The sequence below is a fragment of the Drosophila erecta genome, unplaced genomic scaffold (genome assembly GCF_003286155.1).
Source record: "Drosophila erecta strain 14021-0224.00,06,07 unplaced genomic scaffold, DereRS2 tig00000126-arrow-pilon, whole genome shotgun sequence".
Classification (NCBI taxonomy): Eukaryota; Metazoa; Arthropoda; class Insecta; order Diptera; family Drosophilidae; genus Drosophila; species Drosophila erecta.
In genome coordinates, this window is record NW_020825209.1 from 2,299,512 (window position 1) to 2,369,117 (window position 69,606).

The window sequence follows — 69,606 nt, forward strand, 5'->3', positions numbered from 1 at the left end:
GACGAATGATGCCGACAGCTCGCCTGGACGCTTTTCTTTCGAGCGAAAATGGGATGGGAAATGGAAAATGGGAAATGGAAGCGGATTGTTGGCAAAAGAGGAATGGGAATGCGGCTACAAAGCCTCGCTCCTTGGAATCAACTTAGCCGCAATGCGCCTCCAGGTGCTCAACATTGTGTCCCACCATTGCCGGGACGAAGCCAAGGATGCGGCAGATGGCTGTCTTCCTGGTGCCGCTTTAAACCTCCAAGTACGTTGAGCCCGGCACACTGACACTGCGAAAATCCAGAAGGACCAACGAGAATCCGGATACGGTTCATGCAAATGATCCAGCCCTTGAGGGTCCACCAACTGCATACATATGTACATATACACTGCGGTGCAGTAAAAAAAATACATACAAACAGCATTGGGCGTCTGTAACTGTCAAAAAACTTGAGCAGCTTCGCAAAGGGTAGCAACTTTCCAGGGCATTCCTCAAATGCAGTTTAAATCAATAGTCCAACGTTCGAAAGCCTTAAAGTCTTCATTCAAATTGAAAGAAAAATTACGTATTTGTTTTAGCAAACAACAAAAATAGTGTGCAGACATTTGTTAGCTCAAATATGTACATGTATACAGGGGAGAAAATATGTATCACAGATACGGGACCATTAGTCCACGTTTTGATTGGTTGTTTTCGGAGCGCAAAATGATTTTGTATTATTACTTTGCATGACACACATTATGCATTATTACACTTTCATTTTAGCTTGTTTTTCACTCGCTCCAGCTGTCCCTGTCAAAAAATTGGATCATTAATCACCATTAAACTAGACCAATGCGACGCCTATGGGGGATTCTCTTGTTTTTTGTTTTTTTTTCTGTTTGGTTAGAGCGAGTACAGTAGCTTTAAAACACAGGGATTGCATATTGAAGGACTACTGAAATTAACGAATTATGATTTATTGCGCTCTGCAGTTGGTCATTGTTTCGACCATCTGGCCATCGCCCAGCCTCCTTATCTGCCCAAAACATGTAGTATGTCACTTAACAAAAAAGGTGCGGTGACATTTCAGAACAAACTGATTATGAGCAGGAACTTTCCGTCAAAACCCTTGACGAAAAATTTGCCAATTTACAATACCACATTGTAAGGCAGAGAAGTACATTACATATGCCGAGATAAGTGGCTTGTACTTTATTAGTTATTAATTGTGCCTTATTTTCCCTTAAATTTGGTTTTGACACTAAGGCTTGCGAAGTAATATACATATATCATTTGTATACAGAGTTCAGCATTACTGCGCTTTTCAACTGAATATTTTAAAGATTTTATTCATAATAATTTTTTCCATATTATATTTACAAGGAACAAAGGGAAGAAAAACCTTGATTTGACCTTGTACGTTGTCAATTTACATTTGCAAATCTGCAAATTGGAATACATGTATGCGGAAAAAGATTAGCGAGTGATTTTCTTGCGAACTTTAGTTACTGAAATATTCACTAAATGGGTAATTGGTCTAAAGCCCCTCAGTTAAACCAACAGTTAAAATGTAAGCCGTATTTTTTTCGAGCAAAAACTACTTTGACAGTATTTTAAATCACCTATAAGCACCCTTTTTCCAACATAACTGCACTTTTTCAACAGCTTATCCGGTTTGGGCCAACTGTACTTTTGCACTGTACGCACAAAAACTGTCATTACGAAATGTCAAAGAATCTATCGTTATCGCTGTAATCGGTTCGAGTTTCGGTTCCTCCCTCTACCCAACTCCCATTTTTCTCTTTGATTTAGCTTTAAGGACTAAGCCCCTCACAATTTCAACAGCTGCGAGGAAGTAACTTTAATTATTGATTTTTATTCGGCTGCCGCAGGACGACGAGAACGTGGACAAGACGGTTAAGTTTGGCGGCTGATGTATCTGGGTGCGTGCTGCCGGCGACACATTTTTATTATAGTGCCGCTTTACCTTAATTACATTAAATCGATATTGCCCGTGTGTTGTTGTGTGCTTGTGTGCTTGTGTGTGGTGGCAAGGTGCCTTGGCTGAAATGAAGCTGCAAATGGAGTCCCAAGTGAAGAGCTTAGCCGCAAAGAAAAGATAATGGGAAGCAGCCTTTTCATTTTGTTCGCAATTTATGCACCACCCACCACACACTCATATTTAATTCAGGTGGCAGGGCACCAAACAAACTGCTCCTGTTGATTAGTTTAGACGCTTTTGTAAAGACCGCCACCACCTCGGTTCGAATTGTAAACAGCAGGCAGGTGGCCGCTGGAATTTGAATAGGCCTCTATTAAAATTCGGTGGGTACTGCCAATTCGAAATGCGAGGCGGATTTGGTGTAAACACAGTAAACAAAGGACCGTGAATTATACCGAAATCAGCAATGTATACAAAGGAGAACAAGGATTTTAATCACATTTTCGTTGCGTGCCTAGCCAAAGTTGTGAGTCAAAAATGTTTGTTTCCTGGAACTGGTTTTAATTTTCTAAATAAAACCATACCGTACACACATGTACGATTGAGTTATTTTCATAATTATTGAAAATATTAATTGAACAACGAATACGCTGGTTGGTCGGAGATAGGAAATGCCTGCAACTGACAGATAAAAATTTTGTAATTATAAAAATTCCAACGAATGTACCGCAATATGAGCTTTTTTCTTTTGGTCTTGTGGTTTCTATCCGTCCACCTTGGCTTTGCACTTCATTAGAGATTTGGATTTAATTTTTGTTGAACACATTTTCCACATCGCTGCAGTTTGCTGTCACAGGAAATTCATGTTCTAACCTTTACGTTTTCGCACTTCGATTGGTGCCCCAATGTTACGCGCTTATAAAATCGCTCACTGTCACATTCATATATCAATTTACAGCGAATCCGTTGCCGCCATGTCAGCGCCAATCTGTGTAACAGGTGTTAAAATGATTTTAATTGAGGCACAAATGGCATTTATCAACTGAGTTCACAGCCAATGTTGACAGCTCGCAACGGGTTGATAACAGGGAGCGAATCGCACTGACTGATGATTTGCAATGGTTTTCACACCTCGGGTATCCACTGAATAACTATTAAATAAAACCCACGCATACGCCAAATACGGATTGAAACTGTGAAACATTTTCCATTAACCTAATTCAAACAGACTGTTCCTGTGGCCCGAATACCGCCGTATTCCATGAGTCATTCTGATATTTTTGGGGCCCGTTTTCTGTGTTTGAATTTTTGTTAGTTACCATTTTGTTCGAGGGCTGCGAGCGCGTAATTAGTCGAACCGTGTATTCATATTTGCCCGGAGCAAATATTGGCCTTACAACCACTTTATCCCCCAGCTGGAAGCCACTTAACTCGCGGGCTAACCGAAAACCCCTTCCTCGCACTCAGTACTCCATTTTCCTCTCGAGTTGCGCGGGTTTTGTTGTGTTTTCCGGCAACTAAAACCTGGAGTTCGGGTCCGTAGAGAGGTTACATGTGTCACCCACATCCCCACAACACCACAGCCCATGGACCTCAGCCCCACACTACCATTGAGCACTCGAGTTTCTGTTTTAGATAAAATGCCTGCCTGGCTGCCAAAAGATAAGATATACATACTATGCACAACAAAGCCCTGATCGAACCGCTCGACTGGTTCCACGTACACTGCTAGATGGGGGATTATGCTTTTAGGACTATTCCCCAACTATAGAAAACAATTCAATTTCAAATATCTCCGATATAAGAACAAAGAACATATTGCGTTCAACTTTTGGCCATTCAGTACGTGTACATGTCCCGGCCCAAGGTCTAGAACACATGACATATACTGAACTGAACTGAACTGAACACCACAATTAAGAAGGAGTTTTCCCGCAGTGAAGAAATGCTGATTGAAACCATATTCCCAAGGGTTTTCGCTTCACGGGGGCTTCAAGATTGGGTAATGGGGAAACAAAGTAAAATGGAAGCTGAAGGACCGAGTCCTTCATAATTAGTTTGGCAATGCGGAGGCGTTGGATTTAAGTGGGTTTAATTTAAGCGCTCTTATCGCCGATCAGCAATGGCATTTTCAATTGTATCAGCAGGCGGACAAAATCGAAATGCGTGTTGATTGAGCCTATTAAGTATCCGCTCTGTTGGCTACCGATTAATTATGAACAAAGAGGGCCGGAAAGTGGCCGAGTGCCACAGCGGCTAAGTACCTTCAACAGGCCCAGGGCTTAATTTTATGTCTGATTAGTCCATAAATATTAGATCAATAGCAACAGGAAGCGGCGGCAAGAAGGCAAAAATAGCTGGGAATCTCTCAATTTTATAGCACATACCACACCACACCTGCCGGCTAGTCCATTTAAATGTCAATAAATATCCAGGGACTTTTCCTTCTGCGCCCGCAGCAAGTCCTCCTGGGCCACTTGGCCTCTGATGGAATAGCTGGCCCCACGTTCGGGTGCATTGACATCGACGACTTAATGGCTTTTTGACTCGACTCGACTCGACTCGACTTCGACTTCGAGTTGAGTTGCATTTTTTCTGTATTACTTGATATTTTTTGTATTTCTGCAGACGGCGCTAGGTGGAAAATAGCCGAGGAAAATAGCCGTGGAAAATGGTGGAGCCTGGTGGAAAACGCTCTGTAACAGCATACATGAACGCGCTCGCTCGACTGACAGGCAAATAACAACAAGCTGAATACACGCTTCACAAAATCCTGTGCCAAAAAACCGGACAGCAGAGGTCCTTGAAATAAACACAATGTAAATTAAGGGTACAGCTAGCTCTCAACTAATGAATGGTCACTTAATATCTTGAGTAAATTAATATATCTCAACAAAAAATTAATTATTTCCTAATTTCTACAGAAACTACGTGCACAGGGAGTGATTGATTTCAACAGGTTTCAGATTTTCTGTGAAACTTTACAAATTTAAGGCAAGAAATTCAAATCTGGGCAAAGTGCGTACAGATACGAACTCAATGATGATGTAAGCCTCAACCTTCAACATTTTTCCCCGTGCAGACATATGTACGTAGATGTCAGGAGGCTCTTACCCAAAGGAGGGGATAATCTCTTTCGATCATTTCTTCAAAATCAATTATTACACACAAATACCAATTTGAAGATTTGTAGGCGCACGCGACCGAACACGACGAATACAATAAAAATACAAATAAAAATAAAAATAAAAATACCAATAAATAAATAAATCCGAGTCGAAAATTCGCTTTTCGCGCTGTGATTGACAAACTGAATCCTCCTTTTTCGACGCTTGACTTGGCTGCATATGGATTGGCCTATTAGGCGGCCAAAACCGAAGAAGGAGATGGCAGATGTGGCTCAGGTGTGGGTTATCGTGGTTCGACGGGTGGCTTTTTGGGTGGTTCTGGCATTTGGTATTTGGTTATTTGTTATTGTGGTCGGGACACGCACGCCAAGTCAAATTGGCTCATTTATCTTATTTCACTTTGCTCTGCTTTTCGAACAAAATGTTTTTCAGCAAGCGGTTTCGTTTGGTCGTTGGTTTTAATGATCTTGCACAGAGTGTCCTTAATTCGTCAAGACTGCGTATGAGATTTAAAAATTTCTTAAGCAAAATTTTCATATATTCCTTATCTGTCGGCAAGAGTTTACATTTGTTCATTCCAGGTAATTCAATTGTTTAAATTCCTTAGCGAATCGCAAACCGACGGGTTTTAAACGATATTGGATTTTTCATTTGTCCTGCCTGCATTCTGGATTCGGAATTCATACGCACAGATTTATATGATTATGTTTGTTTGTCTTCAAACTCGCACACTTGTTTATGGAGTAATACAGTGCGAATCATAAATATTTATACGCACAGTCGGCGACAAGGACAACGACCAAAAATTTGACTGCCATTTGCACATTTTTCCAGGAGAGTGCGGCAGTTCAGAAAGTTTTCAGTTTATATTCGTGTGCGGTATATGATATAGACACGATTTGAATGATTTTAAACGCATTAGCATATAAAGCACATATGTACCTCCCAACGGCTCCCATTTCCTTACCAACACCCACACTTTTCGACATTTCACAGGGCGAAAAAGAAGCGTCGAGCTGTATGAATTTTCAAACAGAAGACAGGTACGAAGTTAGGTATAGACACACATGTGAAAAACAATACACCTTTTTCGCGTAAATGCACGGGGGAAAAAAGGAAATTTTACCTTATTTTCATAATTTTAATGCTGCGTAAATACTGTTCATATACACACTATTATAACACGCCTTGCATCAAATAATTTTCATTAAAGGTACTGTGCAATCCTCGTTGTTTCAAGGCGAAACCTGTCAAATTCTTTCCGTGTAGGCGGCTGAAATTTCAGCATGTATCGCGTACTTTTTCATATGCGAATGTGAGCAATTTTTCATTTTGCCAGTGGGCGAAGACTTTTAATGCGATTGCACAGCTGCCAAAAAAGAAAAAAAAAGTTTTTGCCTTCTTCTGGAACTCATTTAAACTCGTCTTTAAAGTTCTAATTTCGGGCGAAGCAAAGCAGATGCGAAAAACTTAAGTCCGAGTTGTTTATTGACTCTATATGACCAAATGAAATTTGAGTGCACGCTTTTTGTTGACTTTTCCCCCCAAGCACTTTCACTATGAATTGTAAATTTGTTGAATTGGCAGTGGGTAGTTTTTCCCAACCGAAATTCAACGTATCGAACGTGCAGTTAGTAAAGATAAATGCATTATCGACTGAGCTGCGAATGAGTCACTACCTAATATAAATATTTCCATAATCAGTTCAACCATTCAATTAGAATCGTTATCACCAACGAAGGCCTCCTAATAAACTTCAATCAGATTGATCGATTTATCGGCGAAAACGTTCCAAAAACGCAGGCAAACAATTCAACTGAAAGAGGCGTTCATGCTTTATGACCATGTGATGTGTACACATCCGCGAATTCCCATTCTACTACCCGTTGTTTCCAGAACTTTGGCCAATACCGTTTTTGTTGATTTTCTGTTTTCGGAAAAATGTTAAGCCCCTTTTGTGGGTCAATAGGCGGAGGAATATTCAGGGGAACTCGTTTCGGCATTCAGAAAGGAAGGAAATCCTGGGCGAGATTGTTTGGGCATCTCAATTTCGTGGAATAGCACATGAGGGTAAAATCCAGCTTTCCAGCTTTCTGGGATCCACGCTCTTGCAGGAAGAAAGTGGCATTAATTGCTGAAAACTTTAAGAGGTTATTGCCTTTAACAAAGGCGCATGTATTTAACAAACACATCTTCCACTCAAATTGCAATAAGTGAATGGGGGCAACGAGTAAAATGTTGCCACTTAAATCACATAACGGTAAAAAGGGGGAAATAGCGGGACGGAAACGGAAATGAAAATCGAGGCAAGGATAAGGATAAAGCTTTAAATGGGGAAAAGAGGCGGAAAGTGAAAGCGTTAGCGTAACTGGACATCAAATAAGCAAAACAAACAAACAGGAACTCCAGTTCCAAATAAACCAAAAGTATATGTTCGAGTATATACATATATGCACACAAATATAAACAGATATGCACATATATGAACAAAAAAATAATAGGAAAGAACAACGATGGCAGCAACAACAACAAAAGGCCGCATCGTTGGCATTAACAACAGTTTTTAAATTTCACTTATAAATAACGAAAAACCCACAAACAAACAGCAAACAAGCAAAATGGTTGGCGAACATAAAGAAAAACCCACCGTCAAACTGGGTGAAAAAACCCAGAGTATAAACCGCATGCAACTGATGTGAAGTGAATATTAAAATTGAATTGGGAAATGGAATATGTATCGGAATAACCACAGCAAGAATTACAATAAGAATATGTGGCGATATTACATACATGGAGCTAATGCTTCAATGCTTCAATGCTTCAATGCTTCAATGCTTCAATTGAAAGCTAGATGAACTAGTAAATTTTAGGTGAATGCATGGCTAATATCTAGAGAAGTCGGATATAATTATCTATTTACATTTTCTACTATATTATTTATGGGACAGAAAAAAAAGCGAAGCGACGGGATTTATAAATTGTTGTTAAAAACATCTGCAAAGGGTGTGAGCCAAGTAAAAATGGTCAGGAATGGTTAAAAAGGAAGCGTTTTAAGTGAATGCAATCTAAAAGGAGGCTCAGACATGACAGCTTTGATTTTTATTACCAGGCCCATTTCCCTCACATTTTTCTACATTTTTCACTTGTTTCATTCGCAATGTCCTGCCCACTAAGGACAGGACATCCGACAGCGAAATCGGTAGTGGAAGCGCAATGGAAGGAAATTAAATTACCAGACCCAGCAGATTTCAACAGTCCCACTGCCTCACTGTCATCCCTTCCGACTACCAGTTTTTCTCCTCTGCCATGAAAATATTTGTATATATTAGTGGAGCAACAAATAAAATATGTGGAGCATAACGCCAAAGGACATGGCCGGCATTTTTGATTTTGTTTACATTTGGCATTTTTCATATTTCTGTTGGTTTTTTCCTTTTCACTTTTTTCGCCCTCTAATTTCCCCGCGGCAAATGACAACCAAGGAGAAAACAAAAGTGTAGCATACATTAGGGGGTCTAGAGTGCCAGGATGCCCAACAAAAAAAACCGAGCAGTGGGTGAATGTGCGGGACAAAACTAAACACTTCAAAGGCTCAAACGGTAGCTACTCAGGTGATGGGTTTGATAATTTTCAAATTGAAATCGTATTTACATGTATAATTGGGAGGAAATTATATCAATGGGGCTTACATTTTCTTCTATCTTGCAAATGTTTATTGCAACCTAGCGCAAGTTCTGGCAAACTAGAATGTTACAAACGAAATTCCCAGGCGAGGAGCAACAATCAAATTCATATTATTCCGCCAGCGAAACGACGGCGAAGGCAACAATTCCAAGTCCATGAAAAAACCTACTTGCGACAAACAAGAAGCAAGTGAAAAGGGCGCCTAGGAAGATGGGGAAAGGATGTGCATAAGGGTAGGCCACCAGGCAGATGGTACCCTCTTAGCAAATGCAAGGACACCGATGTCCTCGGGACCTACCAAACTGTGTATGCGCCGTGGCACCGGGAAAAACTACAGAAACTCAGCTATTGAATCACATTAGCGCCTATCGTAGCAATGTTGATACTGAAATATACAATTCTGAAATTCATAAAAAAAAAGCGACGTTATGGGAAGTAAAAGTGTAGTGTTATAAGTGTAGTGTGGTATCATAGCGAACCGGGCTTTCAATCACAGCGTTTGTTTCCCTCAGTGTACAGAAGTGAGATGGATGGGGCGCGAGTATGTGGGGAGAAAAGCCCAAATTGTAGGCAAGTCGTGAGTTGTCTCAGCGTCTGTCTGGCACAATCAAAACAAGGAGCCGTCAACCGGGCCAACGCAATTCTAATTAACTGCCAGATACACAAGGACACTCGCACATCCAGACATCTAAGCAACCAAGTGAATGGTGAATGGTGAATGGTGGAAGGTCTACGTTTTTAATCCACAAATTAAATCGAAACCTCGAAAAAGTAGAAATCAAGACACCCAACTACTAGCGACGCTATGCTGGCGATGGCTACGGCACTCCATTCGGCCAAAGTCCTAAGCACTTGCCTCACTAATGCGCAGTAAAAGGCATTAAGAGGCCAGCTTCCTCAAGTGTCCTTCTTGTTTTTCCCGCTCGACTGACAGTGTGTACCTTCTTTGGGCTCGCAACTTGCTCATGTACTCATCATTAATTGTAATCGCAATAGCATTTGTAATTGCAAATGACATAAGTAAGAGCTACACAGCGATGATAATGATAATGATAACAACGATAACAACGAAAGCAACAACACAGCAATGGCAGTGCCAACAACTTAATGACAACGAAATTGAGTTTAAGTCACTGGTCCCAAGGCTTCTCACCTGCGACTTGCGTTGTCCTTAGATTACATGTCCTGGACGGTTCTGGACCCTCATGAGTTGCGAGCTCTGGTTCCAAGTCATCAATAATGGGTTTACTTCGGTTTGATGGCGATTCGTGATCGTGATTCGGATGTTCTCAATTTCGCAAATAGAGTTTATATCGTAGTTCGATGCAAGTATTGGTTCGATTCAGTATGGATTGTGGATCTTTATGAGGTCTTTTGAAACCGGTGCTTAAACAGTGGCTTGTAATATTGTTCTTTTCTTTTCTTTTTTTTCAATTGAGTTTATTACTCCGATAATTCGGCAGCGCGCTTTGCTTTCTTTTTTAATCGCAGAAGCTCAATCAGATAGCGGGTTAAAAGCTTGATCTGATATCGATCGCTAAAGTAACGATCAAGTATGGGATGCATTTTTAGGCTCTTATTGGATGTTCATTAATTCAATAGTGTTGTAATTTATAATATTCAGCGTACTTTCAATAGCTTTTCTCAAATGGGTTTGTTAAGACTATTCGATTAAATTGGTGTATTAAGAAATAGATCGTACAGAACTATATACTTGTGTTTAGTTAGACTTGTCTAAAATGTTGATAATATTACTTAATCAAGTTGATTGCATTGATGGATTTATGTTTAATCAAACACTGATATATCTAAATGGTGGTGAATACGTTTGCATTAAGTTTGAATATTTGTATATAGTAATCGTCCTTGATCTTTTGACACTCTAGATTAAGATATATTCTTTTGAGATTAAATATGTGATTCACACCAAAACTTTGATTAGTTATATTGATTAAATATATATATATATATGTTTGATACTTGATGTGAAGTTCAATTGAGATGATGGTAAGTTCAAGTTCAGATGTTTGTATGATTTCAGAATCCTCAATGGTTTCCTTCTCAGATGCTTTAGCACTGAATACAAATTTGAAACGATTTCCAAGATTTCCTTTCGATTCGTATGATTTTCACTTTACATTTCCATAAGTACATATGTTTTCACTGATATGTTAACTGCAGCAACAGGAAAAAACAAGACAAAAATTTAAAATTCAATAATTTGGATTGAATAGCACTTGGAAAACACTCGGCATTGGCACTGAAAACGCTTCCTTGGCACTTCAAAAAATTTAAAACTGTTCAGAAACCACAGCAGTGTAAGTCTCTCAGGCTTTGTTTCTGCTGGGCGCCAATTTCTTTATTTGAATTCTAATTTTTGGGGCAACTGCCGAAGGTGATCTGATTTTTTGGCGCCCAACCGATTATTTGGCGCCCAATCGACTGAGGCGGTTGTACTGCTGTGGTTCTAAATGCTCCTGTCGGAATGCCAACGAACCGTTTCCAAACACTTTCGGCCGATGACTGGGTGCCGATGCCTCTGAGCGAACGAATTTAAATCATTTTCCCTCGGCCCGGCGAGCTGTGCATCGGAAAAGCCGAGTTCGGGCGGCTCGGAAAAGCTTGGCTCCCACTCAAAAGCGTTTTTTTTTGCGGCTCACTGACCTGGTTCGCGGCTAAGAAAAGCGCTGGCTTCCATGTATCCGGATGTGGGGGTGGAAAAGCGGTGAAAAAGCCACTTGTTGACGCCAACCTTAAGCTTTCCAGCCATTAATGAAGCCCAAAGCTGAATGAGCTTTTACTAAATCAAAAAAATATAACATAATTTAGAATTTTACCTTTCTTTTCAGATTTTGTTTCCTTTTTGTTTTTTTTTGTTCTCTGCCTCTACTAAATGACCATGTATGTATGTAATGCACAAGTAATTGTCATGTTATGGTATGCGAAATATCCTTTTAAAAGGTTTTTCTAATAAATAAATAAATAAAACGAAAGAACAAATAAATTAATTAGGAACTTTCCTCGAATACAAAGACGTACAACAAGTTTATATGTTTATATAAAAAGAACAAACTAATTTTAGATGCCGTCAAATCCAATGGATTTCGTGCGGTTCGCTTGCCTTAAAACCTTAAAACCGAAACATTTCCCACTTAAAGGGGACAAACTTCTGTTTGTGATGCGAATTAAGTTCTTCATTAACCAGGAGTGTGTCTACTTATGTATGCAAATATGTACCTTTGCAGGCGCGTGGAACTGCCCCTCATCCTCATCCGTGCGCTCATCCACATCCTCACATCCTGAGGGGCACAACTCTTTTTACTGTCGCGAGGTGAATGAATGCTTTTTGTGAATGGAATGTATGTTCTGCCACCACCCGCGTTTCCACACTGAAGAAAATGTTCGGAACACAAATGAAATAATAAATTAACTGCAGTCCTTACATATACAAGTACTATAGTCGTGCACCTTAGCTGCCGTCAGTCTTCCAGCTGCGTCCACAACGATAGAAATGATGGGTCTTACCAGCAGATAGTTTTCCTCAGTGCAGCTTGGACGTAGTTGCAGCTTGTTTGCAGCATGTCAATTAGCACAATCCCTGCCCCGCGTAACGCCAGCACTCCAACTTCCATGTGCCCGCATTAGGGGATGCCCAGTTCAGTGGCCGCCAGTTCAAAGTTGCATATTTCTCGAAAAGTGTGATAAATTTTCCGGCCAATGGCTTCCGACCGGCGGCATACAGTGTGTCAAATAAGTGTATATCCATTGCTTTATTCTCTTGCTTTATACATACATTTGGTTTGCCGCTGCTTGTGTTTGAGTGAGTGTGTTTGGTTTGTTGAGTTGTTAAGTAATTTGTGCAAAATTTAATTAAAGCTATGTTAACCCTAGGTTGTATAGTATACATAGGCGCAAATTATTCCGATATACATATACATATACGTATATATATATCATGCTTTAATATGTATAGTTTACTATGTGCCTACAGTGCGTTTCAGAACCATAAGAATACTGTGCAGTTAAGGTAAAGCCATATTTTTTGTAATTTTGCTGATGCTTTTGGCAATAAAGAACGCCAGCTAGCGACTTCTCTTTTAAAGCAAATATACAAATAGTTTTTTGGAGCTTTAATCTAACAAATTAAATTGCATTGAGCTACTTAAGTTAAGTGTAGGTTTAATAATAATTTCAACAACTTGTATAACGCCAAATCGATTAAGTAAAGTTATCCCTTTTCGAGACAAGACTACAATTTTCTTCTTATAGCTATGACACGCACTTTATAAACTAGGGTGGATCGATTGGTAAATATGCAAAAATCAATATACTTTAACTGAAAGTTATCTGATCCCGACTATAATCGTATAAACATAATGAGCTAACATTAACAAATTAAATTATTGTCTTGTCTGAATCTTTGCAAAAATGCCAGATCCTGGTTTTCTTAAGGAAAATGAAAGCAAATATTTGACCTACGGCCTTAGGGTTAAGTATCTTTTAAAAAGTATTGAGATATGGCAAAAGGATTTTAAAGTCATAAGCTAAGATACAAAACCTTTCCACCCTGAAGTTAAACACTTAAGTTCGCTCATTCTTTTTCTGCCGAAGGATCTGCTATCTATCGAATACTTTGGGTCAATACCTGGGCGGCAATTGGATTGCGAATCACTCAGGATCAGAACATCCCATCCGATCGGGCGACGGGTATGAGAACGATGAGGAAGATGACGAAGTTTCGCATGACCAGACGCCAGTCGCTGGGCACCGCATACGGCAGCAGGATTTGGGTTAGGCGATGTACCTCGTGCGAGGCGCACACAAAGATGAACGATGTAATGATCATGTTGAGCGTGGGGAAACCGGGCAACAGCACCAGAACTCCGTGCCGATCGGCGGCCAGCCAAATGTGATACTGGCAGACGAACAGCTCTAGCGAGATGCGGCCAAACCAGGCGAAGAACGCCGAGTATCGAGTACGTAGGATTCCCGAAATGTTCCTGAGGATCACATAGCCCACAATCGGTATAAACAGGATATACGAATGGATCTCCTCACAGTTCTGAACGTTGCGGCAAAGGAACGAGAACGAAGTGTACACTCCAACGCCCAGCAGTGCCAGCAATGTCACTGATATTGATGTCCTCCGCGAAAACAGATTCCCATGGTTGTTGTCATCGAATACATTGTACTTTTGGGCAATGTGAAAGCAGGCGGCATAAATCATGCCAAAGGCCACCGTATACCGGTCCAGTTTCCACTGATGCCACCACTCGTGCAGATCATCGTCAGTGGTCACAAACAGCGCCTTCCACGGTCGCGTTACGAATATTCGTTCGAAGAATACCTCCGACATAAAGAGCACCGTGATGCCGCCCAGGCAACCAATGCACTTGCACACCAGATACAGATAGTGCAGCGGATTAGCATCCACCGAGGCGGACGAAATTCGTGGTGGCAGGGCCAGCACAAAGTAGACGATGCACAGCCAGAAGGATAGTAGTGGTACAAAATAGTAGAATTGATACGGCCGGTTCATGCAGAAACACAGCAGTACGCTGAGAAAGTTTGCTCGGAACATGGCCTGGAAAAAGCGCACGAATAGGGAGCCACTGCCACCCGTCTGCCACATGTGCGTGAAGTGCGTGTATCCGGTAAGGAAGAAGTATCCAGAGATCAACAGCTTGATGTGCATGTGAATGGGCAGCACTCGCTGTGCTCCGGTCATATAATATATAAGCACCACCAGCAGTATCCAGCCACGCAGTTCATCCGTTTGATCGCGATTGAGCACCTTTGTGAACCGTGAATCCTCCGTAAAAAACAGTCCGAGGGCAAAGACATAGCCCACTGGTATCCAGAAGCTAAACTCAGAGTAGTATTTGTTCTCCTTCATAAAGAAGTTTGTGCGATCGCAGAGGTAGAAATAGGCCAATATTAGGCCCAGCAGTGATAGCGCCACCATGGGAGTGCCATAGTCGGTTATCAGAGCGGATAAGGCATTACTCGGTGATCCTCCACTTGCTCTTCCTCCTTCGTGAGATTGCTGCTGCTGCTGCAAGGGCACGTACAAAGTCTGGCCTCGGAGATGCAGCAGCCATCTGCGCAGACACATGCCACACACAAGCGCCATGCAGACGCCAAACAAGGCGTATGCCACTATTTGCAGCGTGGTGTACGGCTCAGAGCTGCTGCAGCAAGTGCCATCATTGTAGTTCATGTAGTCATTGCAGTACATGTTCCACAGCAGCTGAACCTCTAGTCGCTGGCCATGGGCGCACAGTTGATGACCATCGACGGCGTTGTCCAGCAAACCATTGGCTATGTGCCAGGCGGATTCCCAAGCACTTGCCTCCGTGTAGCGGAAAACACCCCTGGCCACATGATTTAACCGATCGATGTGCTCATTCTGGAGCAGCTTCCAGTGCGGTGGCAATTTCTCCTCGTCCACACGGTCTGCTAGCTTCCAGAGGACCCGCGACGTTTGTGCCACCAGGCGATGAAACGGAGCTACCAGCAAGGTGAGATTGGCGGCATATTGCCGCAGCACGTCGTCTGTGGTGTTGCCGGCGAGTAAACCGGCATAGGTGAAGCCCACAACGTACACAGAGGACAGCTGCTTTTCGGCCTCCAGGCGGTACAGTTGCTCCACAAGCGACGGACTCACCTCCTCCGCCCGAATGTACTGGGCCAGCATATGCAGCTTCTTGTCCTCGAAACGAGCTGAGCCATCAGTCACCGAGGCGTTATTGTCCTCCTCGTCGGCCACCTCATCCGCGGCCAATGGCTGGCGCAGTTGCTCCACAAATCGTTCGTAGAGCAGCCGGATACTATCGTCGCCAATGAACACAAAGTTGTTTTTGTTGTCGAAGAAGGCGAGGTAACGCAAACAGCGCCTTGTGTCACTGTAAATAATGAGAATTTCGGTTTGGGTGAGTCATTAATGGGGGGTTATCTTGTCGGGAATGTGCGTTGATTACTCACGTGAGGGAGTACTTGTGCACCATGCAACCGTACGGCTGCCACTCGTTGTCGCCCTTGAATCGGCCCTTGGACAACAGCCACTGGCAGGAGTCACTGCCTGCGGGAGAACAAAACCAACAAATCAATATCAAAAATAAGCTTGAAATTTTAGCCAACATCCCAACTATGAACTTTACATGGGATTTATGTTCATCCAACAACTGCAGAATATGGGGACTGATCTTAATATTTGACTTGATTATCTATATTTATATAATCGTTTTTGATTAAGATTTACCTTAAAGCTTTTTTACTATATTAAATGTTGAGACCTATTGCAATACGTTTGTGAGCTTAAAATATGTATGATTTTGATATTACTTAGATCATTAAAGATCTTGAAACCTTGAACCCACCGTAATTCCAGTTAAGCAGGCCGTGATAGACGATGAACCCGAGGACCAGGAGCAGAGCCACCTTCTTAGCATTGGTGGCGTTTAGTTGCTCCATAAATATATCCGCTCTGGTGGGCATACGCTGTCCTCCGGCGGCGCCTCCAATGCAGATGCCGCCTAGCTCGGGACTTGGGGATCCATTTGTCGACGTCCCAGAGGTTCCGGGTGTACCTGCTCCTACGCCTCCTCCATTTCCACCACTCCCTCCATTTCCACCGCGCAGTTCGCGTAGCTCCATAATTTATAAGTTGTCTGCCGCCGCTTCTCCTCCTCCTCCACCACCACACGGTGTTCGTCGGACAGTGTGGCCTATATTATAGATAATGTGGCCTATTGCATGGGCATGGTTTAACCCAGTTCCGCTAGTTCCTTGGGCACCGACTCCTCCTTTCGCCTGCTGTTTCGCTTTTGCTTTGCTCTTATTTTACTTTACTTTAGCTTTTGCTTCGCCGGCCGATAGGCAACCGCGTCTATCGCCCGCCACCCCCGCCGCAAGAATATCGATACCGAACAGCTGATGTATGGATTCTCTGCGAAGGGCTAAGATCGTTAATAATATAAATTATTAATTATCGAAACATACAATATAGGAAATTTCCATTTGTTTTTTAACTGAGAATAAAAATATATCATATGAAAATATTTACAAATAAAGTTTACGCTTCAAATCATAGCATGCAGCGAACAAGTCGGCTTACTAACATTTTATTTTTAGTCGAGACTTCTTCATTTTCAAAAACTCCTTGCACTGAAGCTTATCGGTGCGCACCGCCTATCTATCGATTGTTGATAGTCACTCGAAGAAAAGACGCACATTAATTGAATTTGTTTTCGGAAAAATTTTGACAAAACTACGAAATTCCGGGCCTGCACCATGATAACTGAGAAGGAACACCCGCTGGACAATTGTCAGTTGTTTGTCCAGCTGAGGAAGTTCCTTCATGAGTACGCCCAGAGCACCAAGATCCTAAATCACATAATTTACTGGAGTGGTAAGTGGAGTGCCAAGTGCCAGTGCAAGTTAGTGCCAAAATATGAACTTTATTTGTTCTTAGGAAACGAGGAGCACATTAAAAGCATCTGCGACCACGTGGTGGGTCTACTTTTGGAGCACGAGCTAATCCTACAGGTGCCCCATGGCAAGCACCAAGATCTGGTTGCCCGACCAAATGGTCCAGCTGCAATGAATCACTTGCGTGGACTACTGGTATACCTGGTGCTAAATAGGGCCAACGAGCAGTTCTTGGGCGACTCCCAGTGGAGCGCCCATGTCATCCATCTGTGCTACCAGCTGCCAGCTATTCCACAGTTAATGACCATTGCGATAGCCCTTAATTGCGGTCTCCAGCAGCCACTGGAGGAGTTCCTTGCTTGTGGACCTCGCTGGCTGACCTTCCAATATTTTGAGACATTCAATGAGGTTCTGTCGCACATTCATGTTAATTGGCAGGATACGCTGCCACTATTATTTGCCGCCTTGAAGGCAGCCGGTCGCGCAATTGTCAATCACAATTTGCCCGAAGAAAATAAGCGACTGCTGCGTCAGATGGCGAGCATGCTGCAGCGTCATCTCTTGGACTCTGACAGGCGTCTCAAGACTCTGCCGCGTGCATCCACTCGTAGGATTTACCTGGCCAAGGTTATGGAACAGCTGCTGGAAGTCCTTTTGGATACTCTTAATGATCCACAGAAGCGCGAGAAGCCGAAGTGCTTCGCCATCTACAGCCAAATGAGCGTAGATATCAGTGCCAGCTACTCAAATGATCACGTAACTGATTTGCGACTCTTCGCCCTAATACTACTGGACTCTCTGCAGCGTATTTTTCATCTCATTAGCGTCGACACGTTTATGCACTGGCTTGAGATGCCATCACCTCGTTTGCTTTATAGTTACCAGGAGCTAATTTGCAGCCAGACGGCAGAATTGCTAAAACTTGTCCAATCGGATGAGGAGCTCAAGCAGCATTCGGTCTGCAAGCAGATGCAAGGCTTTGCGGAGGCAGCAAAAACTTTAGAGCAACGCATTGCTGAGCTAACGATCGGAGAATTGTTGGCCTTTCTCGATGGCGATCTAGGCGATCAGGTCACCAATGAGCAGGCGCTCGCCGGTCTGGACAATCTTTTTAGCCGCTTTATAGCCTTTGGCAACGATGAGTGCCTGGAAACTATGGCAAATCATTTACATTTGCTCACCAAGAAGCATGCCCAGATAATAATCAATTACTTGGGTCAGGTGGTGCTGTCAAAAATGGTGGCCGAGGACGAGGGCATATCCGTTACGGAAGTAAATCATGAGGACGACGAGGATAACGAGCAGGATGAGATCTTGTCCAACGAAGAGGAGGAAGACGAAGGTCTGCTAAATATGGTACTGCGTCCCTTATTTATGCAATTAAATGTTAACGATAAGATCGAAGTACTGCTATTGCGCGATGAGCAAAACGTTACCAAAGGTTTTAACTTTGAGGCACCCGATCACCGGGAGCGTCGCATACGCTTCTTTAATCGTTTGGATATTAACAAGAGCTTCCCGATGGACGAATTTCTTGTACTGTGTTATGAGAACGCAAATAAGACTTGGATTGATTTCTCCCGCCTGGCCGTGACGCATACTCGCTTCACGCGTCTATTCTGGCGCTTGGCTGCTCAGTTTTGCCCCAAGCTTACTGCCTTTCATATTTCCGCTTGTGCCGATGATTTCTTGATGGACGAGATACTGCTGCAAAAGCCGAATGCCTTGCGGTTTCTACTCTACTTATATGGCCAGCGACAGATCCTCAACGGCTTGTACATATCATCGCGACACATGCGCATTAGCTTGAAAGACGGACGCTGTCCCTACGGAAAAGAGCAGCTTAAGCAGACGCAGAATCAGTTCCTAGAGGCATGTGCAAACGGCTTGGCTAAGTTTAGAAAGTTCAGGGACTTCCCTAGCCTGCAGATAATCTTTCGACTGCTCTTGATGATTACTGTGAGCGAGAAGCACCTAATCTTCCAAGGCGCCCGACAGTTAACAACACTCGAAAAGGAGCAACCGAAATCGGAGGCTGGAGACGATGCAGACGATGTCAAGATGGCGAGGCACTACACAAATATGCATGCCTGTTTGCCAGAGTGGCGTTTGAATCACTGGTCGCTAATCTCACAGGTTATTAAGACCATTGATGCTTTACGCTGGGACTTGGCCACCTTTGAAGAGGTCCGCGTCAATACTTTAGAAATGGCGGTTCAGTATTGGGGTCACGGTCTGTCCCATCTGATGTTCCTAAACGGGGGTAAGCGGTTTAATAGATATAAATCCAAGTCGGTGCCTACTAATTATTGCTCTTTCACAGAATTCCGCAAAAGAGTTTTGAATCTAGTCAGCAAGTTGACGCACAAGGACTTTTGGATCGTCCACCTGACTGAAGATAGCTCCAATAACACCCGGTGTGTTCTCAGATTGCTGACTCAGTCAACTGCATCGGAGGCTACCAAACTCTTCACCAAGGTCCTGAATAACCACACCGATTGCGCTGTTGTGGGCGAACTAAGCGATGCGGTGGTGAAGGTGAACAGGGAGTCCGCTTTCAGGGCCTTTAAATACCTTTTTCGACAATATTTGATAGCCTTCCGGAACCACACCAGAATCGATAAGACGTGCACGAAGCGCCAGCATTGGGATCATTTGATGGCAGTTGTGGCCAAAGCTCCATTCTGCATTCGCAACGAGATTACGGAGCAAGCTAGTGCGTTCGCTGTGAGATTCGACATCGATATCCAGACACAGCAGAGGACCAAGTCTTTGATTGATAAGGAGATGCCTTAAAAGATTCATCTTCTTAGGCTAAGTCGAAACCGCGTCGCTTATTTAACATTTAAAATAATTTTGTGGAAGGATTGAATGTATGTATCTTACATTCCTGATTCTTGAACATCATAATAATTTGATATCAAATTATTTTACAACTTTGTATGTCCTTCAAAAGGACGACTTTATGTACAGAACATATGTAATAATACAACGAAAATTCGTTGCCCATTGAATAAATGCTTTGGTAACCAGGTGAAGTTCTTTAGCTTAAATTTATAATAGTTTTGCATGTTATATTTTCGACCGAATAGAGCCAAAGCCTTCAATATAATGTATATCTATCGATTTCAGGCCCAAGTGGCGCATGCGAATAGCATTATTTTTAAAACTTGTATTGGACAGGGGGCATAAATAAGTATAGATTTTGGTGCATTAGGTTCATAGTTATGGATGTGATTGCTGAACTGCAAATTTAAGTAAAATAACAAATTTGGCTCAAATTGTTATTAATGACATTTTGAAATTACTTAAATAAAAAAAAATGATAAGACAAGACATACTTATGAAAACAATATTTTTTATAAGGTATTTTAACCACCGATATTTTGCATATATCGATAGGTTCCTAAGCGTTCCTGTCACGGAAATCATCGAAAAATATCGATACCCGATGCATCGATGTTTTTTTACATCACTAGCTGGAAGAATATCTGGCTTTTTTTGCATTTTGCGTTTTCAACTGAAGTTTGCGAACAAACCGAAGCGTGGTAAACCACTGAAATCAAAGAAAACGACAGAAAAGCAACTAAAAGTCGGTGAAGAAATCGCACGTTGATCGTTGTTTTTTTTTCTCGACATTTTCTGGTAAAAGACCGTGCGTGCGTGTGAGACACTATCGCTCTTCCTTTTTTTGTCCATGCGTGTGTGTGTGGTCGCATAAATCTACCGATATTTCGCCTGAGAGCGAAACGGGCGAAAAACGAAAGAAAAAAAGAGAGGCGAGTAAAGTAAAACGAAACAGGCAGAAAAACAGCAGCAGTTTTTTTGAAATATTGGTAAAAAAAACGCAAACGTAGGCAAAAAAATTAAAATCCCTATTTTATTGTACTTGTGTGTGCTTGTGTGCCTGTGTCTGGTATCTCTGCGTGCGTGAAAATTCTAATACAATTTGGTGTGCATTTTCTTGACAGCTACCAGGAACAACAAATAGCTGGGCAAAAACAGGACGCACAAAAAATAAAATCAAAACGAAGAGAGGCGCAAAGCGGAGAGAGTGAAATTCTCAGCAACAACAACAACGACTAGAACAACACCAGAAGTAGCAGCAGCAAAAACAACAACAAAAGCCGCCACAATGAGCAAAGCACTCCTTGATCTTCCGTTGACCATTGACCCAGAGCATGAGTTGCGTTTTGTGGGTAAGTTTATGCACGTTATTTCGTTATTTTAGCATTTTTGCGGGAAGGTCGCTGCATATCGACCAAAAAAGCCAATTCACCTCCAATTTGTTGCAAAGAGCAAACTGCAAAGTTCCCCTGTTCTCTCTCTCTCTCTCTCACGCACACATTTCATGTTCCTCTCCCAATGCTTTCTATACCAATCTCTCTCGCTTCGCTTATCAATAATTTCCGTTGTTTTTGTTTTTTTTTCTTGAACATGGACACCTTTTATTGTTGTGCTTTTTGGGGTCTATGTGTTTTTCACTGCTCTACTTCTTTTCGTTCTTTATTTTTTGTCAGGTCTTTAATGTATTTTATTTTTTGATGCCGGCAGCTGGCGTCGCTCTCTTTCTCACTTGCACTCGCCATCCCTCTCCCTCTTGCTCACTAGATTTGCGTTTTTGGCTAGCATTATATTTTTATACGCAAAAACTTGTCATGGGCCATTTGAATTTTTTCTTGTCTTTCGCTCCTTGAATTTTGGCCAAAAAGCAACAGCAGCAGCAGTGGCAAAAACAATGCAGTGTGACAGGGAAAGAGCTCGCACAGTGGGTGCGACAAGTGGCAAAGTCATCACATTCTTTTTAAACTCCTGTTGCCAAGCTGCATTTTCCAGTTTATAAACATTTCATTTTTCTGCGAAGCATGCTTTTGGTTTATCAAAGTCTCAATTGCAGAATGCAATGTTTACTGGAGTAGCCAATCATGTTGATTGTGTTCATAAATAATGCACAAATACTAAACCATTATTGTATTATTTCAACCACTTCAAAAAATCGTATTGTTAAAGTTGAGTTACCAAATCAAGTATTTTGCTTTCGCTTCCATCGTGCGCAAATATTTTAATATTTGTATGTGTGTGAGTGAGCCTTAGCCCCATTCTTTTGCAACCCCCCTCGCCCACGTTTCCCGTTAGATGGCAAAGGGTGTGGGTGGCGAGGGGTGGAAAACACATGCATGACGCGACTTTGTCTAATGAAATTTCCTTGACACACACTTACACCGAAGGGAAACACGCACACGCCATGTTAACAAACAAACAAAAAAAAAACGAAAATTCCTTATAGTATTTCGTTTGTTGTTGGCTTTTTTTCCTGGTTTGTTTTGATTTTCCCACCAATGTCCGTTTAAAATGTTGGATATATACCAATTTTGAAAAGTAAGGAAGACCTTATATTCGATTTCTAATTGGTCCGAAAGTAACATTCTGATTAATACTAGCTTTTAAAATTGCTTACTTTTCAATATGACAAATAATTTGAAATAGCTTATAAAAATAGTATAATTCCAAAAAAGGTTACACATTTTGGTAGTGAATCCAACTTCAATATAAAGGGTACTCAAAGTACGACACCCCGATATTCATGTTACTCTTCGGCTTTAGTGCCCATTTTCGATTTTGTCTTGCTTTTAATTCAATTAATTTGAACTTGCTTTGGCCAATGACGCAATGAGCGTGACGTGACCCAAAAATCAGGGAGAGTGGAGAAAATCGGGAAGGTTGGACAGGGAAAGTGCGAGTGTTGGGTGCTCGGTTGGGTGGGTGGGGCTATCGCCAATAATGTGTGACTAATCGTGTGCATTCATTAAGAAGGGCGATAATGTCTGCAGGCATTCCTGAAAGTGCTATAAGCAGATAATACAGATCAGTATATCATAGGGAAATCAGAAACTAAAAAAAAACCATTAGCTCACACTGAAAGTTTAGTGCTTTTCGATAACTTGAGAAATATGTAAGCTATATTCCTTAAGTTAATATATATTTTGTTGTATTGTTAAACTAGCTCCTGACTTCAACGGTTCGCTTTTGTTATTATTCCTTTACAGGTCCCTTCAACCGACCCGTTGTCACAATCATGAGTCTGCGCAACAACTCGGCTCTGCCTCTGGTCTTCAAGATCAAGACAACCGCCCCGAAGCGGTATTGCGTACGTCCAAACATTGGCAAGATAATGCCCTTTCGATCGACTCAGGTGGAGAGTAAGTATTTCTCAAATGAAATCTCCTGATAAAATCGTTACTAATTGTATGTTGTCACCGTGCGCATTACATAGTCTGCCTCCAGCCATTCATCTACGATCAGCAGGAGAAGAACAAGCACAAGTTCATGGTGCAGAGCGTCCTGGCACCCACGGATGCTGATCTAACCGATTTAAATAAATTAGTAAGTAGGAAAAGGATAGGACTTGGTGATGACTAAGTGTAAATATAACATTTCTGATCAACGTCTTCTTCTATTCCTGCAGTGGAAGGAACTGGAGCCCGAGCAGCTGATGGACGCCAAACTGAAGTGCGTTTTCGAGATGCCCAGCGCTGAGGCAAATGCTGAGAACACCAGCGGTCGTAATACCGTTGGCGGCGCAACCGGAATTGCCGAAGGCGGAAGCGCGGCGGCCAATACTAGCTCAGCCAGCGCCGAGCCGCTCGAGAGCAAACCAAAGCTGGAGAACTTCGGCTTGCTGTCGAGCGAGGATAAGGTACGTTTAGCCGAACTGGCAACCTCAAACGATCATAATCATAAATAACGCGAAAATATTAAACAACTTTAGCCATCCAATTTGGCCGATACATGGGAGAATATTGATTTTCTGACCGGAGAGATCAAGGCTCTGCGTGAAACCAACATCGAACTAAGAAAAGAGAATCTTCACTTGAAGGTAAGCCAGCTCCTTGATGGAAGTGTAGTGTAGTATTTTTATAACAAATAACTTCGTTTTTTTTTAACATATTTTCATTTTTAACCGCTTTTCAGGATCAGATCACTCGTTACCGGAGCTCGCAGGCCATCAAACAGGTGAATGAGCCCTATGCCCCAGTCCTGGCTGAAAAGCAGATTCCGGTCTTTTACATTGCAATTGCCATTGCTGCGGCCATTATTAGCCTCCTGCTGGGTAAATTCTTTCTCTGAATGCCATAAACGAACGCCAGCAACATGCTACATGCTACGTGCAGCAACAGTAACAGCAAGTACAGCGGCAAAACCATCATACAGCAACAGCAAAAGCAGCAGCAACTAACAACAGCAACCACAACGAAAGAACAACAGCAGCAGCAGGAGCATTAAGATCCATAATCGGCAAAAGAAGCACAGAGACGACAGTGAAGCTGACTTAACCGGGGACCGTATATATACGGATATGATAAATAAAATCAAAAATAATCATTGTTGGATAGCGAAGCAAATATCGCTCAGAGTAATGATTATGATGTGAGAGATGTTGTTTGGCTCCAAAATATTGCTCAAAGTCAAGGAATTTTAACAAGATTTAAATTTAAAGCAACATTTTAAAGCTGTATTTAGAAGATTTCACTGGAAATGCTCGCAACCTGACTTTGAGTAGTACGAATATTTGGTCCTTATAAATTCCCTCACAAAATAATCAATACTTAAGAATAGGAATAATAACGAATGATTACCTTGGGTCCCTGAGCTAAACAGCAGAGAAGGGAAAAAATAGGAGAGACGTAAAAATCGTATTTTCGCAAAGGGAAAAATCTCTCAAGAAATATTTAAAGTTCGTTAAGATCCCATACGTATAATTGCTCAGATTTTCGATTGCATTTTTTCGCTATTACTAATTTGTAAGAATTTTATTTTAAAATGCTTCACAATTTTTTTTTTAAATCGTTTTCGATGCATTTTCAACCCGGAAAAGTAAAGTATTTCAAAGAATAACCAAAATTGTAATTAATCATAACTTCTCGACGAAACTAAATAGAAAACCAAAATATTACTTAAGTGCGAGAATAAACTTCAGTTTTATCAATATATTTTTTATTTGCTTTATTTTTGTTTTAATTTTTTGCAACCAATAGACCTAAATGTAAAATTTAAATCGAAAACAGAAAAGCAAATGTCAAGAAAAGAACCTTTAGCAAAATGCAAACAAAACTTAAGAAGAAACCTTTGTATGGAAAACCAATCAATGAAAAGCTTCAAGAAATAAAAGAAAAACAAAATGCTCTGCAAGGCCGACGCTCTCTAAAAGAAAAGTTGCTTCACCTCACCCCTCGTCCTATCACTCTCTCTCTCTCTCTCAATGTCCGTTTGTCCCTCTCTAAGTCCCGAAACGAGATCTATATATACTTATTAATATAGAATCATTATTGTTTTTGGTTGGCATTTGCATTTACTATTTTTCGTTTTAGTCATTTCAGTAGTTACATTACTACACCCACACAAACACACCACTCAATAAGCGCTATATATATATATATACATATATATATAATATACTGAATTTCTATAAGCAAACCTTTGTGTAATTTGTGTTGTTTGCCAAGATCGAATTGAACGATTTCCAGCCTAATGGCACCGAAATTGAGAAAATCCATTAACTGTATCCGACACGCCGATATATACGATCTAATAAGTGCAAAGAAAATCAATCATTTAAAACCACAAAAAAAGAAAAAAAAAAAAAAAAAAAAACCCTTTACTAGAAGCAAAACAAACGCATGCTGTTCATGGTTTACACTGCACCCGTGGATCCATAGATATAGATCCGGCACACCCACTCACTTGGTTCCTTCCGTAGCGCCATCTAATTGCTCGCGAGTCTAACACTTTAAGAGGCCGGGTACCTAAATGGCGATGCATCTTGTTTCACACTATTATTTCCCAACATATTTCATTGCTATTGTTCGTGGTTAGGACTTTTTTTATATAGTTTGCAAAGCATTGAAAAGGGTATATAGATTTATACATAAATATATATTCGCCGACATGCATGATCGCTGTATTTTCATAGGCATGTGGAAAAACTCGTATTTAAATGTTTAACTAGAAATACAGAAAAATAAACTAAATACAAATAAAAAAAAGAGAAATGGAAATAAACAAATGATAAGGACAAGCAAATCATAAGCAAATTGTACTTGATGTCAGCTGTAGCAAAAACAAAACACAATATATATGAACATAATAATAATAATAAAATGTGGAAACGGAACTTAACATTCAAAAATTGTTTCGATACATTTAACAACATTCAATTGCATTATTTAATTGAAATCAACCAACATACACCTTACACACACCCGAAAGTCAAGTCTCCTCGCAAAATAGGCGCAAAAACAAAGAAAGCGAGATGTAGATGTCGCAGTTCTGGCGGAGATCGCGAGATGCAGGAGGAGATCACAGCACACACACACATACACATAGCCACACAAGAGAAAAACAATTATTATAATATTTACAGCATGAATCTTAAAAACTAAGTGTTTTTTTCTCAAAGGAAAAATAAAATGAAACATTGTTAATTAAACATCAAATATCATTTGAAATAAATTTAAATAAAACGAAAAGGAAACCCAATGATTGCTTATTATACATCCGATGTCTTGGTTTATGCTATAAATCCATTTTAATCACCAGTTATTTATCCTTTTGTTGAGAATCCCTTAGAAAAACACTTTTGGCTTAGTTCTTAAATTCTCTTTAGTTAGGTTTTCTGTTTTCCGGTTTTTCTTCAGCTTCGTTTCATTTCATTTCGTTTTGTTTTTATACAATTTTTACATATCTACAACATAAAACGTACGCGTTTGGAACAAATCGGGAATAAGGGGAGAGCTTTTCAGCTAGCCAAGGTACATAATATCGTATAAAGAACTCTAACGCTAATCGCCATTGTCCGCACAAGGAAGTCCAGAATTAAAGTTTAAGTAATGATTTGTAATTAAAGAGCTAGCCGTAGGAGTCCAGGCTTCTGGGTGCGTGGTCGTTCTTGCCGGGAAGTGGAAATGGGTTAGCCGGAGGTTTGGTGGCCCGCATCCTCCTCCTTGTTGTTGTTGCCCAGTATCCAGTCCATGAGCATCATCGATGGCGAACGCAATCCGGACTGAGCTGTAAATTTGAATTCGATTCGGGGGATTTGGTTAGGGAAGAGGCACTTGGTTGACGTTTCAGTAGCATCCACTCACAGAGATCCACGCCTATTGATGTTGGTGCTGGTGCTGCCGTTGATGTCGTGACTGCTGCCACTGTTCCTGTTCCAGGTCCTGATTGCGACCCCGAGCCCTGCTTGGCCATGTCTTTCTGCAGTTGGAGCATCTGCTGCAGGCGCTGCTCACGCTCGTCCACGATGACCTTGTCCTTGGAATGCTTCACCGTCTGCAACTCAGCTAGCCTTTAAAGAGATATGATAATATTAGGTCTTCACTCCTCTATACTGTGGGACACAGTATACCCACTTCTGCTTGAGGTCACTGCCCGCTGCACTCGTCGTTCCCAGAAGCTCGCTGTTGCTGCCAGCACTGCTGATTTTGCTGGGACTGCTGCTCGAGGCAGCTGATGAGGATGCCGTGGCACTTGCTGCTTCACAATAGAGAAGTACAAAAAGTTATGTATATGTATAGTATAAAAAAAATGCTCAGACTCACGTTCATCGCTAACGCGACTCCGCTCAGTTTCCAACTGGCGCAGCGTGTCCGACAACTTCAGTTGCAGGTGATCACGTTCCTCGAGCAACTGCACCAATTCCACAATCATTTCCTCGACTCGCATGTCCCGCTGGTGGAGCATCATGAGGGCGTAGTCTAGATCCGCTTTAAGCACATACTCGGGCAGTGGTTCGTTGGCAGTTAAGGGTGGTGGTCCACCAGCTGAGACTGCTGTCGAGGCAGGATTTCCACTGGCTCCCCCGCGATTCTGCAGACGGAACGGATCGTATTGGGCGGCTAGACGCGCGTACTCGGCTGAACGAATGGCCAATTGTTCCTTAAGTGTCACAATCTCCATTTCCTGCGTTTCCAGTGCCTTTTGCATCTTTAGCATTATGTCGCCGGTGGCCTCACCTTGCGTGGACTGCTGACTTTGTGGCAGTTCCCTCTGCTGCTGCTGGGTAACCTCCTCCAGTTGCGCCTTGAAGGCAGCTTCTCTTTGGGAAAGATGTTCCTGCCAAATGTTGGCCACCTCGCCGCACTTTTGCTCCACCAACTGTTCCCACTGCTGATTGATAGCTGACAGATCGGGTATTTGCTGTGTAGCAGAGCTCTGGCCAAGATTTTGGCTTTGCAGGACTTCTAGTGAACGACGCAGCTCGGTGATTTCAATGTTTTTGGTATCCAGCTGGAGCAGCGTTTGCTTCATCCTATCCTCCAGCTCTAGGCTGCTAAGAACATGATTGTTAAGCACACGCAGTTCCTCCTCCATGTCCGATTTTTCTTGCTGGAGTTGCTGGCACTGGTTTTTCAGCTTTTCAACGGTATCTCCGTCGTCCGTTGAAGACGCAGACGCAGACACCTGCTGATCTTCCTTGTCCTCCTCCAATTGCTTGACCTGCATGCGTAGCATCTGCAGCTCTTGATTCTTAGTTAGGATCTCGAAGACAAGTTTCTCTGTTTGGTCCTCGCGCATAAGCTCTTCGATGCGTTGCTTTAAGTGCACAATCTCAGATTCTTTCTCCTGCAATTGAGCCATTTGCTCATCATTTCTGGAGTCCACGTCTGCCGAGAGTGGTTGACCCTGACTACTTTGACGCAATGCCTCCAAATCCGCTTGATCGCGTGTGCGTAGAGCTTCCAGTTCGATTAGTTGTTGGCGCAGCTGCTGGAGCTCCAATTGTTGATTGTCCTGCTGCAAGGTCGCCATCCTTGCCGCCTCATCGTGGCCCTGGCTACTCTGACGCAGTGCTTCCAATTCGGCTTGATCGCGTGTACGCAGAGCTTCCAGTTCGATTAGTTGTTGGCGCAGCTGCTGGAGCTCCAATTGTTGATTGTCCTGTTGCAAGGTCGCCATCCTTGCCGCCTCATCGTGGCCCTGGATACTCTGACGCAGTGCTTCCAATTCGGCTTGATCGCGTGTACGCAGAGCTTCCAGTTCGCTTACTTGTTGACGAATTTGCTGGAGCTCAAACTTTTGGTTGTCGTCCTCGAGGTTCGCAAGTCTTCCTGCCTCATCGTAACCTTGGCTACTCTGTCGCAGTGCTTCCAATTCGGCTTGATCGCCTCTGCGCAAATCTTCCAGTTCGATTACTTCTTGGCGCAGTTGCTGGATTTCCTGCTGCAGGCTCTCAATCCTCGCCGCCTCATCGGCGTTTAGGGATGAAGAGACAGTAGCGGTAGGCTCACCCCACTGGTCTAGTTGGCTAAGCTTTTCTTGGAGCTCCCGAATGCGAGCCTGGTACATCTGCACATCCATGTCCTGTCGCTCCTTCATTTCCGCCATACGATCGTTTCCTGATGTCAGAACATCGATGCGCTTCGCTAGCTTCTCCTTTTCTAGGGCGTGCTGTTGCGTTAATTCTTCCGCCTTGCTCAGTCGGGACTCTTGCAACTGGAGCTGATGCTTCAGCTCCTCAATAATGGTCGAATCCAGATCATTATCCACTGTCACAGTGGGCGTGGCGGTCGTTGTTGCCTTCGTTTTGTATTCCTTGAGGCGTTTCATCAGCTTGGCGGCTTTGGTTTGAAGTTCGGTCTTTTGCTGCTCAGCATTGGATAATTGCAGCTCCAATTGGGCGATTCTCGTGTGCAGGTGTTCCACATCGGTTTGCGGAGCCTCGTTGGCGGCACTTGCCCAGGGATCTTCGTCAACACCCCAATCAATGGACTGAGCAGTCGGCTCTTGAATTTCTGGCTTTGGCTGGCACAAATATGCCTTTTTGGGCTGGATCAGTGGTTCCTCCACTGGTTCCGTCTGCGGCAGACCCAAATCCAAGTGGTGACTCACGGCATCGGGCACTGTTTCCTCCGCATGACCGCCAAAGAACATGTCCAATGTGGGCGGTGCTGCCGGTTGGATCAGCTTCTCCAGTGCCGCCAAGCGATCGCGTTCCTCATTGTCCTTTTGAATGTCGGCCAGCTGCTGAGTCCGTTCGCTTAGAAGGCGCTCCAATTCCGAAAGGCGCTGCTCCAACTGCAAACGTCGCTCTTCCTGTTCCGCCAAATTCTGATTTCGTGCCAGCAGCTTCGTTTCCAGATCTTGCGCATGCTTCTCCAGATCAGACACGTTTCGCTGAAGATCCTCGATTGTAGGTGGTGGAGATATGGGTGGCGGTGCGCTTGTCGCTAGGGAAGAAACCCTCAGCGGTTGGGCAATCTCATCGAAGGGCGAAGGAGCGGCCAAAGCATCGCCACCAAAGAACAGAGAAGCCGGTGGAGGATGCTGTTGAGATTGAACAGCAGGATGATGATGGAGTTGTTGCTGCTGCTGCTGCTGCCTGGCTAGTTGAGCTTGCAGTTCACTTAGCTGCTCTGCCAAGCGCTTGTTCTCCGTTTCGATGTAGACCTGATCATCAGTTTGATTCTGACCCAGAGTGTCCAACTCAGCGATTTGCTGCTGTAGTGCCTGCAGCTCTTGGCTGTGATTGGCGCAGAGAGCATCTATCTGGGTGCGCAGGTTGTCCATTTCGGTTTTGTCCTGCATGGCCTGCATGCGCAACTCCTGGAGCTCCAAAACATCTTGCTCGGCACTGTCATTCTGCAAACGGAGCAAGGTCACTTCTCGACCTAAAGTGGATCTCTCGCGTTCCACCTCCTGGAACTCTTCGTTGAGTCGCTGAAGTTCCTCAGTTCGCTGGTTTATCTGCTCTTGCGACCGCTCCAATTGCTGGACCAGCTCTCGTGTCTCGGCAGCAGCTCGTTCCACATGGCCATTGAGATCGCATTCAAGTTCATCGAGCTCCGTGGCCTTGGCTGCCAGCTTGGCATCGTAAACCTGACGCTGACGGTGCAGATCCGCCTCCTTGGCGTCCAGTTGCTGTCGGAGCTCGGCCAGCTCCTCCTGGCTGTGGCTGCTCATCTGTTCCCTTTCTGCCTCGGCGGTGGCTATTAGTTGAGCATGTTTGGCCTGCAGGGACTCGTAGTCCGCCCGCAGGCGAGCCAGATGCTGCCTGCTCTCTTCCGCTTCGCTGGTGACCAACTCGAGTTGGCGATTTTGAGCTTGCTCCCGTTGTCCAAGCTCATACAAACGCTCCTGTAGCTGCTGATCCTGTTGCCGTTGCTGCTCTTCCTGCTCGCGCTGTTTCTGCAATTGTTGCTCCAGTATTTCCACTTTATCTTGGGCTGCCGCTTGTTGATTGGCCTTATTAGCGGCCTGTTCCTCAAGGGCAGCGCTTCTGGCCTGGAGCTCCGTATTCTGCGCCTCCAGCGACTCAATGTACGAGGCATCCTCCTGTAGCTTGGCCTGAATACCTTCGTGAAGTGTCTCCAGACGGGCAATGGTCATCTCAAAGTTTGCCTTATCGCTGGCGTACTGCTGCGCCAACAGAGAGTGTTGCTCCTGGGCCGCCGTTAGCTGGCCACGAAGGTGCTGCTGTTCCCTCTCTGCCACTTGGAGGGATTCCGCTTGTTGTAGCTAAAATAATTTGATTTGTTGTATTAAGAAGGTCCAATGAAGTATCAATTATTACAGCCAAAGCTGCGCAGTTCAACATGTCTGGCTGTCTTACCGATTGTGATTCCAATGGTTGATGTGAGGTCTTGGTAATGGAATCATCGCCTTCACCGGCAGTCCTGCTCTTTTGGCTTTCCAGCTGAAGAATCTCTTGTCGGAGGGCAGTAATCTTGTTTTTGGGTGATTATAATCGTCGACATCAAAGTAAATATGGCAAAAAATATATTACTTACCTCCGCATCCTTTTCTAGACGCAGTTGCTCTTGGGCAGCCCGCGTTGTTCGCACATGTTCCACCTCGCTGTCTTGATCCTGCTGCAATTGCTGTAGCTCTCGCTGCAGCGATTGAATCGTGGCATTGCGAAGCTTTATTAACTCCTTGGACTTTTCAAACTTCTTCGATTTTGCCTCTAATTGACGGCGCAAATCCTCGACAGCAGTGGGCTCTTCGTTTACCCTCTGTCCAAGATTATGGATGTCTTCCTGGAGCTTGGAGATTTCTTCCCTGAGCCTGGAGTTCTCCTGGCCCATTTGAAAGACTTCCTGCTGGGCTTCTTGGCCCTCGCGTCGCAACTCCTTGCTCACCAGATTTGCGTCTTGGAGCTCTGCATCGCGTTCTTGGATGAGTTGCTGCTGCTCTTGGATTTGCTGCTTAAACTGACGCAGGGCATCGCGATTTTCCAGGTTGACATGGATCTTGGCCTTCAGATCTTCGTTAAGCTTGCTGACCTGTTGCTGCAGTTGCTCCACTTGATGGGTGTCCACGATGGGTTCACGTTCCGCCTCCTCTTTCTGCTTTACAAGCTCCTGCTGTTCTTGGAGTTGACTAGTAAGCTCCTGGATCTTCTGCTCGAGATCGGCATTGTCCTGTGTGCGTTTCTTGAGGTTAAGCGCATACTTCTTCAGTTTCTCGCGCAGCTCGCGGGTCTTGATCTGCTCCTCTTTATGGGCTTGTTCTAATCCTTGATACTCCTGGATTTGCTGGTTCAAAGCATCGACAGTCTCCTGGCTGAAAGCCAACTCACTGACCTGCTGGGCAGCTAGACTTTTACTAATTCGCAGAGCCTCTCTGAGCTGATCTGGATCCTCTTTGGCTCTCAATTCGCGCAGCTCCTCTTGGGCGGATTGCAGTTCCAGCATCTTGAGGTTAAGGGCGTGCTCACTTTCGCTGACACTCTCGATGAGTTGCTGCTTCTGCTCGGCAACTAGAGTCTGCAAGATACTCAGTTCGCCTTCCAGGGATTCGGCACGTGCCTCAAGCTCTCGACGAATCCTTGTTTGCTGCTCCAGTTGCTTCTCATGGGTCATTTCCTTGGCGTTGAGCAACTGATCAAATTGTTCTGATTGCAGCTGGAGCTGTGTGATCTCGGCACTCTGCCTGGCCACTAATTGCAACTGTTCTGCTTCGGTTTGACGTAGCTCCCTGATTTGATCTAGCTGCTCCTCGATTTGCTGGCGTTGTTCGGCCTGCGAAGAGCGTGCGTCCTCCAGCAGGGATTGCAGTTGGAGGATCTCATCTTCCCTTTGAGAATCGGAACCAACAATGGCCAATGGCGCGCCTGTTTCAGGATAGGTTTCCCTCAATTCATCTAATTCCTGGCGCAAGCGGGAGATCACCGCCTTGAGTTCTGCGTTCTGTGCGTTTAGCTGCTCGTATTCCGCAAGAGCTTTTCCATTGGGAGCGGTCACTGCCACCACCGTCTCCACAACGGTAACAGTTTCTACCGCGGTGCTCGCTTCCTTAACCTTGTGGAGCAGCTCACTCAGCTGAGTGTGACAGTTCTTGGCCTCCTTGGCCAGTTTCTTGGACACATTGAACTTGGCCTGCCTATCGTTTGCCTTGCGATAGGCCTCCAATTCAGAGTTCAGTTTGCTCAGGGATTTCTCGCATTTCTCAAAGAGCACGGGGCCTCCTTCGCCAGCGTCTAGCGTGGCCACCACTTCGGAGGAACGTTGCATTGAGCTGAGTTCCTGCGAAAGGTTGGAAGAGGTGGACGTGGAGGAGATAAGATCCTTCTCACGTTCACGTTGCAGCAGCTGCAGTGAACTTGAACTTTCCTCCAATCTTGCCTGGAGTTGCAAATTCTCAGCGGACAGTTGCTCCAGCTTGTCCAATACCTCGCCCCGCTCCTGAGTGAACAGTTCAAGGCGTTCTCTAAGCTGGGAAAGACTTTCGCCAGAGGAATCCTCCTCCTCAGTGTGATCCGTTTGAGTGAGCTCGCTCACGTGACTAGGCACTGGTGGATGCACTTGCTTCTGCTCCTGCGCGTCGCCCTCGCTTGCCGGACGTCGTTGGCCTAGGCACTCCAAGTGATGGCGCTCCACTATTTCGATGGATTCCGCCGAACTGGATGAACTGAGTAAGGCCTCCAGGGCCTGTTGCAATTCCAATTTCTGCTCTTCCAGCAAACGAATTGTTTCCAGCTGCAGGGGGTTTGACTCCGGCGATTGCTCTGGCTGGCGATCATCCTCCTGCATGTTGGCCAACTGCCATTGCCCCTTCTCGTCCTCGAGGACGGCGATCCTCTGTTGCAGCTCCTCGTTGTCAGCCGCCAGTGAAGCCAACTGTTGCTGGCCATCTTGTGATTGGAGTTTCTGTAGCTGCTTTTCCGCCTGCTTGCATTTCAGTTTCAGCTTTATGTTGGCCTTGTTAGTTTCGTCCAGTTTTTGCTTCAGTTGCTGCAGATCCTCCTGCATCTGCTTGCTGGCAGCACTGTCCTCCAAGTGGTCATCCAGAAATATGGGCTTACTGCGACTGCTTTGCAGCAGTTTCTCCTCAAGCAGACGCAGATTCACATTGAGTACATTGAGTTCCGTCGTCTTTTCTGCGAGTTCTTCGTTTTGGGCAGCCATTGCCGACTTATTTTCCTCCAGCTCCAAAAGCTGCGCCGCTATGTTCGCTTCCAGTTCTTCGAGACGCTGGGAAACACTCTCATCGCTCACCTCGAGCTTCTTTTGGGCAGCAACTTGGTGACGCAACTCCTCATTAGTTGCTTGTAGCTCCGTTAGCTGGTTGGTGAGTTCCTGGAGCTGTTTGGCTAGCTCCGCGCTCACCTGTGCATCGGTGGACGCTGCCTCCGATTGCGGACTGCTGGAAAACTTTTCCTGCTCTTGTTCCAGATCCAGATCACGTTGCCTTTCGCGCGCCGTGGTCAGCTCTTCTTGAAGTTCACAGCGGGTCGTTTCTAACAGGTCATTGATGTTTTCCAGCTCTGTTAGTCGTTCTCTTAGGACTAAAACTTCTCTCTGGAGGCGGGAGTTCTCCTGCTCCTTCAGGCTATCCCCTTCTGGTACCGCGTCCACCTTCTCCTTCTCCACTTCAGCTTTAGCCAGAACCAGACGCAATTGCTCCAACTCCTCGTTTTGCTGGGTGAGCGTGCGCTGTAATTCCGCACCGGATAGTTCCAATTGCTCGATGAGATTAGCGCGCTTGCCCAGTTCTGTGCGCAATTCCTGCAGCTCCTGATCCTGACGGCTCTGCTTAAGCTCCGTCAACTTCATACGATTCCTGAGCAGCTTCACCCGGCTTTCGTCTACGGCCTCCTGACCTTGCGCCTCCAAGTCCAAGGCAGAACGGTGACGGGAAACGGGAGGGTTGGAGGTAGACGCTGCCTGTCGTAGGTCCGTCATGGAAGAGCCCAGCTCGGCTGTAGTTTGATGGCCAATATTCGACTTTACAGAAAGAAGAGACTTGGCCAGATCTCTTTTACGCTGTTCTAACAAAGCACGATTTTGTTCCGTGCGCTGTGTGAGCATCAGAAGCTTCTCGCTGCCACTGGTTTGGAGTAGAGAGACATCCCCGGGGTCGTTGTCCTTAGTCGGTGTGACCAGTGGAGTGGAGGAGTCGCTGGAGCGCGTCTTCAACACGGTGAGCTTCTGACCCAGTGTCTTGAGCGACTCCATGGAGTCACTCATGCTGGACTTGTGTCGCCCATCCTGGGATTTCCTTAAGGCGCGTTCTTTTAAGGCAGTAAGGCGCTCCTGAAAACAATCATTTCGAGTTATATAGAGGTCTGAATGAATCACCTAACTCACAACTCAATCACTAACTCACCTGCTGCTTGTACAGATTCTCTTTAAGGCTGTCCAAACGGCCCTTGCCTTCGGTGCCTCTCGTTGTGCCGGCGGATACATTCTGTGGTGCAGATTAAACAGATTAGAATGGATCCTGTTGGGATCCGTTTGGTATTTGTTCAGATTTACCCACCTGTAACAAGGACAGATCGTTGGAGCTGCCCGCCAAGCGTATATCCGCCTCGCCATATTCGTGATCATCGGGCTGCAAGTGATCCTGATCAGTATAGATGTCAGTACGTATAAGGAACACCAAGGAAACCCACCTGAACGATGGAGAAGTCGTAGGAGCTCTCCAAAGCAGCCGAATCCTCCGCCATTGTCGTTTCAATTAGAAAATATTACTAACTATCCTAGTTACCGGAGCAAATGCAGCAACACAAAAAAAAAAAAACAAACAAAAAACAGGAGAAACAAACAAAAACACAAATCGGGGAATCGGGAATATATATGCGGACTGGCTATCTGAAGGACCGATTATATATCCACGGTGGTTGCGCAGCGCTAGCTATCGACATTGACTGGAACGAGAGAGGGTTTACCATATAGCTAACATTTATCATCCGCTACCGATCGGCTCGAACTGTCTTTAACTTTAATTGTGCTTTTCTTGTTGTTCTTTTTCATGGAATTCGTGGCACTGACGTGTGCACCTCTTCATATGTGTGCGTGTGTGTGTATGGGTGAGTGGGACTGCGTGTATCGCTGCGTGTGTTTTGTTTGCTGTTTTTGTTAAACTCTTTTGTTGATTTTCAGCTGCCTTCTGAGTTACAAGCCACTAAGCACTAGATGGCAATGTAAGAGCTTTCTTATATGCAGGCTGACAAACCTATATTTACCAATTCTAATTAATGCCAGCGTAAAAACAATGCGAAACCAGGGCTGCGCCACAACTGAATTGGGTCATATAGCCCTGGTAAGTTATCGAATGACAAATGGCTCGATAACACTTGCGCTGACAATCGATTTATTAAAACCTTATTCAAAATATTAAAATATCGGTATTACTTTAAATTTTATTTTATTTCATTTTATACAACAAATTATACTAGTTAGTATATACCTTTTTATATAACCGATTACAATATTCGATGTTGCATATTAAACCATTAAAGTGAAGAATAATTTTGCGACATTTGGTAAACTTTTGTTTCAGGCTAATAATATTATTGCATTCAATGGATACATAAGTAAAAAGGTCAAGAATTAGGTAACATTTTGATACTTAAAAATACAAACTACAATGACATTGTTAATGTGTGAGTTATACAAAACTGATAATAAGGAACCATCAGACTAGAAGCAAGACTTAAGTACGAAATCGGGGTGTCACAGAAGTGTCTAGAGATTTTAGTTTTAGAATTTGTTAAAGAAAAAAACCCTAATCTCCGATATTTTTCTTCATGCTGTAGGAACAAGTAAGTTCTGGTTCGGAAGAGATTTCTATGTTTTTAGGGCTTCTATAACCGATGCGTGTCCACCGCGCTCCGCATAATCCAAGGCGGTCAGGCCCAGCATGTCCTTCTCGTTAGGATTCTCAAAATAGGGCAGGACGTACTGCACCACCTCGGGAAATCCGTGCAGTGCAGCCACGTGCAAGGCCGTCCTGCCCGAAGGATCCGACTGGGCGAGATCAGCACCGGCATATTGATAGGACATCAATCTGACCATCGATCCCCTAGCAGCTGCCGCACACAATTGCTCGCCAACCGCTCGCGAAGATCCCGTCAAATGGGCACCACAGTTGATGAGCAGCTGGATGATCTCGTGGCTATCGGTGGCGACAGCCTCCAGCAGCGGAGTGCGATCATACCGATCCCGCACATGCACGGATACCCCATTCTGCAGTAGATACTTTACGATCTCCACGTTTCCCAGTTGACAAGCCAAATGCAAAGCCGTTCGCTGGTCATGATTCGTTCCCGATAAGTCGGCACCATAGGCTTTCAAATTGTTGATCTTCTTGGGATCGCCTTCAGCCACAGCGGCATTGATCATGGCCGGAAAGAGCGTTTCGCCCAGCTGATCCAGTTCTTGAGGCGAGGATAAATGCAGAGATCGAGCCACCGCATCCACCAAGTCGTAGTCCTCCATCTTGGCAGCCTTTAAGGAGGTCAGTTCGCCCCTCAAGTTTGACTGCATCATCTGAAAATGCATATGTACATTGTGGATAATCTACATTTATGTATTTTATTAGGGCGCAAACTTACCTGCTTCTTCACCTCAAGTGACCACTCCTCCTTGCCGATGACATAGGCCAGTTTGGACAGTGCCGCCTCGGGAGTCATATCGAAGCCGGGAATAACACCCACATCGAATAGCACTTTGCCCGTATCGTAGATCTCAGCCACTGTGCCATTGGGACACTGTGTACAATTGATGATGATAACGCCTCGTTGGCTGGCCGCATGCAGTTCATCGATGAGGTCCGTTCGGTTCGATGGTATATTTCCAGATCCGAACGATTGCAGAACTACGCCGCGAATCGGTGGCGCCAAGAAAGCCCGGAATGTGGAATGCGAAATGCTCGGAAAGATTCGCAACAAGCCCACGTTCTCATCGAGATTCAAGTGAACGCGAAACCTTTCAATACTGCATGGCCGGAATATCAGGCGGTAGTCCACATTTACATCAATGCCGATCCTTGCTAGCGGTGGAACATTTGGTGAATCGAATGCGTCCAAGGCACTCGAACTGACCTTCACCGTCCGATTGCCGCGCATTAGCTTGTGCCCAAAGAAGATGCAAACCTCCGGAATGATGTAGTTACCGGCTATTATCAAGGCCGACGTAAAATTGTCCTTGCCATCGGTTCGCGTCTCAAAGATCGGGATTTGGGAGCCCGTGATGATCACCGTTTTGCCCAGATTCTCCAACATGAAGGACAGCGCAGATGCGGTGTAGGAAAGTGTGTCCGTGCCATGGAGCACCACAAAACCGTCGAAGAACTCGTACGATTGCTAAACAATAAATTCGAAAGGATTAATATTGGTTTTTTTTACCTTCTAGCGATTGAACTGGTTTTGTTGTTTAATATATACCTGTATATCGCTGGCGATTCGCGCCCAATCGTTCATCGTCATATTGCTGCTGTCCAGCAGCGGTGTATACTCCGTGATCTGGTAGATAACCCTACGATCTACTCCCTGAACAATGGGCAGCACCAGTGGAGCCATCGACGCAGATGCTCCAAAACGGCGCAGCGCGTAGTCCTCATCGTGGATGTTTGGATATTTGCGGATGCTGCGCACCAGGGCATTGGGAATGGGCGCCAGCACTGGAATAATTATGCAATTTGGTACAATGATGATTATTATTTTTGTTACTCAAAATTCCAACACAAATTAGTTCACCAATAAGTCAGTGCAAAAATGATTTATTGTCACGCTTCGTGTGTTAAATGTTTGCTAAAATACCTGATAAGAACACGTAATACCTAACAAATGAGTAATATAAGCCAATACTTGAAAGCATCAACACTCGGTTGACTGCCTCTTGATTTCAATAAGTGCCTATTTGTAAGCACATATTTGATTTGCTTATTTTTCAACAATATCAACTGCCATATTTATGCAAATGAAATGTTTTTAAGTGCAAGCTGTCATATCATTTATCTTATCTCACTATTTTTTGGCACTCTCCTTGGTTGTAAAAGAAGCACATATAATATGATATCATATCTAGTTTCTGTATTCCTAAATGCTATTGAATTGCAAAGGACGGATGAATCCCAATGAATCAATCGTATTTGGGCATTCGTGGGGTGCTTACCATTCCGATCGTTGCGCACCATGCCGATGGTGCCGCCAGTGTAGATGACCTTCACCCGGGCCTCCTTCACATCCTGCGCCATTAGTTTTCCGTCACTTTTGTTCCTGCGGATCGTGGGACTCGGCAGAGTGGGTGATGCCGGCGGCATACTTTTGTCCAGCGAGGCCAGTCGCTCGTGACCATTAGCCTTTGGGAGGGGAATATCCATTCCGTTCGACGACATGGCTCACTATATAGTAAATAAATGGGGAATCTTGTCTACGGAGCGCCGGTTGCGAGGCCGCCTTATCACTGGGTTCTCAGTTGGTGTCGTACCCGTGCGTAAACAGAAAATCCATTAACAGCCCGTGCCTTTGATGATTATTTGGCCAACTCGTTATCGGGCTAATCCGTATTGGATCCGAATACTCGAATAATAATTCGTGGGGGGCGCCGAGATAGCACGTGGTATTGGGGCTCTTCCGCGGAGGAAATTGGAACGGAAAGCCCAAATCACGGCGGCGCAATCACTTATATAGATAACCGCACAAGACTTTGGCCGGAACGACGTACATGACTAATCTAATGAAATTCAAATGAAATTCCGCTGATAACAAACTTTTTGCCATAAATAAACACCCAATCAGCTGGGCGGCTATCGATAGACGGTTTCATTCGCGTTTCTATATTAATTCCAATTTGGCTTCACTTCTTTGCTTTACATCAAAAGCATAATCTGTCTTAGCCTTTCTATCTTGCCATTGTCTATTTATAGGCAAAGCTGCATTATTTTCTGTATTGATTTGTTTACATATTCTAAGGTTTTTGCGTCGATACGGCAAGGCCGTGCAAAGCGTTGCCCGACCGTCAATAGCAGCTAAAGTGCTCATTTGCAGAAGTCTGGCAGCGCAAAAGCTTGACCACGTCAGGCAACTCCGTAGTCCCGTTAAGTTGGCGGCAAATGTGAAAAAAAAAGTAAAGTACAGTACAGTTTGGCCGGTTTTTATCGTGTGGTGAAATACATCAATTGATTGAGACAAAATGTGTTTGCATTTGAACAATGCTTTGGTGGACGACTACAGCTCGTTGTGGGCGTGACTGGCGGGCAAATGGGGCTGCAAGTTCCACCAAAAATCGGCCCGATGCTGCATTAACTCGTTTTCAAGTCGGAAAATGGATGCGGCGTCCTCCATTTTAGTGCCCAATCGGACATATTCCACTGGATAACTGGAAGCGGGACTCCAGTTCGGCAGATGGAAGCTGGCATTCATGGGATTTGGATTGCTGTGGAAAGTGGAAGTGCCATTAGTTTCGGCTCAAAAAGTTGTCTTCAAGTGCGTTTTACCCAGTCTTTGCAAAGCTAACCCACAGATGGAGCATCAGTTCGCGGAGCTCCAGATCCTTTTGCGTTGGTACCGCACTTACGAATAGCTCCCGGCCAATGGGGAACAGATACTGGAGCTCCTCTGCGTGACACGCTCCGTAGAACTCGTTGCGTCCGCCCTTGAAAATCTCCGTAAAACTGGCGGCTCCCTTGTGATCGAATAGGTATACATAAGTGGGGGCCACATCCTCTTGGGACATCCGGAGGCGCAAGTACTCATCAATTCCGGCCACGAACCATCCGTCCGAGATCAGCTGAAATGGTAAGTAGTTTGTACGACGCTGATTAGTTTCATGAACTTTTAATTCATATAGATGGCCGATCCCCCACTCACGTCGGTCAAATTCTGGTGGTTGACCTTATCGTAATCGTGGCCCGACTTGAAGTAGAAGCTTTCGATGCGCTGCGTAATCCTCTGTCGCACGGAGTCGTCGTGGTGATCGTAGTTCAGCACAACTGGCAGAACCTGCTCAAACTGAGACTTAAACTCGGCCAAAAGCTGGGGAAGGTTAAGCAGGGCGGCGGTTTTAAGGAGACCTTCCTCGGCGGTGGCGCCCACCATCAGTGGAAGTTCCAGTCCATGTGGCTTGGCCGCCTGGCGAGGTGCCACTGTGAGAAAGGCCCCATCGTGCTCCGGTTCGATTACGGGCGGAAATGGTATCATCGGATCAAAGTCCCAGACCTGCAATACAAAGCCAAAGGTGAAGCTTAACCTTCCATTCACCTAATTTGTTTAATAACAGCTTGAATGGTTGCATTGTACTCATCTTTGGTCAAATACCACCTCAACTTGTATCACAAAAGACTAAGCTGATGTCACTTGCAACAAAAGTATTTTACATAAGTGTTAAACTTGAGAGCCTTCATTGAATCTAAGATTGATTAAATTGGTTAAGAGGCTAATGGCTTAGGCTTTTGTATAGAAATTGTATACGTAAATCGTTAAATTTAAAATGTCAAGAGAAGTTTCCTTAATCTTTTACAATTATTAATTCCCTGCCCAAATCTTTTGCAGACTGCGGATACTTACGAACATGTCGTATAGGGCGGCCACTATATCCTCGGCTGGCCTCTTCCTCAGGCACTCCAGTTTCTCTGGCCATTCTCCGGCGGTGCCGCAGCCCACTATCTTGGCCAATTTGGTTGCCCTTCCAGCGGCCACTCCCTTATGCGCAGGCTGTGCCCAGGGATTGAAATAGGTGCCAGATTGGGCGATACCACGGTGCAGTAAGCCGCGCGACTTTTCCGACAGCATGTGATAGGTGACACTGGCACCTCCGGCGCTCTCACCAAAGACCGTTACACTATTTGGATCACCACCAAATGATGCGATGTTCGCACGAACCCAGCGCAGCACCTCCAGTTGATCCTTTAAGCCATTGTTGCCGGGACAATCGACCGTCTCTGTGCTAAGGAATCCCAAAGGTCCCAATCGAAAGTTGGCCGAAACCAAAACGATGTCGTGGTCGAGCAGAAAATCAGGACCGTAGAAGCTGCTAATACCGGAGCCACACTGCCAGCCGCCGCCATGGAACCACACCATCACAGGCAAAGATCCATTGGTTTTCGGCCTCTCCGGCGTGTAAACGTTCAGATAGAGGCAATCCTCGGAACCCTCCAGGGTCATGTCGCGCCGGAAGGGATCGCGCTGCAGACAAATGGGTGCATCCTTGATCGCTAAGCGTTCACCCTCCCAAGGTGCCTTCGGCACCGGCGGACGAAAGCGAAGATCATCGAGTGGTGGCTCTGCATATGGGACACCCATAAAAGCCCGCATGTGCCGGCCATTGTGGCTGGTTAAATGGCGTCCAATAAGCCATCCGCCGTGGGATAAACGCACATGCAAACACTGCGAATTGCGTCCATCGCTCCATTGTATGCAAATGCACAACAAAATCACCCGTATAGACCAAAGGCCAGCGTTTTTTGACATCGTGTTCCTGCGCTTGAAGTCCGAGTTCAGACTGATTCCGCTGCTGCACAGCACGCGTATTTTTAAGATTACAACACCATCATAAAGCTAGCAATTTCAGCGCGCCAGCTTCCGAAGCTAACTTGTTTGCCGAATTTTTTCTTCAGCGGCCCGTCTCTTAGCTCATTAATACTGCTTATATTCATACCCTCAGCGGAGTATTTTAAATGTGGTAAGCAATCAAAAAGCTTTGGTTCGACATTGTATGTTCTTATTGCTTTCAGTTATATACATACAAAACGTTAAATTCTCGTTTTGTTGTCTTATTTCCTAAGTTTTCGTATATAATTATAATCGAAAGCGGTCTGTTACCACTCTTGTGTTTCCAATTACAGGAACCCATATTCCAACTGGAAGGGTATGCAGACGCCAAGTTGATCAGCGTGATCAACATCGCCATCAGCACAACATCAAACATCGACATTAATTTCTGATGTTTAGGTTTCGTTTTGGAACATTGCGCAAATTTGGTCAAATCGAGCCGAAAACCGTGGTTCGAGGTTCGAGGTTTGTCGTTTGCAGTTTAATTGATTTTATTGAGGTTCTAGTGTAATGCTAATTATATTTTCGTTGCTTATTTGCAGGTTGTTGATTGATGAATCGCGGATTAAAGTGTATCGTGTTTTGAAACATAATGAAATGCAAATACACTGAAATACAAGTATCTACAATTTCAACAAATTACGAAACGGTGAGTGACTTTTTAAATATTTCTAATATTATTATAATTACAACTTGTAAGCATGTTTGGAATGGAATTTTATTCTTGTTTTCCGGGGTGTTGCTCATAATCTCTTGTTAATTACTATAGCCGTGTCATATTGAAGTGATCGATGCTATATAATTGTTTTGAGTTTTGAATTCGACTTAACCCACTGTTGGCGTCGTAATGATTTAATTTGGCCAACATTGGCTTGTCAATGACAAGGCGGCATCAAGTGGAGAACACGAGAACGATACTACAACTTCAAAGTATTAATGGTTTTACTGAGCAGATGCAGATAACGTTCGTCCCACTTTGGAATGTGGTTAACCCGTTCGCATTTTGGCCTTGAATCGATCAAATTGGTCCCAAAGAACAAACAAATTCTAATAGTTTAACCCACTTACGTGCAAAAGTTTTCGAATCGTACGTGAACGCGTAGAAGTTGTTTAAAATTAAAATCAAGTGTCAACCGTCTTGGCTTTTTTTTTTGAAGTGTAGGAAAAGCCTATTGATATAACCGATTAGCGCATATGCTAATTCACATATTTTCGAAATCATCTAAGCTATTTATGAGCGTATAAAATATTTAACGATGCGCCGAGCCCACCAAACAAAATGAATTCAAAACAAAAGCGCAAACTTGAAAGTAGTTGAAACAGAATAAAAATGCGACTGGGGGACGAACTGACCCGAGATGAAGAAGCGCGTTTAAAAAATGCCTTTGCATGCCGAAAAATACCATCGAGCTAATAGGTCCCTTTGAAGTTGCCACGAAACAGAGCTGCTGATGAGGTAAAAAAAAAAAAATACAGAATTGCCGAATTCCTAATAGAGTGGGATGGCTCATAACTTTTTCTTCGTATGGAAGGGACCCTTTTTAATTCATAACCTGACTTGAGTTTACCTTTTTTTTTTTGTTTTTGTTTGGAACTAATATGCGGCACAGACATGATGCGGTGCTGCAGCACCACTACACCACCTTTTTGCCATCCTGACAAATGTCCAGCCCGGGCACACAGATTTATTTAGCTGCAAACAATTTTAATCCACTTGAGTGCCAATTTATCAGCCGGCAAACAAACAAACGAGCCACACCAAATTGATATGTGCTACCGAGTAACTATATATTTTGGCTGCATACAACTAGAAGATGGGCAGTGGCGACTGCCGTTCGCTCAAGGACCTAATTCATTTTCCTCATCCAACCGAAGTATACGTATTAAATGCCAGTTGACCGGCTGGTCTGACAAGGTTTTCCATATAAAATATGTCATAAAACCTGTTTACAATGCGCTCAATACGAGACCCTTTGTGAATTACTATGTTTACATTTATGCCACTTGCTTTACTTTGATTAACGAGTGAAGTATGCATAATATTAACAGGATCCACTACTTTGCTTTAAACTATTTTCAAATCGATTTGAACCAATTTCTCATACTTCCGCCAAAATTCTTCACGTTTTTAGGGCAATTTACGCTGTATTTGCACAAATTTTGTATTTAAATTTTGTTGAGTTTTAAGTAAAGAAGGGGGAAAGCTCTTGGGGTTGACAAGAAACCCTTTTTGTTTTTTGGGGCGAAGGTGTAAAGGGGATTTGCTGCCCAACAGCGAAATGGAAAATGATTTATTGAAGGTGAAATATTTATTGTTGTTTTTTTTCGCTCATTTTTTGTATATGATTGCTGTGCCTTGTTTCGGTTTTGTTTCCACAGTAAACAATGGCTATGCGGCATCTTTTGAATTCTTTCCACCTCCTTCGATAAAAAAGTGAAATAATTATTAACAAAAACAAGCGGCAAACATGGAACAACAGATGCTCCGGCGGACGAGACGTGAAACCCTCATCCCTTCCTTAAATATTTATTTATTCTGCGTTTTGGGTCAATTCCTCTGGTTTCATTTAATTAAAAAGAAAAGCCAACTCGCGAGGCATAATATCAAAAACAAAAAAAAAAAAAAAGGAAATGGGAAAGAGGGAAAAGGGAATATAAATATCCAGTCACATGCATGGATATCTGGGTGTCCTTTTTGGCTGCCGCCCGGCTTGTCCTGGTATTTACTTAGGATCAGGTGGTGAGCGCTCATCCCATCGCCAATTTTTCCCAACAATGCCAAGAAGCCGCCGCGGCAGGCGAAGCCAAAATTTCAATTTCGCGGTTGCTGCATATTTTCCCAGCCTTTACTTCTACCCACTTTGCTTTTGACTTTGCCAACAAGGGACAAGCCACTTTCGGCAATGGAATTTAAACGAATTTTTAAACAGGCCCAGTTCCAACTCCCCAGCCTCGGGTTTTCCATGCCCATCTCAACTTTAAAGCCTCCCAAAACCCCCCAGAAAAAAAAGCAGCACAACAGAGAGCTTAAGCGATAATTGGCCACTAGGAAATGTCGATGATGTTGAATCGGCAAATGCAAATTGCCAATGTCCGGAACGGGCTTAGTCGCCTAAGTCCAAGAACTCAAAATATAAGAAAAAAAAGCAACTTCGACTGTGGGCTTAGGCCCGTCGACCTGACATGGATCAGTTTAAGCGTTTCAAGTCAGAGCCAACAAATTGATATGCAGCAGATGTTGCCAGGTTTACATCCATAATAGTAATAATAATCAGAGACCGGGGAAAGACAATGGCCAACCACCGAGAAGTTTGAATACACTTACTGGCACAAGGAAGTGATCTTAAAATCACTGTCCACACTCGATTATTGAAATAACTGGTTATTTTTATTATTTAAAAACATCTGCCGAAAGATATGTAGATGCGTAGAGTTTGGCATAGGAATCCACAGGATTCCCATTCGTTTGACCACTTCGCTGGTTAGTGTATGTTCCAGAAAATATTAGAGTAAGAGCAGCTACTGATTCGGAGTCGGGCGGAGGCGTGTGGATGTGGATGTGGATGTCGAAGCCTGTCAGAGGGATTAGCTCGCCTGATTGGACACGATGTGATTAACTTGTCGTCAACGCGGTGACTCCGTCGCCGAATGAGAATCTGAATCCGACTTTTGGTTTTCCCGCCGACTGTGTCGTCGACACGTTCCACGCTTAACCGGAGGAAGCAACCATCCACTGCCATGCCACCACCCAAGCCTCCTGTCCGTCCCCGCTAAACAAAAGTGCAAACATTGACAGACGGCTAACGAGACGGGGATGGGTATCGACATGGGTATGGGTATGAGTAGGTTTGGGAGCGGGGGAAATGGGTGCCTTGCAAAATGAGTGGGTGGGTGTTGCGGAATTGCCAGGCCAAAATTAACCCATTACGCACTCCATTAACGCAGTTTGCCTATGCATGTGGGCCCCGTCTAATTAGTTGTGGCAGCTGATGCTCCACACTCCGGTATTCCGGCACATGTGTACTTAATACAATTACCAACGGCAGACAGGCGAAATGCCAGTCGCAAATGTAGTTATTCAGCTTGGTTTAGTCCAAATCTAGTGCTGCACCCACATTGGCGGAACATCGCCCTTTCAAACCCATATTGCTAATTATCTATTTCAAAATGAAATCAATGCTGCCTCCTTGGAAAACGTTTATGCTCAGAACTCAAATAGCTTTAAATTACCTGTTAGGGAATAATTGAGCTCATCTCTGGGAGAAACAATATATTGTTGCTTTTGAGGGCGATTATTGTTTTTCGTTGCTTTTTTTTGTCGTTTTTGTTCGACTCCAGCGTGCCTGGCATTTCTTTGCCATTGGGGCCCCACGTTAATATTATTTTCATTTGTTTCGCTGTGCTCCTTTCAGATTCTTTCATTTCGAGTCAAGTGAATTCTCAAGTCTTTCTCTCGATTGCCGGCTGCGGATTACGCGCCAGTGCATTCGAATGCCTGGCATTTTGCATTGCCAACAATCACAACAATTGGCCAACAACCAGCAGCGAGCAGCGAGCAGCCAGCAACCAGCAGCCAGCAACCAACAGCCAACAACCATATTGTTGGCCATATGGCTGCCGGTATGGGGATTGCGGTCTGGGATGATCCGCCCTGTTGGCTGCCCAACAAGCCGCTAACAATCAAGTGCACAATTGCCATAAGGCCAAAAAAGGGGGCACGCAGTTCGAGAGACAGGGCGTCCCACAGTCCCATTAAATTGTGGTTTATGGGCGGCAATTTGGTTTGATTTACCATCAAATATTGCCTGGCATGTCAAGGAATCAACAGAGGCAGGCGAAATATTTGATTACGCTTTAATTGTTGGTAATGAGCAAGAAGTTAGACTCGAATGCATCGTCACACGCCTCAAACCTTAAACTGAATAGGTACCTTGGTACCTTCTATTGTCCACCATTATTTTCACTGTTTGATTGGCCATTAGGTGGCTCACTTGCAAGCTGTTGGATTTCAATCTGGACTTGTATTTTATGGATGGGCCAGCACACGTCCGCTTCTTTATCCAATTATGAATTTTTGTCATTACGCGATGCCATGGCCATGGCAATGGCAATGGCAATGGCAATTGCTGCTTCCGTCGGTTGGCACTACCCCCAAAACCAGACCAAAGCAGGCCATCCCATTACCATTTCCAATCCCATTCCCATTCTCATTCCCATCCCTCTGCGGCGACAAAAAACGAACGCAAAAATCTCATTATGATTTCATTTCGTTCAAATGAAGCTCTCGTGCTGGGACTCTGCTCCGGCATCCGCGTCCGCAATCCACATCCGTGTCGGTGTCCTCGTCCTCGTCCTCGTCCACGTCCTTGTCCAGCTGCCAGCGGGTGGCAGTTGCCCACTGCCCCGCCCCCAGCTCCACCCACCTCCGGGTCTCATGTGTTCCTTGGCTGTCCGGCAATCGCCGCTCTGGGGCACTGCAGCCAGAACCAAAGGAAGCAAAACACGAAATGTTCCTAGAAGAATACACCGATCAGTGCCATACTCTGCAGCAGTAAAAAGCATAATAAGATGAGCCTTGCGATCGCTGAAAAGTTAACTTACTTCTTGGATTGTTCCCAGTAACTGAATATCTAAACGGCTACTAGTCTTAGCTTGAGTGAGGATGGCGAAATCGCTGGAAAAGTCGCGGTACCCTCGGTCAGGGTATGGGAAAACTTGACTCTCGCACTGTTCCTGTTTCAGTTTCTGTTCCTGATATTCCTGCCGCGGCTGCCGTGGACAACGGATAAGGCGATAAATTTATTTTAAAATAAAATTTACTTCCCCACTGTTGACTGCGTTTCCACCGACCCACCCACATCCCTGCTCCAACCTATTTCGCTGTTTAATTTTGTTTGCTTCTCAGGCGAGATCCTGTTTAAATATGTATTTTTTCGCCCGCTGTCCTTGCTGCCCCCATCGTTGTTATTGTTGTACCTTCTGCTTACCTTAACGGCAAAAAAATATTGTTGTGTCCTGCCGTATTTAAATTAAAATGTTATTTATGTCAGCTGTTTGATTTCTTAACTTGGTCGCCCCTGCAACCACCAAACAAGCAAAACTCCCTTTCTCTTCTTTTTTTTTGTCGCTCCCAGGGACACAGAGCATTATTTTCCTCGCTTCATCGTTTTCTTTCTGTTTTTTTTTTCGGGGCGCTTTTCCTTTGTTATATTAGAAAATCGCAGGGAAAGTAAGCCGCTTAGTTAGTGTTAAACGGCTGGTGGAAACTCCAATGGGGAGGGGCACAAAGTTGAGGCGGGGAGGTCCATTCTTGCATGGCCACTTGACAAATACGCAATTGCGATTCCAATGCGATTTGAAAAGCATAGTTAAAGTCAAGAAAAACATTGTTTAGCTGAAGAGCTAGAGTTGACCAGTTTGAATATGATATATGAAGATATATGTCATTACCAATTGCAGTGTGTCATTATTTGAAAGTTATTAATATTTGAAGATTGTTCACGCAGCGCATCGGCATCCTGAGGGCAGGAGCACCGAAACAAAGGACTCTGCACACACACACACACACGCACACATGTCCTTTTGCCAGTCAGTTGTGTGCGTGTGAGTGGGTTTTGTTTTGGGGGCGGCAAGTGTGCGGCTCATTTGTCAGTTCGTTCGCCTGGATAATTGTCCTGCGATAAACAAAATTAGCAGCAATTTACGCGAAAATAGCTGAATGCCTATTTGACGGCCCGAAAAGGACGAGGGCGCTGATGCCGAAGGACAACGGAGTGGCGATGGAATGGCAATGGCCAGAGAACGGCGACAAATGCCATCAGCAGCGTCATCAGCGCAAAAACACACATTTTGCCGCCGTCTGTGTCTGTTTCTCGGGGTAAACCTAACCCAAATTTATAGTGAATGCCAGGATATATTCATGTGTCTCTCACGCACTTCGTGATGGGCCAGGGGGATTGGGAGGGGCGATGTGGGGCTGCGGAACGCTTTTGGGATGGCCGGGGGTTGGTGGACCCTTCAACATTCGTTATAGTTTTGATGAGTGGCATTAATGAGTCGTCTCTGTGTCTCCGTGTCGCCGCGCTTCGTTCTCGGGGGTTGGCATTAATGACACCCACACATGGCATCCAATTTGACAGTCAACACGACGACAAATTAGTGAAATCACAACTGCCACTGGAACGGAACACCCCGTCCAAGCCATTCCATTTTATTCTATCCACTAACCAAGTTAATACCAAATGCCTTTCCGTCGTTAAAGTCACCCAGCAGCTAAAAAAGTTGAATACCTAAATAGATATCAACTCTATAAAGAATGCTCTTAAAGCTGATACTAAAAACTGCTCTATTTCCAAAGAACACCCGATATTTGGTATGTTTATAAAGTATCCGTTGAGATCTTGTTATGCGGCAATCTCGGTGTTCAATCTAAGCCAAATTTGTTGACTGCCGGAGGCTTGAGCACCCACTTCACTTCACTTGGCCACTTAACCTACTGAAGATGAACAACCCCACGGTATGGTACGAATCCCGGCTATCTGAACTTGGACTCTATTAAAAATGCTTACAAATGCGCTTAGCAGCTGAAATAAATCTCCATATGTAAGATGACAGCTCAGGATGGGGATTGGGAATGGGAATAGCATGGTATAGGGATTCCCGTGTCTGGGGGCCCACAGCTTGCCCAATTCGGATGCGAACCAGATCTGGCTGTCACTTAAAAGCCATAAATAACTCATGTCCTTAACTCATTTCGATTGCTGTCGATAGCTATCGCTTGGCGAGAGATTTGCGGAGTCTTCGAGGCCCTGATTTTATTTGGTCAAAGGCAGCTGACGCCACTCACATGGCAAAAACACAAAAAAAAAAAAAAAAAAGAAAAACGTGGATGGGGATCAAAGTAGTGGGTGCTATTGGTCGCATGTGTTTTTAGAGCACTTCCACCAAGGTCTGTTCTCAATTTGGAATCCCTAGTTCGAAAAGCTAACAGCATTCCTGAAAAACACACAAAGTTGTTTTAATTTCTTTAGGAAAAGTAACACGATTCAATCCCCATTGTATCGATTCACTGTTGCAATTTGGATGTCTCGCCAAAATGATTGGCTAATAAAGTCGTTTTCCAAGCTCATCGAAGGAAACTCGAGTGCATTTCGCAAGTTCAATATTTGCCTTTAAACAGAAGGACAGGTGCAACCATATGCCATAAAGACATTTGGGTATTGTGGCAGCAGAAGAGGGCAAGTTTCAAAGACTGCCACAAAGGATGTTCCCTTTGCTGGCTCGTGTGTTTGAGAATTTTACTTAATTTTATTATGAAACCAAAGCTGGAGTGGGGATTTTCGCTGGAAATTTCCCCTGCAGCTGATAAGGCAGCAGCGTCTTGTGACTTTGACTTTAATGACTGGATTTATAGGTCCTTGGAGATAATCTCGGGCAGCTCGGTGGCCCACACTCGCACACAAGCGCATACATATAGATAGAAAAATTTGTGGAGTGGAGTGCGGAATAGCTGCTGTTTTGTTTACCAACTGAAGAGCAGGCTGGGCTGGGCAGGACAGGGCAGGACTGGGGACTTTTGGGTCGGGGTGGGTGGACAGAGGAAGACGTCGTCGTTGTTACAGGGTAATTAACATCAAAGCCCGACAAAGCTCATAAAAAGAAGCCAGCAGCTAGAGAGCTGGCGAGATAAACAAGCTCACATGAGAGACTTCTCCGGCGGAGGACAAAAGCGATACTGGGTGGGGATAAGTTGGGTAGTGGAGGTCATCAACTTGTCTGGAGTGACGACGTGAGCGTTTGGCGACTATTTCCCGGCTCCTGTTCCCCGATTTTCCCAACGTGAAATAATGTTGACAGCGCCAAAAAGGATGCCAGACACACACATTCACACACTCGCTCGCACACACTTTTATATACGTTTATAAAGCACATACGATAGAGAGACAGATGTGCGAGTGAGTGTGTGGGTGCGGGAGAAAGGACAATGATGTGGCACGCACATGTTTGAAGCAATTAAAATCAGATAAGTTATAGAAAATGGCCTGTCGTCGACATTTAGACATGGAGCCGCTCCAAAAAGGAGCAGCACTGTCGTAATGTATGTATGGCGGAATGACTACGATGGGGTATATCACTTCAGCGAACAAAATTCGTAGTTGTTTAGCGAAAGAATCTTTTCAATCCTTAGTAAGAATCTTTGTACTTTTGTGTATATAGAACACATTTTAATCTGTTAGTAAAACTGAAAGCTAAATGTTTATGTTAAACATATAAAGTGTTGAACTGTCCTTTTTCGAAATCTTAAAGAAATGACAGGACATCAGTAAACATTGCAAGTTGTATGGTTAGTTTTCAGTCCGGTGTTATAATCAGTGTCGTGTTGTGTAGTTTAGTGATGGGTAACAGCGGTCCGTTTCCTTTCCGTTCCTTTTCATTCGCATGTCTGCGGCAGTCACACGGGTCCGTGTGTCCGTCTGTCCGTCCGCCTGTCTGGTGTCTTCCGTTACGTTACGTTACGTTTGTCACGCCGCCTTTTGTCCGCCCACCGATGACAACCGCTTCTCTTTGCCTTGCCATAATGAATTTCAACGAGCGCTGCGAACTGCAAAGTGCCAGCGCAAAGTGACAGCCAAACGAGCAATCCACTGAAGCACATACACACAGCAGAGGTCAAGAAAACAGCACAACGTTATCTGAGTTGTATTAAAGTTTGCCATTCGCAACGAGCGCAAAATGTACACAAAATTTGTACTATACGTTTCATCACACATCTGGATAATATCTCTAAGAGATATTATTATATTTTTTGTCATATATACTAGACAAATACGAGTATGTATAAATATTAACATAAACTAATAACGAAAACGTTTCAAAACTCGCAATTCTAACAACTTGGCCGCTACCGTATAGATCTAGGTATAAATCAACCTGCTCTGTACGTGTGTGCATAGGTGTGAAATATTTTTCGGGTTCAAATGATGGTAAACATGGAGACATGGCATTTGTGCAATCCGCACATCACCTCAAAAATGCCATACCCCCCAACAAAACCAACTCCCAATTGCAGACTCCAACTCGAACGAAAGGCTCCAATTGGAATTGTAGCGACAGTGGGTGGGCCGGTTGGTGGTGAGTGGCGCTGTGATGTATTCATGGCCTTGACGTTAACGGAGTGACAAAGTTCGCACCCTTCACTGCAGATGAGAGTGCGAAAGCAGCCAAGAAAAATAATGGCAAACTGCAAACTGCACTGCGAATTTCAAATGCCCTGCATTGGGCGAATTTCGTATTTTTCCACTTTTTAATGACTGAACAAGAATATTGTTTAAATCTATTTACAGCGAGCGTGCTGTATGAGGTAAAATATGCAATTCTCTAAAAATCTGCATTAAAATTTAGAATTTTTTTTTTTTTTTAATTTTTTTGATGTTATGATGTCGAAATTCAAAAAAAGTAAGAAATGTTCCAAAGCTGAAGTTCTAAGCCCTATAACTCAACTTATCTTAATCGGATTTTGAAGTGGCATACCTCTAAATGTTTCTGGCGCAATTCTCTAAAAATCTGCATTCAAATTTATAATTTTTTTTTTTTTAATTTTTTTTGTCTTTTTTGTTGATGTTATGATGTTGTAGAAATTCAAAAAATTAAGAAATGCCAAAAAGCTGAAGTTCTAATCTCCATAACTCAACCTATCTTACTCGGATTTTGAAGTGGCATACGTCTAAATGTTTCTGGCGCAATTTTCTAAAAATCTGCATTCAAATTTAAAAAAAAATTTTTTTTTAATTTTTTTGTAAATTTTTTGATGTTATGATGTAGTAGAAATTAAAAAAATGCTCCAAGGCTGAGGTTCTAAACTCCATAACTCAACTAATCTTAATCGGATTTTGAAGTGGCATACCTCTAAATGTTTCTAGCGCAATTTTCTAAAAATCTGCATTCAAATTTAAAAAAATTTTTTTTTTAATTTTTTTGTAAATTTTTTGATGGTTTGATGTAGTAGAAATTAAAAAAATGCTCCAAGGCTGAGGTTCTAAACTCCATAACTCAACTAATCTTAATCGGATTTTGAAGTGGCATACGTCTAAATGTTTCTGGCGCAATTTTCTAAAAATCTGCATTCAAATTTAGAAATTTATTTTTTTTCAATTTTTTTGTAATTTTTTTGATGTTATGATGTTGAAATTCAAAAAAAGTAAGAAATGTTCCAAAGCTGAAGTTCTAAACTCCATAACTCAACTTATCTTAATCGGATTTTGAAGTGGCATACGTCTAAATGTTTCTGGCGCAATTTTCTAAAAATCTGCATTAAAATTTTGAAATTTTTTTTTTTAATTTTTTTGTAATTTTTTTGATGTTATGATGTTGTAGAAATTCAAAAAATTAAGAAATGCCAAAAAGCTGAAGTTCTAATCTCCATAACTCAACCTATCTTACTCGGATTTTGAAGTGGCATACGTCTAAATGTTTCTGGCGCAATTTTCTAAAAATCTGCATTCAAATTTAAAAAAAAAAATTTTTTTAATTTATTTGTTAATTTTTTGATGTTATGATGTTGTAGAAATTAAAAAAATGCTCCAAGGCTGAGGTTCTAAACTCCATAACTCAACTAATCTTAATCGGATTTTGAAGTGGCATACCTCTAAATGTTTCTGGCGCAATTTTCTAAAAATCTGCATTCAAATTAAAAAAAAAAATTTTTTTTAATTTTTTTGTAATTTTTTTGATGTTATGATGTAGTAGAAATTAAAAAAATGCTCCAAAGCTGAGGTTCTAAACTCCATAACTTAACTTATCTTAATCGGATTTTGAAGTGGAATACGTCTAAATGTTTCTGGCGCAATTTTCTAAAAATCTGCATTCAAATTTAAAAAAAAATTTTTTTTTAATTTTTTTGTAAATTTTTTGATGTTATGATGTAGTAGAAATTAAAAAAATGCTCCAAGGCTGAGGTTCTAAACTCCATAACTCAACTAATCTTAATCGGATTTTGAAGTGGCATACCTCTAAATGTTTCTGGCGCAATTTTCTAAAAATCTGCATTCAAATTAAAAAAAAAAATTTTTTTTAATTTTTTTGTAATTTTTTTGATGTTATGATGTAGTAGAAATTAAAAAAATGCTCCAAAGCTGAGGTTCTAAACTCCATAACTTAACTTATCTTAATCGGATTTTGAAGTGGAATACGTCTAAATGTTTCTGGCGCAATTTTCTAAAAATCTGCATTCAAATTTAAAAAAAAAATTTTTTTTAATTTTTTTGTAAATTTTTTGATGTTATGATGTAGTAGAAATTAAAAAAATGCTCCAAGGCTGAGGTTCTAAACTCCATAACTCAACTAATCTTAATCGGATTTTGAAGTGGCATACCTCTAAATGTTTCTAGCGCAATTTTCTAAAAATCTGCATTCAAATTTAGAAATTTATTTTTTTTCAATTTTTTTGTAATTTTTTTGATGTTATGATGTCAAAATTCAAAAAAAGTAAGAAATGTTCCAAACCTGAAGTTCTAAACTCCATAACTCAACTTATCTTAATCGGATTTTGAAGTGGCATACCTCTAAATGTTTCTGGCGCAATTTTCTAAAAATCTGCATTAAAATTTTGAAATTTATTTTTTTTTAATTTTTTTGTAATTTTTTTGATGTTATGATGTTGTAGAAATTCAAAAAATTAAGAAATGCCAAAAAGCTGAAGTTCTAATCTCCATAACTCAACTTATCTTACTCGGATTTTGAAGTGGCATACGTCTAAATGTTTCTGGCGCAATTTTCTAAAAATCTGCATTCAAATTTAAAAAAAAATTTTTTTTAAATTTTTTTTTAAATTTTTTGATGTTATGATGTTGTAGAAATTAAAAAAATGCTCCAAGGCTGAGGTTCTAAACTCCATAACTCAACTAATCTTAATCGGATTTTGAAGTGGCATACCTCTAAATGTTTCTGGCGCAATTTTCTAAAAATCTGCATTCAAATTAAAAAAAAAATTTTTTTTTAATTTTTTTGTAATTTTTTTGATGTTATGATGTAGTAGAAATTAAAAAAATGCTCCAAAGCTGAGGTTCTAAACTCCATAACTCAACTTATCTTAATCGGATTTTGAAGTGGAATACGTCTAAATGTTTCTGGCGCAATTTTCTAAAAATCTGCATTCAAATTTAAAAAAAAATTTTTTTAAATTTTTTTGTAAATTTTTTGATGTTATGATGTTGTAGAAATTAAAAAAATGCTCCAAGGCTGAGGTTCTAAACTCCATAACTCAACTAATCTTAATCGGATTTTGAAGTGGCATACCTCTAAATGTTTCTGGCGCAATTTTCTAAAAATCTGCATTTAAATTTAGAAATCTATTTTTTTTCAATTTTTTTGTCATTTTTCTGATGTATGATGTTGTAGAACTTCAAAAAAATTAAAAAATGTCCCAAGGCTGAAGTTCTAAAGTCCATAACTCAACTTATCTTAATCGGATTTTGAAGTGGCATACCTCTAAATGTTTCTGGCGCAATTCTCTAAAAATCTGCATTCAAATTTATAATTTTTTTTTTTTTAATTTTTTTTGTCTTTTTTTTTGATGTTATGATGTTGTAGAAATTCAAAAAATTAAGAAATGTCAAAAATCTGAAGTTCTAATCTCCATAACTCAACTTATCTTAATCGGATTTTGAAGTGGCATACGTCTAAATGTTTCTGGCGCAATTTTCTAAAAATCTGCATTCAAATTAAAAAAAAATTTTTTTTTAATTTTTTTTGTAATTTTTTTGATGTTATGATGTAGTAGAAATTAAAAAAATGCTCCAAGGCTGAGGTTCTAAACTCCATAACTCAACTTATCTTACTCGGATTTTGAAGTGGCATACCTCTAAATGTTTCTGGCGCAATTCCCTAAAAATTTGCATTAAAATGTAGAAACTTATTTATTTTTTTTTTTTTTTGTAGCCCAAGGCAGTCCATCTTACTTGGTTTTTAAGTTTTTTAACGAACTGAATACCTCAGCTTATATACCCAACATGAGTTTAAATCTTCTGAAAGCAATAAAAACAGCTACCTACAAAATTCGCACGCTCTTGTGAATTTCTCAACGAATTTTATGCCCGAATCCTTAGAATTTCTTGGTGCGCCATTTGGTGCACTGGAAGGTGGGATACTTTTCAATGTGGGTGGCTGCTAAACGCTAATGTCCTGCACCAAATGGTTTCCTTAGATTTCCATAAAACATCGGAACGGAGAAATTGTAAATTCGTTTAAAAACAGCGACAATTTGGGGTTTCTTATAAAACTAATACATTTTGTCGTCCTTCGTAATCACTAGATTTGATGTATTCTTTTTGAATTGTGGCTGCATTTCCTGATAAGTACAATTGCGAGCATTTATATTTACTTTTACCAAACTTTTACCTTTTTTTTTTTTTTACTTTTTTTATATATACATATGTACTTTTTACCAAAAACAGTACAAAGGTGTTTAATTATGCCAAGGACCAAATCAGTTGATTGGGCGATGGATATGCAAATATTCAGTTGAGTGAATAGCACCCCAACTGTATCCGATGGAGAGACCAATCATTTCAAGTTTTTTTTTTCCCCGTAGTTCAAGTTGCCAGACAAGTAGGATCCATTCCACCTCCAGCTGGGTGCATATGTGTGTGTGCGTGTGTTATCCTTACAGTCCTGGTTTCCATCTGCCGACTGCATTTCGCATTTCCATCTCCATTTCCATTTCTGCCACTTGAGCTGCATCGCCATCAGTGTTATCCACATTCGCTTGTTGGTTTTTCCAGCTGCTTAACAATTTTTCGTTTCTTTCCCAGCTTTTGCCCGCCGAGCCCCTCTTCTATATCCATTATCCTGACAGGCTTTTGTTGATTTCTAGCTGACTGGGTCCCCAGTTCGTTTCTCTTTTTCGTTCTTCCTTTACTTCTTTTTTTGGCCCCTCGGCTACCTTCTTTTTTCCTCAAATTTTTTTTTATTTATTGCTGTGTGTGTGTTGTGTTTTTTTTTGTCATTCACACAAACATATCCTGCGGCACGGAAAGAGAGAGAAGGACGAGAGCAAGAGGGATCTCCAAAGTCCCGACTTTGGCGAATGTGTGTGTGCCTCGATTCTGATTGGACACATCACTGCGACACCCACACACATGCGACACCCACCCACACACACACACACACACACACGCACGCACACAAATACATATATCCTGGCCATTCGGAGGCTCCACCCACATCGGTATAGGTCTCGCCTTTATGTACAACTCACGCGTTCGGTATATAGGATCCACACCCCCTCGGGAAGTCAGGGGTTAACGGGTGTCCTTCCGCTCTGACGTGTGTGTGTGTGTGTGTTTGTGTGTGGAATCGTGGTAGGTGCTCCTCCTCCATCACACCATCCTGCGGCCCAATAGAACAGATAAATCGATGCCGTTTTCGGGCTTAAGCTGCCATCATCATAGCACTGTACATATGCCACCCACTTTTGTTTTCACATCCATGTGGTTGATTTGTAGCCAACAAAAATAATCAAAAGCTCATAATGAAATTAAACATATAACATGCGGCCATGGATGACATGCCATTTTGTTTTAATTAAAGTTGCAAACTTTTCCTGTTTGTCACAAAAGCCTTTCAGATACGAAGAATTTGACTAATAAACGAAGGTATTTAATTTCTGCAAAATGTATGATAAATTAATCCAATGTGAAAGTGGTTTACCATTAATATTACCATATAAATTAACATCAAGCAAAAAGCGAATAAAACACTTTTTTCATAAGTTACCAATTAATGAGATGAGGTTATTTTATTGCAGTATTCAAGATTCGTCCGAATCTTTTAAGAGGTTTTTGAGTATTTTTTGGTTGAAAGCTTCTGGGCAGATCCATAATGAGTACGATGGCTGCTGATGGCTGCCTTATGGATTACATTTCCTCCTTTGTCTTTGAGGGATGGCGTTGTGGGGGATGTGGGGCGGAGCACTAAGACTAATTTGGCATTCCGCTGGCAATCGCTGGCAAGTGGAGCACGAACACACAAAAACACACGGAGCATTCGGCACGAACCGAACTTAATGCGATCATGCACCAGAAGCCCAAGGTGCGATTTTGGACTCCGGGAACTACTCACGACTGGTGACTGGTGACTGGTATCTGGGATTGCGAATGGGATTGCCATTCGGTTTGCCTTGGCCTGGCCCCTCGGTTGCTGCCGATAATCCTGGTGAAAACTTGAAAAGAGCAAAAGGAAATGATTTCATTACCAGACACGTCCAGCTGCACTGTGAGAAACTGGCGAAGCAAAGGCTGCTGTAATTGCCAAACACTCGTATGTTGCTATGCTTGCTCTCTTCTCTAAACAAGGTCGATATTCTTTGCACTCTAAAATACATCCAATTAGTATTTCATTAGTTTTTCTTTGAGTGCATCGTTGCGGGGGCGAAAAGTGTGTGCGAAAAGTCTTAGAGCTGGGCGGCACGTACGCTTTTATTAAGCCCGTCGAGCGTAGCAGCATTGATTACCAATTCAGCGGTCATCTAATCACGGACGGAACGTCGGTCGCCACCGGAACGTGCCGCCACTCCGGCTCCATTGAGTGTATATCCTTACCGCTACCTGGCCCGATGGCAGCTAATTAAAACGCACTAAAGCGGCTGCAAAATGTCTCGTTGAGGGGGAGGCACAGGGCTGTGGCGTGTTGTGGCATACGAAGGCCAAAACTGTTTCAAATTTCGAATGGCATGGGGATGAGATGGGAATGGGAATGTGAATGTGAATGGGTAGCCGGGTGGTAGATAGTCGTCACACTACCCATGCGCGAATTATGAGCCATAATTTGTGTTAGCGCCAAGTGGCGCCCATCCCCGCCAGCGTGATGGAGAAACGCAATCCAAATCCCCGATCCGAGCTCCTTTTCGGATGCGCGAGTAGCGAGGAGCGACAAATGCGGCGGCAATTTAGTTAATTGCCTGCAATTATCCTAATGAGCGCCTTGCCTTTAGCCAATGCCTTTAGCCGATGTCGCTGCCAGCCTAAATCTCCGTCCCCCAACGCTCGTATATCTTCCCCAAGCTGACTTATTGTATTTATGACCTTATGGCGTTTTGCCATGCATAAAACAATTAGTGCAACAACAACGGCGCCACCAAGTATAAGTACACGGAAAACGTAAATGTCTGCTCACTTCGATCGAATTCATAAAGAGTGCAGCCGAATCACATTTGGCATATATTATTTTGGCTAATCTGATGGGCAAATCGTAATTTCAATCGAGCTAATTAGCTTTTATTTCTATTTATGCTTATGTGTGGCGTGTTCAGCATGAACATCTCATTTTCTTTCCGTGTAGCTTCCTGACTCGGTCACACATTGCCCATAATTAGATAAGTTTTGTCAGCGCTGAATGGCATTCTGATTGAACTGGCATCAATCAAGGGCGGACTAAAATCCGACAATTCAACTTGGCAACATAGTGTCCTTACTTATGTACATCCGCAGATCTGTAGTTTTGATAGTATTATGTCGATTTCAAAAATTCGCGTTGAGTACAGGTTTCCATCTGTCAATGGCAGGAGTGAAGCCAATTCCTCAGACCCGCGCTGATAGTAGTTTCCAGTCGCAGTTCGAACAGCCAGCAACGAACAGAAAATGCAATTTAGTCGAATTTGATGATGTGAAGGAAAACCATTTAAGACACACAAACACACACACAAAGTGAAAGGACATAACCGCATGGATTCGCATGTGCTCCTGACATGCCGTTAGTCATGTGTGCTGGCGGAGCTTCGTCCCAAATGACATGCCATTTAATGTTAAACTTTAATGTTTTCTTGTAAGTGAAGTCATAATTTTGTCAAGCGGTTGTGCCAGCCAAGAGCTCTCCACCTCCACCTCCACCTCCTGCTCCTACTCCACATCCATCGTGACTCCTCCATGCCAACTTGCCACCTTGCCACCCATCCACTGCCAGCAGCCTCACACTTGGAGCCACATCGAAGGCTCAGCACAGGTGGCATTATTTACGCAGTTCGCTTCCTGCCACCGTGCACTGAAAAAGATGAAGAGGTCCTTCCACGCACTAAATGTCGCCTTTCTGCATATTTCACTATCTGCATGTTGGACTCAGCATTTCGTAGGCCTAGTTTTTTCGAGTGCCTCCGCTTTTTCGCCTGGAGTCGGGCGGCTGTTGTTATTTATATGTTGGGCGTAAGTCCATTTCGTGGAGGTGTATGGTGTTCGGTGTACGTAGTTCTCTGTTGGGGATGGTGGGTGGGGAAAGGGGGAGGGGAGGGGAGGGAAAAACCGGAACGCGTTGACTGTAACGACCTCATGAAATAATGCGCCAAGTGGCGCGTCCTCGTTTTTGTTTTCCTTTGCCGCCAAAGTGTTTTATGCCATAATATTTATCTGTGCGCGTGTGCCCCTCATTATGGAAATCGTGGATTTGCCAAATGCTTGCACGATCATTTGTCATTCTTTTTTACAGTCTCAGCCAGCTACTGGTGACATGGCTCCGGATTTTTATCCGGACCTCCTCATCCTGTTCGCCTGCTCCCCCGTGCAAGCTTGTAAATTATTGAAAACTGTTGGCTGGGCGATTCGGCGGTAGCATCATGAATGAAATATAAGCCAAGCCACAGGCTGTCATAGCGCCTTTCGCCGCTAAGTGGCGAGTCCTTGTCGTCTCGATTCCCTGGGATTTGCAATGTATGTGACAATGGCTCTTTTCCTTTTTTTTCTTCTTTTTTTTTTTGCTTTTTTTTTTTTTCTTCGAGGGTGCACACAGCACACATGTACGCTTTTAATGGACAGTGTGTGTGTGTGGGTGTTTTGGGTAAATTGCAATCGAGTGATTGATCGGGCGGGAAATGGCACCGGAATCTGTAGTTTGGGAATACACGAAATATCATTTCACTTCAAAGTCCGCCATTCCACCTAAGATATACGTTTAATAATGCATCCTTATAAATTGGACGTACAAAGTTCGGACCAGCGTTTCAAATGGGAATAATGTTGGCTTGCATTCGATATTTTCAACTAATATTTCATTAAACCCCTTGGGATGATACATTCTATTACATCGATTATTTGTAAGGAATGCAGATTTTATCCGTATTAAATATCTCTTTAATTTGAGATAACGTTTACGCACTTTTCGCCACCAAGTCGTTGACTTTTATTGATTTCCTGTGAGGACTCTGCGCGGGAAAACCCTTTCCGTGTCCACGCCCCCTTATCGCTGGCCGCCCACTTTCGTGAGTTTTTGGCCCGAGTCGAGTTCGAGGCACATTGAACAACTTTTCAAAAACACAAACACAAAACTTCTGAGGTCTATAAAACCATTGCCGTCGACGCTGCCGCCGTTGAAGAAGTTAAAAAAAAAGATACAAACAAAAAAAAAAAACAAGAAACAAAAAGTGCGGCGAAACTTTTGCGACGCACTAAATGTTATCATTTTTGTTGCTGTTCTTGTTTTATTCGCGGCGGCGTCTAAGCCAAGCATAGAATCAAAATAACGAACAACAACAACAAAAAATAGGCCACGCAACTCTTTAAAGCGTCACGCCCCCTCCCCCTTCCCCCGGGCACCCCTCCGCCGCTCCCTGCGATATCAAAAAGTTTGCAATTAGGTATTGTCAAAAGTTTGTTCTTGTTGTTGTTGGGAACTTTGGCGACGGTTCGGCCTAATAATAATATGGGCAAAGCCACCGCGCCGAGTGTGCTTAAGTTTCTTTTTAAAGCGAGCGAAATCAGCTGAGAATCAGCTGATCAGCCGCTCTCCTCCCCATCAGTGGGTATTATCAAACAGCTGTTCGCGTGGGCTAGGTTCGGTTTTCGATTTGGATATGAGTGTTGTGTGAAAAGAGAAAGAGCAGGCGAATGGAATGGATGGAATGGAACCATACGATACGGTACGCATGGGAATGGAACAGTGGGGAAAAGTTATATCAGGAGGGGAAGCTCCTAAACTCACCCGGTCGAAACTTTTGTCTCAACGCAAAGTTTGCAGTCGCTGGGGAACATGGAGCTGGGATAAGAAGAAGATAATGGGCGCGAAGCGGGAAAGAAACAAAGAACAAGAACCGGAACAATTTAAGCCTTTCACTTTTACCATTAAAATCGCAGTTGTTGGGGTTTACGAAATTGCCTAACCGAAATAGGGCGGCTCTACTACTTCCTTTCCAACGAGTTGCGTTTGAGCTACTATGCTGAAATGGTGTAATTTCAACACAAATAGTCTGATCAAAAACATAGTTATACTAGTACACAAATAATAGTAATACTCTAATCAATTTTACATTCCCAATTTGTATAACGACTTTCTAATGCTCTGCAGATTATTGTAACGCCTGTGATCGCTCACTTTTCGATGGGTATGTGTATTTACAGGGTATGTGTGATTCATATCGGGGGTTTCCTGTTTGGGTGAGACGCTTTTGTTCGCCTTTTTTTTGTTTTGCGGCTGGCAACTTTGCCGGGTCAAAGTTCAATGCTCGACGCGACGTCGTCGGCACTTTTTTGTTATTTTGTATAAAATTTTGCTTAAAACTGGCGTAAGTTTAATTTTTTCTTGCCCAACTTTAGAACAAAGTTTCCGCTTTCTCTCCATCCTGCTCGCACTCCAGCCAGCAGCCTCTCTCTTTCCCGCCAAGCAGTGAGTCACTCAAAAGTTACGTCGGAGGGGGCGTGGCAGTGGGCGGTATGGAAGGGGTTTTTGGCACGCCTTAAAGTTTAGTTGCTGGCCGCCATACGCAAAGTTCTTTGGGATTTTTCTTTTACAGTTACTTTTCCCAGTGTCAAGGTCATTTCGAAGTTTTGTTGTTGTTCTTCTTTGACTTGTTATCGCTGTTTTTGCTGCTGTTGTTGTTGGATCTGCTCATTAAATGCGTAGCAAAAACAAATCCAAATAGAGGCGGAAACTTTGCTTTGCTTTGGAACACGGATCAAGGTCACCAGAGGCATTATAGCTCCCAAACCCATCAAACTTTCACCATTATCAACTTTCTCTCGAAACGCCGCGGATATTGCACATAGGTAAAGTTTTCTACTCGCACAGAGTAGAGATACAGATGGATAGTGCTTGGAATATGGTGATGAAATGCGACTGAATGAAAACGGAAGCTTTAAGATACCCATTGGGTTGTGAGGCAATGGAGCGTCTTAAAGCCTTTATAGAAATTGACCTGCTCCGTATTTACACCCCATTTTCATTCGCTCTGTCTCTCTCACTCTCTCTCTCTCTCTCTCTCTCTCTCTCTCTCTCTCTCTCTCTCTCTCTCTCTCTCTCTCTCTCTCTCTGTCTCTCAGCCTGCTAAGAGCAGCAAAGATTAGCTGGAAAAGCAAAGGTTTTTCATTCCAGCTTTTGTGGCTGCTGCTGATGTCCTGCGACATTTTCGCCATGCTCCACTCAACAAGTTCCATTTGCAGCCCCACCAACAACAATACCAACGACAGCAACAGCAGCAACAAAAACATCAGCATAATCAAGAGGAGATTATGTAATTAGTCTGCAGCTGATTGATGAGTCCTGGCAGCTGTGAGCTAAAAAGTGTCCTCGGCCCACAAATCCGAAGGCAATCAGGGGTCCTTGTGATAAAATTTAAATATAGAAAACCCCCTCTCAACTGACGTTCATTTTGCGGACGGTAAACAAACAAATAAAAACAAGATTTTCCCTTGGAGTCCTGGGAGTCCTTCTCGTCCTTCCCGAACTTCCCGTGCTTGCCGACTCCTGCAGCTCATCAGCAGGGCATCAACCACCAAAGGCGCTGATGATGATGCCCGGCAGGTGGGGAAAAGGCATTGGCTCATCCACTTGTCTGAGCGAAATGTCACAAAGGACTCGTCCCCCCGAAGTCGGCTTTTGTGTCCGGTAAAACTTTATTAAGGATATGCAAATATCCTTAATTCGAAAATGATTTTTAATAGGATCGAATGGAATTAGTTTATTACTTTTAATGAATTTTTTATGTTCGTCCATCGTCCTTCATCGTCCTCGTCCCCGTCGATGGAACTCTCAGCTTTTGTTGCGCATGAATATAATGCTTTTCATTTGGCCATTCCGGGCGGGGATATAATTTCTAAAAGCCAATCACGTGGTTTTAGCCAGCGAATCGGCCAGGAAAAGGAATAAATATCTAGAGGGTATGGAGTGCTGGCAAGGACAACTTGGGTCGAGCCGTGTCCAAGCAAGACTAATGGTCGCTCTTTTGACCCACCACCCCTTTTCTTTTTTTTTTTTTGTTGTTCCACCCACAACCGTCACCCAACTAATTTGCTTGCAGATGATTTATTGATTTAAGAGCCGAGCCACATCCATCCCATCGTATCCCATCCCACTCCATTGCATCACATCTCATCATCTGAAAATCCAGGGCCTTTGTTTATCTTGCTATTTTTATTTCTATGTGGACTTTTTCGTAGGCAGCTAATTGATTTTCCCTGCCAGCTAATTTCCATCTAAAAAGAGTTTTTCCCTACTCCTTTTCCCGGTTTTTCTGCCGCTTCTGTGGTAATTAAAATTTTTGCCACAATTCGAAGGTCCGTAACTTGATCGGGTCTTTCAAGCCGAACGAGTCAATGACTTTAAAGAGCACTTGACATTATTTCAAAAATGTAAAGAACACTCGAGCTTAAATACTCGTACAGCTAAAACTGTAGGCGATGGTGGACTAAGCATAGTTTTGGCTGTAATTTCCATTGGTAATGCCACATGTTTACCATTTGATTCATTGCAAACCCATTAATATCCATCAGCAGCTGAATTTTCCATCGATTGTTCTTGCATTTCTATTGAGTGTTTCAATTTCCAAGGAAAATAAGGGACCCAGTGCCTCGCCTTTTGGTCTGCCAGCCACAAATTGTTGGCTCATTTCGATAATGGCCGTACTAAACCCCCCTCCTCATCATCATCCTCGAACGCAAGAGCCTTATGCTATTTTGTTGATTTTCAAAATTCATTTGAAGAAATTACAAAATTTATTATGCCCGGGCAGGGCCGTGGCTGAAGCGAAATTTGTCAAACAGAAATGTGGCCAATTCGCTTTTGGCCCAAAGCGGATGGAAATCGGCTGGGAACGGTCCCTTTTAGCCAGGTCCACTCCTTGTTGTTTTTGCTGGCAAGCAAATGCCGCTGCCCGCAAAAACCCAAACACGTATTTTCAATTATTTCCGTGCCAACGTCAACGTCGAGGTAGACACGTAAAACTCTCGGCCACCGCGGTACTACCACTCCAAAAACTACCGGAGTTGCAGTTCAGTTCTCCCGGAGCCCCCTGACTGACTGATATCGATGAAATGGCCGGGGCAAAAGTGGAGAAGCCATCGCCGGGCTTATGGAAATTTCGTATGCAAGACATATTTGGCCAAGAAACAAAAGCCAACGGGCCAAAGCATTCAGCCCCGGCACGCGGAGAAACGGTCAAAGGATTCGCAGAATATACGAGTATGTATATCAGACATAAAATTATATAAATAATTGGAAAGTTATTTAGCCATTTGCCGACTTGGCGTAAACCTATTGCAACCTACTTCACTGGCTCAATCTGGATTTACTATTTTAAAGTAAATCCCAATAGCTGCTGGTTTTTCTGTGTAATTTGCTTTCCATTCCATCGCCTCGAACGTCTTGGCTGTTCTGTTGCCGTGTCATCAGCCTGTCGTCTTCTTGGCCAGAATTTAGTCATTGCAATCTACTTAATCATTTTCGAGGAGCAGCCCCAGATGGTTTGATGGTATGGGTAATATGGCGGCTATGGGGGCTTGGACAAATGGGGCAGACAGTTCCATGTGGCATTCGTAATTTGGTAACTGCAGCTCCGTGAGGACAGTTATGGTTTGGGACTGGTCCGGGTCCGGGTCCGGGTTTTGGTCCGGGGAAAATTCCTTAATTGTTCCGGTTAGCCGCACAATCCATTCTGTGCATTTTACATTTTAACCTCAGCATCTACGACAGCAGCAGCCGCGTCCAGGTGCCACTGACACTACTGACACCACTATGCCCAGCCAGTTTCTCGATTTCCCTCCATCCAGTCAAAAAATGGAAGTGGAAAATGGTAAATGGTAAATGGGTAATGGTAAATGCGGCGAGACGAGGCGGGGGCAAAGGTAAACCACAGAAATACAAATCAAATTTTGTTGTGCGGCCAAAAAGCGTTTGCTACGTCGCCTCTGCAGCCTCTCCTTCCACTTCCTCCTGGAAGTAGACCGTTGTTCTGGTCGTTGTCCTGGTGCTCCTGCTAGTTGCTGTGGCTTTTTAAAATCCACCCAGGCACTTCCTTGGCTATCGGGGCTCGACTTCTGCAAGGAAAACTATCATATATCATATCAATGAAATATTTTAGGTACATTTTTCAAGTTATTTTCAAGTTATGCATTGACGAATGTGTGAAACAGGGAACAATTCAGTGATGATTTATGTAAGGTACTACTGAGTATCCAGTGCTTCGAATCCCCATGATAGCAACTGAATGGCATTTGGTTACGTGTGCAGCTTGCATACGTGTGCTCGAGCTAACTAACTCACCTTTGCCCTTTACGAAATGCGGTTGTGTGTAATATGCTGGGGCAGAATATGTTTTAAGCTTTCGCATTTGGAATCTTATTTGGCTGCTCACCGATCTGGTTAGCGTGCAAGGTGTACAAGGTGTACATGTTTATGTATATGTATTTTGGTATTTGAGAGATGGCTTGCACTGGGCTGCTATGTTGTATCCGCCAGCTAACCAAACCAAACCAAACCAAACCAAACCAGAACCGAACCGAACCGAAACGGAGCCGGGGCACCAAGAACTGACAGCGACTGACTAACGCACTGACAGCTGCCACCCGCAGATCCCCGGGAGGCAGGGCGTTTTTCGGGGACTTTCCCGGCAACGATTTTAGCGGAATTGGAATGGGAATGGGAAAGGGAAAGGGAGTGGGCGGGCAGTGGGTAGTGGGTAGTGGGTTTTCACCCATCGACAGCAACGCGGCTATAAAACCTCAACCTTAATTGTGCGGCGCGCATTCGGCGGTTAGTTTTACGCAATTCAATTTGGCTGCAAGTGCTCCGAGACCCGAAATTTATGCAAGACGACAGGCAAATGGGTTTGGTCCGCTTAAAGCGCTCTTAAGTGTATCCCAACGTAAGTTGTTTGGCCTTTAAGCAGCTCCTTTGCCTGGCAATGAAACAAGTTGCACACAGAGAAATAGGTAAAGCATTAGTAATAAAGCATTTTTGCTTGCATAAATAGCATAAATGACTGTGTGCCATGGCAAGCGATATTGCTAACATTTTTTGAGACTTATTTGATAAGTCGAAGGAAACACCATTACTACTTATTTGGATGAAAATATTTCAACAACTCATCGGATTGTTTGCCCAAGTGCGTCGATGGAAGGATTCGTTTCGCCATCCTGCCACCATTTAGCCCCTTCTTTGCCGACATTTGGCCGCTGGCAATTGAAAATGTAGCCAGTTTCAGTGTGCTGGCCAACAGTTAGCGAGAAGAAAAAGGTCAGATAACTGGAAAATATTATTAAAAACGAGTGAAAAGACGCCGAGACTGAAGCTGAGGCGCCAATTTAGATTGGGTTCGAGTTGGGCGAAGCTGGCTCGTCGGTTTTATCCCCGAGGAGTTTCGCCCTGCACCCCACCATAGCCCCACATGCCGCCATTTCACCGAACAAAATGGACCGGACTTGGCCTGGCCTATCCGCAAATGAATTAAATTTCAGTTTTATTATTAAATTAACTTTGCATGAACACCTAAAGATCCAACAACAGAAATTTTAACCCCATCAGCGGCAGGAAGTGGGTGGACCTGCAGGCTGAAGGACATTCACGGGATGGGGGGGTCCTTCTGGATTTTAGACGCTGCTGGGTGTGGAATTGAATTTTCCCCAGAACTGAACTCATCTCCTGGCTCGCTCAGCTGTAAAGTGGAATGAAATGTAAATTTTTAATAAGCGTTTTCGCTAATGGCTATTTAAAACTTCGAATTCCCTCCTGCACCAACCCTACGAGCCCCGTTCCATTTTCCATTTTTTGGTGCCCGAGGGGGTGGCTGAATGGATTCGACTGATTCGACATTTAGTTCCCGGGTTGGTTGAACATTTTTGGCACACCGAAAGGAATGATGCTGCTGACTTCGAACACGAACCGAATTCAATAGTAACTATTAGAATTGAATATGAAAACTCCTTAACCCACAATTGTATATAATCCCTTGGACAATGGCCATTTAAAAGCCAACCAGATTTATTGCAGCACTCCTATTTGTTTACAGTGCAGCCAGCCAGCCGTCCAGCGAGCAAAAACTATAAGAAAGCAATTTTCTCATTTGCGTTCAGTTTGCACAATTGAAAAACTGTTGAAATCATATTGGGCGCTCGGATGGGGCTTTATTCGGGGATGTTGTGTACAGGCAAGGGTTGCTGCCCATCAGGACCAACGGGAAGCAGGATCCTCTGTCCACTCCAATCCACTCCACTCCGCTCCACTTCCACAGTCCAGCAAATGCGTGCAAACAATGAGCGACTCAAAAATCCATTCAGCGGATGCAATCCGGTGGGAAGAGGGTGTCGGAAATGTGAAATTCGATGGCTAGGGGCGAGTTGCGAGTCAGCGCCAAATAGTTTTCCAAAATTTTAATGGACTTCTGAGCAAAATCACTGAAAGCATTCAAATACATAATAGATTGGGATGGCCG

General features: G+C 43.3%; 5 protein-coding genes and 1 long non-coding RNA gene across 14 annotated transcripts; 3 read left to right on the forward strand and 3 right to left on the reverse strand.

Annotated features, from left to right (window-relative positions):
* Positions 1-11,959: 11,959 nt before the first annotated feature.
* On the reverse strand, positions 11,960-16,664 carry LOC6550885 (N-acetylneuraminate 9-O-acetyltransferase). The gene is made up of 4 exons (XM_001976796.3): positions 16,102-16,664; positions 15,707-15,803; positions 12,248-15,627; positions 11,960-12,111 (listed from the first exon to the last, which is right to left on the reverse strand). Exons 1-3 carry the CDS (start codon positions 16,376-16,378, stop codon positions 13,401-13,403), a joined length of 2,601 nt encoding a protein of 866 aa, XP_001976832.1. The 5' UTR covers positions 16,379-16,664; the 3' UTR covers positions 11,960-12,111; positions 12,248-13,400.
* Positions 16,665-16,857: 193 nt separating this feature from the next.
* On the forward strand, positions 16,858-20,186 carry LOC6550886. Its single transcript, XM_001976797.3, has 3 exons — positions 16,858-17,132; positions 17,196-19,415; positions 19,476-20,186. The coding sequence occupies exons 1-3, from the start codon at positions 17,015-17,017 to the stop codon at positions 19,946-19,948; spliced, it is 2,811 nt and encodes a 936-aa protein (XP_001976833.1). The 5' UTR covers positions 16,858-17,014; the 3' UTR covers positions 19,949-20,186.
* Positions 20,187-20,564: 378 nt separating this feature from the next.
* On the forward strand, positions 20,565-26,362 carry LOC6550887 (vesicle-associated membrane protein-associated protein B/C). 6 transcript variants are annotated; one of them, XM_026982220.1, is made up of 7 exons: positions 20,565-20,700; positions 21,124-21,351; positions 23,200-23,352; positions 23,427-23,536; positions 23,619-23,849; positions 23,922-24,029; positions 24,125-26,362. In XM_026982220.1, the coding sequence occupies exons 2-7, from the start codon at positions 21,288-21,290 to the stop codon at positions 24,278-24,280; spliced, it is 822 nt and encodes a 273-aa protein (XP_026838021.1). In that variant the 5' UTR covers positions 20,565-20,700; positions 21,124-21,287; the 3' UTR covers positions 24,281-26,362. The 6 variants fall into 6 exon arrangements, with proteins under 6 accessions (XP_026838021.1, XP_026838019.1, XP_026838017.1 ...); XM_026982218.1 differs by having other exon boundaries at positions 20,571-20,807; XM_026982216.1 differs by having other exon boundaries at positions 20,572-20,931.
* Positions 26,363-26,794: 432 nt separating this feature from the next.
* Positions 26,795-36,723, reverse strand: LOC6550888 (protein lava lamp). 4 transcript variants are annotated; one of them, XM_015155463.2, is made up of 10 exons: positions 36,621-36,723; positions 36,048-36,302; positions 35,915-35,986; positions 35,762-35,842; positions 31,942-35,688; positions 31,764-31,877; positions 27,754-31,669; positions 27,565-27,685; positions 27,295-27,500; positions 26,795-27,217 (listed from the first exon to the last, which is right to left on the reverse strand). In XM_015155463.2, the coding sequence occupies exons 2-10, from the start codon at positions 36,099-36,101 to the stop codon at positions 27,120-27,122; spliced, it is 8,409 nt and encodes a 2,802-aa protein (XP_015010949.2). In that variant the 5' UTR covers positions 36,102-36,302; positions 36,621-36,723; the 3' UTR covers positions 26,795-27,119. The 4 variants fall into 4 exon arrangements, with proteins under 4 accessions (XP_015010949.2, XP_026838016.1, XP_026838015.1 ...); XM_026982215.1 differs by having other exon boundaries at positions 27,565-27,688; XM_026982214.1 differs by having other exon boundaries at positions 35,915-35,998.
* Positions 36,724-37,215: 492 nt separating this feature from the next.
* LOC6551105 (L-asparaginase) lies at positions 37,216-40,392 on the reverse strand. The gene is made up of 4 exons (XM_001976800.3): positions 39,553-40,392; positions 38,823-39,058; positions 37,992-38,741; positions 37,216-37,926 (listed from the first exon to the last, which is right to left on the reverse strand). Exons 1-4 carry the CDS (start codon positions 39,773-39,775, stop codon positions 37,225-37,227), a joined length of 1,911 nt encoding a protein of 636 aa, XP_001976836.3. The 5' UTR covers positions 39,776-40,392; the 3' UTR covers positions 37,216-37,224.
* Positions 40,393-40,454: 62 nt separating this feature from the next.
* LOC113564530 lies at positions 40,455-43,390 on the forward strand. Its single transcript, XR_003408073.1, has 3 exons — positions 40,455-41,181; positions 41,230-43,059; positions 43,223-43,390. It is a non-coding gene; the product is annotated as an uncharacterized LOC113564530 (long non-coding RNA).
* The last annotated feature ends 26,216 nt before the right edge of the window (positions 43,391-69,606 follow it).

What these genes read in the sequence shown, in the direction of transcription:
- LOC6550886 (XM_001976797.3), top strand. Translation starts at nt 17,015, where the DNA reads ATGATAACTGAGAAGGAACACCCGCTGGACAATTGTCAGTTGTTTGTC. An exon ending in TCACATAATTTACTGGAGTG is followed by an intron (nt 17,133 to 17,195) that starts GTAAGTGGAGTG and finishes ATTTGTTCTTAG; the next exon opens with GAAACGAGGAGCACATTAAA. An exon ending in TCTGATGTTCCTAAACGGGG is followed by an intron (nt 19,416 to 19,475) that starts GTAAGCGGTTTA and finishes GCTCTTTCACAG; the next exon opens with AATTCCGCAAAAGAGTTTTG.
- LOC6550887 (XM_026982220.1), top strand. Translation starts at nt 21,288, where the DNA reads ATGAGCAAAGCACTCCTTGATCTTCCGTTGACCATTGACCCAGAGCAT. An exon ending in TCGATCGACTCAGGTGGAGA is followed by an intron (nt 23,353 to 23,426) that starts GTAAGTATTTCT and finishes CGCATTACATAG; the next exon opens with TCTGCCTCCAGCCATTCATC. An exon ending in TAACCGATTTAAATAAATTA is followed by an intron (nt 23,537 to 23,618) that starts GTAAGTAGGAAA and finishes CTATTCCTGCAG; the next exon opens with TGGAAGGAACTGGAGCCCGA.
- LOC6550888 (XM_026982213.1), bottom strand. Translation starts at nt 36,101, where the DNA reads ATGGCGGAGGATTCGGCTGCTTTGGAGAGCTCCTACGACTTCTCCATC. An exon ending in ACGACTTCTCCATCGTTCAG is followed by an intron (nt 35,999 to 36,047) that starts GTGGGTTTCCTT and finishes TATACTGATCAG; the next exon opens with GATCACTTGCAGCCCGATGA. An exon ending in GTCTAGAAAAGGATGCGGAG is followed by an intron (nt 31,878 to 31,941) that starts GTAAGTAATATA and finishes CCCAAAAACAAG; the next exon opens with ATTACTGCCCTCCGACAAGA.
- LOC6550885 (XM_001976796.3), bottom strand. Translation starts at nt 16,378, where the DNA reads ATGGAGCTACGCGAACTGCGCGGTGGAAATGGAGGGAGTGGTGGAAAT. An exon ending in CCTGCTTAACTGGAATTACG is followed by an intron (nt 15,804 to 16,101) that starts GTGGGTTCAAGG and finishes GTTCTCCCGCAG; the next exon opens with GCAGTGACTCCTGCCAGTGG. An exon ending in GTGCACAAGTACTCCCTCAC is followed by an intron (nt 15,628 to 15,706) that starts GTGAGTAATCAA and finishes CATTATTTACAG; the next exon opens with TGACACAAGGCGCTGTTTGC.
- LOC6551105 (XM_001976800.3), bottom strand. Translation starts at nt 39,775, where the DNA reads ATGTCGTCGAACGGAATGGATATTCCCCTCCCAAAGGCTAATGGTCAC. An exon ending in GGTGCGCAACGATCGGAATG is followed by an intron (nt 39,059 to 39,552) that starts GTAAGCACCCCA and finishes TAATTATTCCAG; the next exon opens with TGCTGGCGCCCATTCCCAAT. An exon ending in GAATCGCCAGCGATATACAG is followed by an intron (nt 38,742 to 38,822) that starts GTATATATTAAA and finishes TTTATTGTTTAG; the next exon opens with CAATCGTACGAGTTCTTCGA.